General features: G+C 40.6%; 3 protein-coding genes across 3 annotated transcripts; 1 reads left to right on the top strand and 2 right to left on the bottom strand.

The window, feature by feature from the left end:
* Nucleotides 1-45,634: 45,634 nt before the first annotated feature.
* Nucleotides 45,635-52,521, bottom strand: LOC145468590 (uncharacterized). Its single transcript, XM_081452323.1, has 9 exons — nucleotides 52,449-52,521; nucleotides 51,845-52,001; nucleotides 51,513-51,636; nucleotides 50,428-50,515; nucleotides 49,620-49,643; nucleotides 48,557-48,686; nucleotides 47,456-47,558; nucleotides 46,881-46,962; nucleotides 45,635-45,800 (listed from the first exon to the last, which is right to left on the bottom strand). Exons 1-9 carry the CDS (start codon nucleotides 52,519-52,521, stop codon nucleotides 45,763-45,765), a joined length of 819 nt encoding a protein of 272 aa, XP_081308449.1. The 3' UTR covers nucleotides 45,635-45,762.
* On the bottom strand, nucleotides 52,265-64,563 carry LOC145467927 (uncharacterized). The gene is made up of 11 exons (XM_081451563.1): nucleotides 64,490-64,563; nucleotides 63,495-63,562; nucleotides 62,523-62,576; nucleotides 61,429-61,600; nucleotides 60,427-60,551; nucleotides 59,144-59,296; nucleotides 58,620-58,954; nucleotides 58,113-58,389; nucleotides 55,633-55,967; nucleotides 54,872-55,154; nucleotides 52,265-52,829 (listed from the first exon to the last, which is right to left on the bottom strand). The coding sequence occupies exons 2-11, from the start codon at nucleotides 63,553-63,555 to the stop codon at nucleotides 52,591-52,593; spliced, it is 2,034 nt and encodes a 677-aa protein (XP_081307689.1). The 5' UTR covers nucleotides 63,556-63,562; nucleotides 64,490-64,563; the 3' UTR covers nucleotides 52,265-52,590.
* A 1,443-nt stretch (nucleotides 64,564-66,006) lies between these two features.
* Nucleotides 66,007-69,784, top strand: LOC145468586 (perlucin-like protein). Its single transcript, XM_081452321.1, has 3 exons — nucleotides 66,007-66,216; nucleotides 66,429-66,499; nucleotides 69,008-69,784. The coding sequence occupies exons 2-3, from the start codon at nucleotides 66,436-66,438 to the stop codon at nucleotides 69,448-69,450; spliced, it is 507 nt and encodes a 168-aa protein (XP_081308447.1). The 5' UTR covers nucleotides 66,007-66,216; nucleotides 66,429-66,435; the 3' UTR covers nucleotides 69,451-69,784.
* The last annotated feature ends 1,695 nt before the right edge of the window (nucleotides 69,785-71,479 follow it).

Raw genomic sequence — 71,479 nt, 5'->3', positions numbered from 1 at the left:
GTGAGCGCTCAGTCGTTTTACCTGTGTCCATTTCACTGCAAACCAAGGCCATCAGGAGTTAGTTTAGGGTTCCCGGGTTTGGAAAATATCTCCAAAATTCCGGGAAATCACATTCCGCGTAAGGCGATCTCGGCTACTCTTTCAGTCTTAAAGTGAAGTTAGGCTATATTTCGGCCCAGAAGTTCGAAAGTGAGCGTTCAAAAAGTTTTTCTGTGTCCATTTCACTGCAAACCAAGACCATAAGAGGTTTGGTTAGAGTCCCCGGGACTGGAAATATCCCCTAAGTTCCGGAAAATCGAGCCGAAGTTGGTCGATATCACGATGCGCGTAAGGCGGTCTCGGTTACTCTTTCAGTTTTAAAGTGAATTAGGGCTATATTTCGACCCAGAAGCTCGAAAGGGAGTGTTCCAAACATTTTGCTGTGTCCATTTCACTGCATACCACGGCCATCAGGAGTTAGTGTAGAGTCCCCGGGAATGGAAAATATCCCCGAAGTTCCGGAAATCCACCCGAAGTTGGTCAAAATCCCGATGCGCGCAAGGCGGTCTCGGCTACTCTATGAGTCTTAAAGTGAAGTGGGGCTATATTTCGGCCCAGGAGCTTAAAAGGCAGCGTTCAAAATGTCTTGCTGTGTCCCTTTCACTGCAAACCAAGGCCATCAGCTGTTAGTTTAGAGTCCATAGGACTGGAAAAAATCCCCCAAGTTCCGGGAAATCGAGCCGAAGTTGGTCAAAATCACGAAGCGCGCAGGGCGGTCTCGGCTACTCTATGAGTCTTAAAGTGAAGTCGGGCTATATTTTGGCCCAGAAGCTCGAAAGTGAGCGTTCAAAAAGTTTTTGTGTGTCCATTTCACTGAAACCAAGGCAATAAGGAGTTAGTTTAGGGTCTCCGGAACTGGAAAATGTCCCCCAAGTTCCTGCAAATCGACCCGAAGTTCGTGAAAATCACGATGCGCGTAAGGTGGTCTCGGCTACTCTTTCAGTTTTAAAGTGAAGTGGGGCTATATTTCCACCTAGAAGCTCGAAAGTGAGCGTTCAATCGTTTTACCTTTGTCCATTTCACTGCAAACCAAGGCCATCAGGAGTTACATTAGGGTTCCCGGGTTTGGAAAATATCTCCAAAATTCCAGGAAATCACATTCCGTGTAAGGCGATCTCGGCTACTCTTTCAGTCTTAAGGTGAAGTTGGGCTATATTTCGGCCCAGAAGCTCGAAAGTGAGCGTTCAAAAAGTTTTGCTGTGTCCATTTCACTGAAAGCCAAGGCAACCAGCAGTTAGTTTAGAGTACTCGGGACTGGAAAATATTCCTCAAGTTCCGGGAAATGGAGCCCAAGTTGGTCAAAATCACGATGCGGGCAAGGCGGTCTCAGCTACTCTATGAGTCTTAAAGTGAAGTGGGGTTATACTTCGGCCCAAAAGCTCGAAAGTGAGCGTTCAAAAAGTTTCGCTGTGTCCATATCACTGCAAACCAAGGCCATCAGGAGTTAGTTTACAGTCCCATGGACTCGAAAATATCCCCCAAAGTCCGGGAAATCGAGCGCAAGTTCGTCAAAATCACGATGCGCGCAAGGCGTTCTCGGCTATTCTATGAGACTTAAAATGAAATGGGACTATATTTCGGACCAGAAGCTCGAAAGGGAGCGTTCAAAATGTTTTTCTCTGTCCATTTCACTGCAAACCAAGACCATCAGTAGTTAGTTTAGAGTCCCCGGGACTGGAAAATATCCCCCAAGTTCTGGGAAATGCACCCGAAGTTGGGGAAAATTACGATTCGCGGAAGGCGGTTTTGGCTAGTCTTTCAGTCTTAAAGTGAAGTTGGAGTATATTTCGGCTTAGACGCTCGACAGTGAGCGTTCAAAAACGTTTTCTGTGTCTATTTCACTGCAAACCAAGGCCATCAGGAGTTAGTTTAGAGTCCCCAGAACCGGAAAATATTCCCCAAGGTCCTGGAGATCGAGCCGAAGTGTGTGAAAATCACGATGCGCGCAAGGCGGTCTCGGCTACTCTATGACTCTTAAAGTGAAGTAGGGCTATATTTTGCCCCGGAGGCTCGAAAGTGAGCGTTAAAAAAGTTTTGCTGTGTCAATTTCACTGCAAACCAAGGCAATCAAGAGTTAGTTTAGAGTCCCCGGGACTGGAAAATGTCCCCCAAAGTTCCGGCAAATCGAGCCAAAGTTGCTGAAAATCACGATGCGCGTAAGGCGGTCTCGGCTACTTTTTCAGTCTTAAAATAAAGTGGGGCTATATTTGGGAGAAGAACCTCGACACCGAGCGTGCGCTCGTTTCACCTGTGTCCATTTCACTAAATATTAAGGCCATCAGGAGTCAGTGTAGAGTCCCCGGAACTGGAAAATATCCCCCAAATTTCCGGAAATCGAGCCAAAGTTAGTGAAAAATACGATGCGCGCAAGGCGGTCTCGGCTACTCAATGAGGCTTAAAGTAAAGTGGGGCAATATTTCGGCCCAGAAGCTCGAAAGTGAGTGTTCAAAAACTTTTGCTATGTCGTTTTCACTGCAAACCAAGCCCATCAGGAGTTAGTTTAGAGTCCCCGGGACTAGAAAATATCCCCCAAGTTCCGGGAAATCGAGCCGAAGTTGGTCAAAATCACGATGCGCCCAGCGCGGTCTCGGCTACTCTATGAGTCTTAAAGTGAAGTGGGGCTATATTTCTCCCCAGAAGCTCGAAAGTGAGCGATGAAAAAGTTTTGCTGTGTCCATTTCAATGCAAACCAAGGCAATAAGGAGTTAGTTTACAGTCCCCGGGAATGAAAAATATCCCCCAAGTTCCGGGAAATCAAGCCGAATTTTTGGTCAAAATCACTATGCGCGCAAGGCGGTCTCGGCTAATCTTTCAGTCTTAAAGTGAAGTGGGGCTATATTCGGTCTAGAAGCTCGAAAGTGAACGTTCAAAAAGTTTTGCTGTGTCCATTTGACTGCAAACCAAGGCCATCAGGAGTTACTTTAGAGTCCCCAGGAATGAAAAATATCCCCCAAGTTCCGGAAAATCGAGCCAAAGTTTGTCAAAATGACGATGCGCGTAAGACGGTCTTGGCTAGTCTTCAGTCTTGAGGTTAAGTGGGGCTAGATTTCTGCCCAGAAGCTCGAAAGGGAGCGTTCAAAAAGTTTTGCTGTGTCCATTTCACTGCAAACCAAGCCCATCAGGAGTTAGTTTAGAGTACCTGGGACTGGAAAATATCCCCCAAGTTCCAAGAAATTGAGCTGAAGTTGGTCAAAATCACGATGCGCTCAAGGCGGTTTCGGCTACTCTTTCTGTCTTAAAATGAAGTGTGGCTATATTTCGGCCTAAAAGCTCGACACCGAGCGTGCGCTCCTTTTACCGGTGTCCATTTCACTGAGAAGTAAGTCCATCAGGATTTAGTTTAGAGTTTCCGGGACTGCAAAATATCCCCCAAGTTCCGGCAAATCGAGCCAAAGTTGCAGAAAATCACTATGCGCGTAAGGCGGTGTCGGCTACTCTTTCAGTCCTAAAAAGAAGTGCGTCTATATTTCGGCTTAGAAGCTCGACACCGAGCGCGCGCTCCGTTTACCTCTGTTTATTTCACTGAGAACTAAGCCCATCAGGAGTTAGTTTAGAGTCCCCCGGACTGGAAAATATCCCCCTAGTTTCCGCTAATCAAGCCAAAGTTGCCCAAAATCACGATGCGCGTAAGGCGGTCTCAGCTACTCTTCCAGTCTTAAAATAGAGTGGGGCTATATTTCGGCCTAGAAGCTCGACACCCAGCGTGCGCTCCTTTTACCTGTGTCCATTTCACTGAGAACTAAGGCCATCAGGAGTTAGTTTAGAGTCTCCGCGACTGGAAAATATCCCCCAAGTTCCGGCAAATCGAGCCAAAGCTGCAAAAATCACGATGCCCGTAAGGCGGTCTCGGCTACGTTTTCAGTCTTAAAATGAAGCAGGGCTATATTTCGGCCTACAAGCTAGACACCGAGCCTGCGCTACTTTTGCCTGTGTCCATTTCACTGAAAAGTAAGGTCGTCAGGAGTTACTTTAGAGTCCCTGGGACTGGAAAATATCCCCCAAGTTCCGTAAATAAAGCCAAAGTTGCTCAAAATCACGATGGGCGTAAGGTGGTCTCGCTACTCTTTCAGTCTTAAAATGAAGTGGGGCTATAATTTGGCCTAGAAGCTCGACACCGAGCGTGCACTCCTTTTGACTGTGTCCATTTAACTCAAAAGTAAGGCCATCAGGAGTTAGGTTAGAGTCCCCGCGACTGGAAACTATCCCCCAAGTTGCAACAAATCGGGCAAAAGTTGCTCAAAATCACGATGCGCGAAAGGTGGTCTCTTCTACTCTTTCAGTCTTAAAATGAAGTCGGCCTATATTTTTTGGCCTAGAAGCTCGACACCAAGCGTGCGCTCCTTTTGCCTGTGTCCATTTCACTGAAAACTAAAGCCATCAGGAGTTAGTTTAGAGTCCCTCGCACCGGAAAATATTCCCCAAGTTCCAGCAAATCGAGCCAAAGTCGCTCAAAATCACGATGGGCGTAAGGCGGTCTCGGCCACTCTTTCAGTCTTAAAATGAAGTGAAGCTATTTCGGCCTAGAAGCTTGAAACCGAGCGTGCGCTCCTTTTGCCTGTGTCCATTTCACTGAAACCTAACGCCATCAGGAGTAAGTTTAGACTCCCCGAGACTGGAAAATATCCCCCAGGTTCCGGCAATTGGAGCCAAAGTACCTCAAGATCACGATGCGCGTAAGGCGGTCTCAGCTACTCTTTCAGTCTTAAAATGAAGTGGGGCTACAGGTCGGCCTAGAAGCTCGACGCCGAGCGTGCGCTCCTTTTGCCTGTGTCCATTTCACTGAAAACTAAGCCCATCAGGAGTTAGTTTAGTGTCCCCGGGACTGGAAAATATCCCCCAATTTCCGAGAAATCGAGCCGAATATGAACAAAATCACAATTCGGGCAATGAAGTCTCGGCTATATTTCGGCCCAGAAGCTCGAAACGGAATGTTCAACAGATTTTGCTCTGTCCATTTCACTGCAAACGAAAGCCATCTGCAGTTAGTTTAGAGTCCCCGGTACTAGAAAATATCCCATAAGTTCCTGGAAATCGAGCCGAAGTTGGTCAAAATCACGATGCGTGGAAGGCGGTCTCGGCTACTCTATGAGTGTTAAAGTAAAGTGCGGATATATTTCGGCCCAGAAGCTCAAAAGTTAACATTCAAACAGTTTTGCTGTGTCCATTTCACTTCAAACCAAGCACATCAGGAGTTAGTTTAGAGTCCCCGGGACTGGAACATATCCCCCAAGTTCCGGGAAATCGAGCCGAAAATGGTCAAAATCACGATGCCCGTAAGGCGGTCTTGGTTACTCAATGAGTCTTAAATTAAAGTGGGGCTATATTTCGGCCCACAAGATCAAAAGTGAGCGTTCAAAAAGTTTTGCTGTGTCCATCTTACTGCCAACCAAGGCCATAAGGAGTGTATTGAGAGTCTCCAGGACTGGAAAATATCCCCCAAGTTTAGGTCAATGGAGCCGAAGTTGGTCTAAATCACGATGCGCGCAAGGTGGTCTCGGCTAGTCTTTCAGTCTTAAAGTGAAGTGGGGCTATATTTCGGCCAAGAAGCTCGAAACTGAGCGTTCAAAAAGTTTTTCTGTCTCCATTTCACTGCAAACCAAGGCAGTCAGGAGTTAGTTTAGAGTCCCCAGGCCTGGAAAATATCCCTCAAGTTTCGGGAAATCGAGCCGAAGTTGGTCAAAATCACGATGTGCGTAAGGCGGTCTCGGCTACTCTTTCAGTCTTAAAGTGAAGTCGGGCTATATTTCGGCCCAGAAGCTCGACAGTGAGCGTTCAGAAAGTTTTCCTGTGTCCATTTCACTGCAAACCAAGGCAATCAGGAGTTAGTTTGGAGTCCCCAGGACCGGAAAATATCCCTCAAGTTCCGGGAAATCGAGCTGAAGTTGGTCAATATCACGATGCGCATAAGGCGGTCTCGGCTAATTAAAGTGAATTGGGGCTTTATTTCGGCCCAGCAGCTCGAAAGGGAGCGTTCAAAAAATTTTGGTGTTCACTGCAAACCAAGCCAATCAGGAGTTAGTGTAGAGTCCCCGGGACTGGAAAATATGCCCGAAGTTCCGGAAATTGACCCGAAGTTGGTCAAAATCACGATGCGCGCAAGGCGGTCTCGGCTACTCTATGAGTCTTAAGGTGAGGTGGGGCTATATTTCGCCCAGAAGCACGAAAGTGAGCGTTCAAAAAGGTTTCCTGTGTCCATTTTACTGCAAACCAAGGCAATCAGGAGTTAGTTCAGAGTTTCCGAAAGTGGAAAATATCCCCCAAGTTTAGGGAAATTGAGCCGAAGTTGGTCAAAATCACGATGCGCGAAAAGCGGTCTCGGCTACTCTAGGAGTCTTTAAGTGAAGTGGGGCTATATTTCGGCCCAGAAGCTCGAAAGTGAGCGTTCAAAAAGTTTTGTTGTGTCCATTTCACAGCAAACCAAGCCCATCAGGAGTGAGTTTAGAGTACCCGGGACCGGAAAATATCCCCCAAGTTCCGGGAAATCGAGCCGAAGTTGGTCAAAATTACGATGTGCCCAAGGCGGTCTTGGCTACTCTATGAGTCTTAAAGTGAAATGGGGCTATATTTCGGCCCAGAAGCTCGAAAGTGAGCGATGAAAAAGTTTTGCTATGTCCATTTCACTGCAAACCAAGGCCCTCAGGAGTTAGTTTAGGGTCCCCCGGACTGGAAGATATCACCCTAGTTTCGGCTCATCGAGCCAAAAATACTGAAAATCACGATGCGCGTAAGGCGCTCTCAGCTACTCTTTCAGTCTTAAAGTAAAGTGGGGCTATATTTCGGCGTATAAGCTCGACACTGAGCATGCGCTCGTTTTACCTGTGTCCATTTCACTCAAAAATAAGGCCATCAGGAGTCCGTTTAGAGTCCCCGGGACCGGAATATATCTCCCAAGTTCCGGCAAATCGAGCCAAAGTTTCTGAAAATCACGATGCGCGTAAGGCCGTCTCGGCTACTTTTTCAGTCTTAAAATGAAGTGGGGCTATATCTCAGCCTAGAAGCTCTAAACCAAGCCTTCGCTGCTTTTGCCTGTGTCCATTTCACTGAAAACTAAGGCCATCAGGAGTTAGTTTAGAGTCCCCGGCACTGGAAAATATCCCCCAAATTTCGGCAAATCGAGGCATAGCTGCTAAAATCACGATGCGCGGAAGGCGGTCTCGGCTACTTTTTCAGTCTTAAAATGAAGTGGGGCTATATTTCGGCCTACAAGCTCGACACCGACCGTCCGCTCCGTTTGCCTGTGTCAATTTAACTGAAAACTAAGGCCATCAGGAGTTAGTTTAGAGTCCCTGGCCCTGGAAAATATCCCCCAAGTTTCGGCAAATCGAGCCAAAGTTGCTCAAAATCACGATGCGCGTAAGGCGGTCTCGGCTACTCTTTCATTCTTAAAATAAAGCGGGGGTGTATTTCGGGCTAGAAGCTCCACAACCAGCGTGCGCTCCTTCTACCTGTGCCTTTTTCACTGAGAGCTAAAGCCATCAGGAGTTAGTTAAGAGTCCCCGCGACTGGAAAATATTCCCCAACTTCCGGCAAATCGAGCCATAGCTGCTAAAATCACGATGCGCGGAAGGCGGTCTCGGCTACTTTTTCAGTCTTAAAATGAAGTGGGGCTATATTTCGGCCTACAAGCTCGACACCGACCGTCCGCTCCGTTTGCCTGTGTCCATTTAACTGAAAACTAAGGTCATCAGGGTTAGTTTAGAGTTCCCAGGACTGGAAAATATCAGCGAAGTCACGGGAAATCAAGCCAAAGTTGCTCAAAATCACGATGCGCGTAAGACGGTCTCGGCTACTCTTTCAGTCTTAAAATGAAGTGGGGCTATAGTTTGGCCTAGAAGCTCGACACCCAGCGTGCGCTCCTTTTACCTGTGTCTATTTCACTGAAAACTAAGGCCATCAGGAGTTGCCTTAAAGCTCCCGGGACTGGAAAATATCTCCCAAGTTCCGGCAAATCGATCCAAAGTTGTTCAAAATCACGATGCGCGTAAGGCGGTCTCGGCTACTCTATGAGTCTTAAAGTGAAGTGGGGCTATATTTCGGCCCAGAAGCTCATAAGTGAGCCTTCAAAAAGTTTTCCTGTGTCCATTTCACTACAAACCAATGGCATCAGGAGTTAGTTTAGAGTCCCCGGGAGTGGAAAATATCCCTCAAGTTCAGAGAAATCGAGCCAAAGTTGGTTAAAATCGCGATGCGCGAAAGGCGGTCTCGGCTGTTCAATGAGTCTTAAAGTGAAGTGGGGCTATATTTCGGCGCAGGAGCTCGAAACGGAGGGTTAAAAAGTTTTTCTGTAAGGCTATCAGGAGTTAGTTTAGTGTCCCCGGGAATGGAAAATATTCCCACCAGCTCCGGCAAATCGAGGCGAAGTTGGTCAAAATCACGATGCGCGGAAGGTAGTCTAGGCTACTGTATGTGTCTTACAGTGAAGTGGAGCTATATTTCAGCCCAGAAGGTCGAAATGGAGCGCTCAAAAAGGTTTGCTGTGTCCATTTCACTGCAAACTAAGGCCATCAGCAGTTAGTTTAGCGTCCCGAGGACTGGAAAATATCCCCGAAGTTCCGGCAAATCGAGCCGAAATTGGTCAAAATTACGATGTCGGCTACTCTAAGAGTCTTAAAGTGAAGTGAGGCTATATTTCGGCCCAGAAGCTCGAAAGTGAGGCTTCAAAAAGTTTTGCTGAGTCCATTTAACTGCAAACGAAGGCAACCAGGAGTTAGTTTAGAGTCCCCGGAAGTGGAAAATATCCCTCAAGTTCAGAGAAATCGAGCCAAAGTTGCTTAAAATCACGATGCGCGAAAGGCGGTCTCGCCTGTTCTATGAGTCTTCAAGTGAAGTGGGACTATTTTTCGGCCCATAAGCTCGAAAGGGAGTGTTAAAAAAGTTTTTCTCTATCCATTTCACTGCAAACCAAGGCTATCAGGAGTTAGTTTAGAGTCCCCGGGAATTTAAAATATCCCCCCAGTTCCGGCAACTCGAGCCGAAGTTGGTCAAAATCACGATGCGCAGAAGGCAGTCTCGGCTACTGTATGTGTCTAAAAGTGAAGTGGGGCTATATTTCAGCCCAGAGGGTCCAAAGGGAGCACTTAAAAAGGTTTCCTGTGTCCATTTCACTGCAAACTAAGGCCATCAGCAGTTAGTTTAGCGTCCCCAGGACTGGAAAATATCCCCGAAGTTCCGGCAAATCGAGCCGAAGTTGGTCAAAATTACGATGCGCGCAAGGCGGTCTCGGCTACTCTAGGAGTCTTAAAGTGAAGTGGGGCTATATTTCGGCCCAGAAGCTCGACAGTGAGCGTTAAAAAATTTTCCCTGTGTCCGTTTCACTGCAAACCAAGGCAACCAGGAGTTAGTTTAGAGTCCCCGAAACTGGAAAATATCCCGCAAGTCCCGGAAAATCGATTCGAAGTTGGTCAAAATCACGATGGGTGGAAGGTAGTCTCGGCTACTCTATGACTCTCAAAGTAAAGTGTGGCTATATTTCGGCCTAGAAGCTCGAAAGTGAGCGTTAAAAAAGTTTTTCTGTGTCTATTTCAGTGCAAACCAAGGCCATAAGGAGTTAGTTAAGAGTCCCCGGGACTGGAAAATATCCCCCAAGGTCCTCGAAATCAAGCCGAAGTTGGTGAAACTCACGATGCGCGCAAGGCGCTCTGGGCTACTCTATGAGTCTTAAAGAGAAGTGGGGCTATATTTCGTCCAGAAGCTCGAAAGTGAGCGTTAAAAAAGTTTTGCTGTGTCAATTTCACTGCAAACCAAGGCGATGAAGAGTTAGTTTACAGTCCGCGGGACTGGAAAATGTCCCCCATGTTCCGGGAACTCGAGCCGAAGTTGGTGAAAATCACGATGCGCGTAAGGCTGTCTCGGCTACTCTATAAGTCTTAAAGTGAAGTGGGGCTATATTTCAGCCCAGAACCTCGAAAGTGAGCGTTCAAAAACTTTTTGTGTGTCCATTTCACTGCAAACCAAGGCCATAAGGAGTAAGTTTAGAGTCCCCGGGCCTGAAAAATATCCCCCAAGTTCCTGGAAATTAAGACGAAGTTGGTGAAAATCACGATGCGCGTAAGGTGGTCTCGCCTACTCTTTCAGTTTTAAAGTGAAGTGGGGCTATATTTCGGCCTAGAAGCTCGAAAGTGAGCGTTCAATCGTTTTACCTGTGCCCATTTCACTGTAAACCAAGGCCATCAGGAGTTCGTTTAGGGTTCCCAGGACTGGAAAATATCCCCCAACTTCCGGGAAATCGAGCCGAAGTTTGTCAAAACCTCGATGCACGCACGGCGGTCTCGGCCACTCTATGAGTCTTAAAGTGAAGTGGGAATATATTTCGGCCAAGGAGCTTGAAAGTGAGCGTTTAAAAAGTTTTGCTGTGTCCATTTTACTGCCAACCACGGCCATCAGGAGATAGTTTACAGTCCCCTCGACTGGAAAATATCCCTTAAGTTCCGGCAAATCGAGCCAAGATTGCTCGAAATCACGATGCGCGTAAGGCGGTTTCGGCTACTCTTTTAGTTTTAAAATGAAGTGGGGCTAGATTTCGGTGTAGAAGCTCGACACCGAGCGTGCGGTCCTTTCACCTGTGTCCATTTCACTGAGAACTAAGGCCATTAGTAGTTAGTTTAGAGTCCCCGGAACTGGAAAATATCCCCCAAGTTGAGGCAAATCGAGCCAAAGTTGCTGAAAACTAAGGTTATCAAGAGGTAGTTTAGAGTCCTCGGGACGGGAAAATATCCCCCAAGTTCCGGGAAATCGAGCCGAAGTTAGTCAAAATTACGATGCGGGCAAGGCGGTCTCGGCTAATCTATGAGTCTTAGAGTGAAGTGGGGCTATATTTTGGCCCCGAAGCTCGAAAGTAAGCGTTCAAAAAGTTTTGCTGTGTCCATTTCACTTCAAACCAAGGCCATCAGGAGATAGTTTAGGGACCCCGAAACTGGAATATATCCCCCAAGTTCAAGGAAATCGAGCCAAAGTTGGTCAAAATTACGATGCGGGCAAGGCGGTCTCGGCTACTCTATGAGTCTTAAAGTGAAGTGGGGCTATATTTTGGCCCAGAATCTCGAAAGTGAGCGTTCAAAAAGTTTTTCTGTGTCTATTTCACTGCAAACCAAGGCCATGAGGAGTTAGGTTAGAGTCCCTGGAACTGGAAAATATCCCCCAAGTTCCGGCAAATCGAGCCAAAGATGCTCAAAATCACGATGCGCGTAAGGAGGTCTCGGCTACTCTTTCAGTCTTTAAATGATATAGGGCTATATTTCGGCCTAGAAGCTCGAGACCTAGCGTGAAATCCCTTTACCTGTGTCCATTTCACTGCAAAGCAAAGCCATCAGGAGTTAGTTTAGAGTCCCCGGGACTGGAAAATATCCCCCAAGTTCCGGGAAATAGAGCCGAAGTTGGTGAAAATAACGATGCGCGCAAGGCGACTCGGCTACTCTACGAGTCTTAAAGTAAAGTGGGGCTATATTTGGGCCTAGAAGCTGGACGCCCAGCATGCGCTTCTTTTAGCTGTGTCCATTTCACGTAAAACTAAGGCCATAAGGAGTTAGTTTAGAGTCCCCGGGAATGGAAAAAGTCCCTCAAGTTCCACCAAGTCGAGCCAAAGTTGGTCAAAATCACGATGCGCGTAGCCCGGTCTCGGCGACTTTCTAGTTATAGTCACTAAGTGAGTTAATATTTCGGCTAGACTCCTCATAACTAAGCGTTCAATTATTTTTGTTCTGGCCATTTCACTGCAAATCAAAGTCTTGTCGAATTAGTTTAGACTTCCCAAGACTGGGAAATATCGCTTAAGTCTCTGGAAATTGGTCCAAAGTTGGTCAAAATCACCCTGCGCGTAGCGCGGTCACGGCGACGTTCAAGTCATACTCACTGAGACAATTAATATTTCGGCTAGACTGCTCATTAGAAAGCGTTCAATTATTTTTCTTCTTGCCATTTCACTGAGAACCAAAGTCTTCTCGAATTAGTTTAGAGTTCCTAGGATTGGGAAATATCGCCCAACTTCCTAGAAATCGGCCCAAAGTTGGTCAAAATCACACTGCGCGCAGCCCGATCTCGGCGACTTTCTAGTCATATTCACTAAGTCAGTTTAGTAGGGCTATATTTCGGCCATATTAACTCATATTGCTCCAAAGTAAGCGTTCAATTATTTTTCCTCTGTCCATTTGACTGACAACCAAAGTCTTCCGGAATTAGTTTAGAGTCCCTAGGGCTGGGTAATATCGCTCAAGTTGCTGCAAATCGACCCAAAGTTGGTCAAAATAACGCTGCGCGCAAGGCGCTTTCGGCTACTTTTTCAGTGTTAAAATTAAGTGGGGCTATATTTCGGCCAGATTGCTCCAAAGTAAGCGTTCAATTATTTTTCCTCTGTCCATTTGACTGAAAACCAAAGTCTTCCGGATTTAGTTTAGAGTCCCTAGGGCTGGGCAATATCACCCAAGTTGCTGCAAATCGACCCAAAGTTGGCCAAAATCACGCTGCGCGCAAGGCGGTTTTGGCGACTTTTTCAGTCTTAAAATTAAGTGGGGCTATATTTCGGCCAGATTGCTCCAAAGTAAGCGTTCGACTATTTTTCCTCTGTCCATTTGACAGAAAACCAAAGTCTTCCGGAATTAGTTTAGAGTCCCTAGGGCTGGGTAATATCGCTCAAGTTGCTGCAAATCGACCCAAAGTTGGTCAAAATAACGCTGCGCGCAAGGCGCTTTCGGCTACTTTTTCAGTGTTAAAATTAAGTGGGGCTATATTTCGGCCAGATTGCTCCAAAGTAAGCGTTCAATTATTTTTCCTCTGTCCATTTGACTGAAAACCAAAGTCTTCCGGATTTAGTTTAGAGTCCCTAGGGCTGGGCAATATCACCCAAGTTGCTGCAAATCGACCCAAAGTTGGTCAAAATCACGCTGCGCGCAAGGCGGTTTTGGCGACTTTTTCAGTGTTAAAATTAAGTGGGACTATATTTCGGCCAGATTGCTCCAAAGTAACCGTTCAATTATTTTTCCTCTGTCCATTTGAGTAAAAACCAAAGTCTTCCAGAATTAGTTTAGAGTCCCTATGGCTGGGAAATATCGCTCAAGTTTCTCCAAATCGACCCAAAGTTGGTCAAAATCACGCTGCGCGTAAGGCGGTTTCGGCGACTTTTTCAGTCTTAAAATTAAGTGGGGCTATATTTCGGCCAGATTGCTCCAAAGTAAGCGTTCAAATATTTTTCCTCTGTCCATTTGACAGAAAACCAAAGTCTTCTGGAATTAGTTGAAAGTCGCTAGGGCTGGATCGCGATTTTGACCAACTTTGGCTCGATTTCGCGGAACTTGGGGGATATTTTCCAGTCCTGGGGACTTTAAACTAACTCGGGATGGCCTTGGTCATCAGTGAAATGGACAGAGGAAAAATATTTGAATGCTCGGTTTCCAGGTTCTAGGCCGAAATATACCCCCACTTCATTTTAAGACTGACAGAGTAGCCGAGACCATGACCGCCTTACGCGCATCGTAAATTTTGACCAAGTTTGGCTCGATTTCCTGGAACTTGGGGAATATTTTCCAGTCCCGGGGACTCTAAACTAACTCGTGATGGCCTTGGTTTTCAGTGAAATGGACAGATGAAAAATATTTGAACGCTCGGTTTCGAACTTCTAGGCCGAAATATAACCTAATGTAATTTGTGATAATCGGTATTGACATAAATTAATATTTTGCCATCACGGAACAGAGAACTGGGTGGGAGAGTAGTACGCGAAGGCTCATGGGTAGTACGTTTGTAAAAAGAGACGGTTGAGAAACTTGTGACATTCTACGGTCAGCCTTGCCACTAGCACTTTCCCATAAGGTTTATTTCTTCTCTTCATCACTTTTCCTTGGCTATTTATGGATGAAGCAGGCGTCAGGAAAGTCATCGCTGAAAACAACCAAGATCTTATCGTTCAGATCAAAGATCTCATAAATACTTCGATTTCTGACCTCAAACGGTCTAACGAGTCCATCACTTCGCAACACATGTCAGAGATTAAGAGGCTGAAGCGAGATTCCGTTCCTCACATCAACAAAAAGAGCAATGAGGAGCAGTACAAGGCTAGGTACAAGGCTAGGTATAAGGCTAGGTACAAGGCCAGTACAAGGCCACTAGCACTTTCCCATAAGGTTTATTTTTATTGTGAAATTAGCGTCATATGATTTGTTTTTTTCATTCTGTTGCTTATAGGTCAACGTTAAAACCCCAAAGGTGGCGCCACTGCATTTGGTCGGGGGTACACGGTCCCTATTTTTCCTAACAAAAGGTTTTTGGGGTTTACGTGTCCGGCTTTGGCGCATGTAGGACTTTACTTAATGTATCTCTTATCCACTTTGTTCGAAGCTTATTGTCGCAAATAAAACACATCTTGGGCCTGGCTGACCAACGCGCCCATGCCTCAACCTTTCAGTGTCTTCGCTTGTGTAGTGAAGGCAAAATCTTCATTTTAAGACTGATAGAGTAGCCAAAACCGCCTTACGCGCATCGTCATTTTGACCAACTTTGGCTCGATTTCCCGGAACTTGGTGGATATGTTCCAGTCCCGGGGAGTTTAAACTAACTCGTGATGGCCTTGGTTTTCAGTGAAATGGACAGAGGAAAGATATTTCAACACTCGGTTTCGAGCTTCTAGGCCGAAATAGAGCCTCACTTTATTTTAAGACTGATAGAGTAGCCGGGACCGCCTTACGCGCATCGTGATATTGACCAACTTTGGCTCTATTTCCCGGAATTTCGGGGATATTTTCTAGTCCCGGGGACTCCAAACTAAGTCGTGATGGCCTTGGTTTTCAGTGAAATGGACAGAGGAAAAATTTTTAAACACTCGGTTTCGGGCTTCTACGCCGAAATATAGCCCCACTTCATTTTAAGACTCATAGAGTAGCCGAGACCGCCTTACGCGCATCGTGCATTTGACCAACTTTGGCTCGATTTTCCGGAACTTCTGGTATATTTTCCAGTCCCAGGGACTATAAACTAACTCGTGATGGCCTTCGTTTTTAGTGTAATGCACAGAGGAAAAATATTTGAATGCTCGGTTTCGAGCTTCTAGGCCGAAATATAGCCCCACCTCATTTTAAGACTGATAGAGTAGCCGAGACCGCCTTACGCGCATTGTGATTGTGACCAACTTTAGCTCGATTTGCCGGAACTTGGGGGATATTTTTCAGTCCCAGGGAATCTAAACCAACTTGTGATGGCCTTGGTTTTCAGTGAAATGGAGAGAGGAAAAATATCTGAACGTTCGGTTTCGAGCTTCTTAGCCGAAATATAGCCCCACTTCATTTTAAAAATGATAGAGTAGCCGAGAGCGCCTTCCCCGCATCGTGATTTTGACCAACTTTTGCTCGATTTCCCGGAACTTGGGAGATATTTTCCAGTCCCGGGGACTCTAAACTATTTCGTGATGGCCTAGGTTTTTAGTAAAATGGACAGAGGAAAAATATTTGAACGCTCGGTTTCGAGATTCTAGGCCGAAATATAGCCCCACTTCATTTTAAGACTGATAGAGTAGCTGAGACCGCCTTACGCGTACCGTGATTTTGACCTTTTGGCTCGATTTCCCGGAACTTGGGCGATAATGTCCAGTCCCAGGGACTTTAAACTAACTCGTGATTGCCTTGGTTTTCAGTGAAATGGACAGAGGAAAAATATTTCAACGCTCGGTTTTAAGCTTGCATTGTAGGCCGAAATATAACCCCACTTCATTTTAAGACTGATAGAGTAGCCAAGACCGCCTTACGCGCATCGTCACTTTGACCAAGTTTGGCTCGATTTCCCAGAACTTGTGGCATATTTTCCAGTCCCGGGGACTCTAAATTAACTTCTGATGGCCTTGATTTTAAGTGAAATGGACAGAGGAAAAATATTTCAACGCTCGGTTTCGAGCTTCTAGGCCGAAATATAGACCCACTTCATTTTAAGACTGATAGAGTAGCCAAGACCGCCTTACGCGCATCGTCACTTTGACCAAGTTTGGCTCGATTTCCCAGAACTTGTGGCATATTTTCCAGTCCCGGGGACTCTAAATTAACTTCTGATGGCCTTGATTTTAAGTGAAATGGACAGAGGAAAAATATTTGAACGCTCGGTTTCGAGCTTCTAGGCCGAAATATAGCCCCACTTCACTTTAAGACTGATAGAGTAGCCGAGAGCGCCTCACGCGCATCGCGATTTTGACCACCTTAGGCTCCATTTCCCGGAAATAGGAGGATATTTTCTATTCCCAAGGACTCTGAACTAACTCGTGATGGCCTTGGTTTTCATTGAAATAGACAGAGGAAAAATATTTGAACGCTCGGTTTCTAGCTTTTAGGCGAAAATATAGCCCTACTTCATTCTAAGGCTGATCGAGTTGCCGAGACCACCTTTCGCTATGTGATTTTGACCAACTTTGGCTCGATTTCCCGGAACTTGGAGATATTTTCCAGTCCCGGCAACTCTAAACTAACTCCTGATGGCCTTGGTTTTCAGTGAAATGGACAGAGGAAAAATATTTGAACGCTCGGTTTCGAGCCTCTAGGCCGAAATATAGCCCCACTTCATTTTAAGACTAATAGAGTAGCCAAGACCGCCTTACGCGCATCGTGATTTTGCCCAACTTTGGCTCGATTTCCGGAACTTGCGGGATATTTTCCAGTCCCGCGGACTATAAACTAAGTCCTGATGGCCTAAGCTTTGAGTGAAATAGACAGAGGAAAAATATTTGAAAGTTCGGTTTCAAGCTTCTAGGCCGAAATATAGCCCCACTTCATTTTAAGACTGATACAGTAGCCGAGACCGCCTTACGCGCATCGTGACTTTGACCAGCTTTGGCTCGATTTCCCGGAACTTGGGGAATATTTCCCAGTCCCGCGGACTCTAAATTAACTTGTGATGGCCTTGGTTTTTAGTGAAATAGACAGACGAAAAATATTTCAACGTTTGGCTTCGAGCTTCTAGGCCGAAATATAGTCCCACTTTATTTTAAGACTGATACAGTAACCGAGACCGCCTTACGCGCATCGTGATTTTGACCAGCTTTGGCTCGATTTCCCGGAACGTGGGGGATATTTCCCAGTCCCGCAGGCTCTAAACTAAGTCGTGATTGCCTTGGTTTTCAGTGAAATGGACAGAGGAAAAATACTTGAACGCTCGGTTTCGAGCTTCTAGGCCGAAATATAGTCCCACTTCATTTTAAGACTGAGAGAGTAGCCGAGACCGCCTTACCGGCAACGTGATTTTGACCAACTTTGGCTCGATTTCCCGGAACTTCAGGAATAGTTTTTTAGTCCCGGGGACTCTAAACTAACTTCTGATGGCCTTGGTTTGCAGAGAAATGGACACAGGTAAAACGATCGCACGATCGCTTTGGAGCTAATTTCTAGCCCCAAAATAGCCCCACTTCATTTTAACACTGAAAAAAGGCAGCCGAGACCGGCTTACGCGCAGCGTAATTTTGACCACCTTTGGCTCGATTTCCCACAACTTGGGAGACATTTTCCAGTCCCGGGGACTCTAAACTAACTCGTGACGGTGTTGGTTTTCAGAGAAATGGACAGAGGAAAAATATTTGAACGCTCGCTTTTAAGCTTCTAGGCCGAAATATAGCCCCACTTCATTTTAAGACTGAAAGAGTAGCCGAGACCGGCTTACGGGCAGCGTGATTTTTACCTACTTTGGCTCGATTTCCCGGAGCTTGGTGGATATTTCCCAGTCCTGCGGACTCTAAACTAACTTCTGATGGCCTTGCTTTGCAGAAAAATGGACACAGGTAAAACAGTTGCACGCTCGGTTTCGAGCTTGTAGGCCGAAATATGCCCCCACTTCATTTTAAGACGGAAAGAATAGCCTAGACCGCCTTACGCCCATCGTGATTTTTACCAACTTTGGCTGTAACTGCTGATGGCCTTGGTTTGCAGAGAAATGGACACAGGTAAAACGATCGCACGCTCGGTTTCGAGCTTTCAGGCCGAAATGTAGCCCCACTTTATTTTGAGACTAAAGAGCAGCCGAGATCACCTACCGCGCATCGTGATTTTGACCAACTTTGGCTCGATTTCCCGGAACCTGGGGGATATTTTCCAGTTTCCGGGACTGTAAACTAACTCCTGATGGCCTTAGTTTGCAGAAAAATAGACACAGGTAAAATGATTGCACGCTGGGTCTCGAGCTCTTATGCCGAAATATAGCCCCACTTCACTTTGAGACTGATAGAGTAGCCGACACCGCCTTACGCGCATCGTGATTTTGACCAACTTCGGCTAGATTTGCCGGAACTTGGGGGATATTTTCCAGTCCCGGGGACTCTAAACTAACTTCTGATGGCCTTGGTTTGCAGTGAAATGGACACAGCAAAAATATTTGAACGCTCACTTTCGAGCTTCTGGTCCAAAATATAGCCCCACTTAACTTTAAGACTGATAGTGTAGCCGGGACCAACTAACATGCCTCGTGATTTTGACCAACTTCGGCTTGATTTCCCGGAGCTTGGGGGATATTTTCCAGTCCCGTAGACTCTAAACTAACTCCTGTATTCCTTGGTTTGCAGTGAAATGGAGACACCAAAAATTTTTGAACGCTTACCTTCGACCTTCTTAGCCGAAATATAGCCCCACTTCACTTTAAGACTGATAGAGTAGCCAAAACCGCCTTACGCGCTTCGTGATTTTGACCAACTTCGACTCGATTTCCCGGAACTTGCGGGATATTTTCCAGCCCCGGGGACTCTAAACTAACTCCTGATGGGCTTAGTTTTCAGTTAAATAGACAGAGCAAAAATTTTGAACGCTCACGTTCGAGCTTCTGGGCCGAAATATAGCCCCACTTCTTTTTAAGACTTATAGAGTTGCCGAGACCGCCTTACGCGCCTGGTGATTATGACCAACTTCGGCTAGATTTGCCGAAACTTGGGGAATATTTTCCAGTTCCGGGGACTCTAAATTAACTCCTGATGGCCTTGTTTTGCAGTGAAAAGGACAGAGCAAAAATTTCTGAACGCTCACTTTCCAGTTTCTGGGCCAAGATATAGCCCCACTTTACTTTGATAGGGTAGCCGTGAGCCGAAAGTGAGCGTTCAAAAATTTTTTCTCAGTCCATTTCAATGCAAACCAAGGTCATTAGGAGAAAGTTTAGAGTCCCCGGGACTGGAAAATATTACCCAAGTTCCGGGAAATCAAGCCGAAGTTGGTCAAAATCACGATGCGCGTAAGGCGGTTTCGGCTACTTTATCAGTCTTAAGGTGAAGTGGGGCTATATTTCGGCCAACAAGCTCGAAAGTGAGAGTTCAAATATTTTTGCTCTGTCCATTTTTCTGCAAACCAAGGCCATCGGGAGTTACTTTAGAGTCCCCGGGACTGGAAAATGTCTCCCAAGCTCCGGGAAATCGACCCGAAGTTGGTCAAAATCACGAGGCGCGTAAGGCGGTCGCGGCTATTCTATCAGTCTTAAAGTGAAGTGGGGGTATATTTCGGCCTAGAAGCTCGAAAGGGAGCGTTCAAATATTTTTGCTCTGTCGATTTCACTCCAAACCAAAGCCATCAGGAATTAGTTTACAGTCCGCGGGACTGGAAAACATCTCCCAAGTTCCGCGAAATCGACCCGAAGTTGGTCAACATAACGGGGCGCATAAGGCGGTCTCGAGCTTCTGGGCCGAAATATAGCCCCACTTCACTTTAAGACTGATAGAGTAGCCAAGACCGATTTATTCGCCTCGTGATTTTGACCAATTTCGGCTCGATTTGCCCGAACTTGGGGGATATTTTCCAGTCTTGGGGACTCTAAACTAACTCCTGATGGCCTTGGTTTGCAGTGACATGGAGACAGCAAAAATATTTGAACGCTCACTTTCGAGCTTCTGGGCCGAAATATAGTCTCACTTTACTTTAAGACTGATAGAGTAGCCTAGACCGCCTTACGCGCCTCGTGATTTTGACCAACTTCGGCTCGATTTCCCGGAACTTGGGGGATATTTTCCAGTCGCAGGGACTCTAAACTAACTCCTGATGGCCTTGGTTTGCAGTGAAATGGACACAGCAAAAATTTTAGAACGCGCACTTTTGAGCTTCTGGTACGAAATATAGCCCCACTTCACGTTAAGACTTAAAGATTAGCGAGACCGCATTTCGGGCATCGTGATTTTGACCAACTTCAGCTCGATTTCTCGAAACTTGGGAGATATTTTCCAGTCCCGGGGACTCTGAACTAACCCCTAATGGCTTTGGTTTGCAGTGAAATGGACAGAGCAAAAATTTTCGAACGCTCACTTTCGAGCTTCTGGGCCGAAATATAGACCCACTTCACTTTAAGACTGATGGAGTAGCCGAGACCACCCTACGCGCCTCGTGATTTTGACCAACATCGGCTCGATTTCCCGGAACTTGGGGGATATTTTCCAGTTTCGGGCACCATAAACTAACTCCTGATGGCCTTGGTATGCAGTGAAATGGACAGAGTAAAAATTCTTCAACGGTCACTTTCGAGCTTCTGGGCCGAAATATAGCCCCACTTCAGTTTAACACTGATAGAGTATCCGAGACCGCCTTACGTGCTTCGTGATTTTGACCTACTTCGGCTCGATTTCCCCGAACTTGGGGATATTCTCCAGTCTTAGGAGCTCTAAACTAACTCCTGCTGACCTTGGTTTGCAGTTAAATGGACAGAGCAAAAATTTTTGAGCGCTCGCTTTCGAGTTTCTGGACCGAAATATAGCCCCACTTCACTTTAAGACTGATAGAGTAGCCGAGACCGCATTCCGCGCCTCGTGATTTTAACCAACTTCGGCTCGATTTCCCGGAACTTGGGGAATATTTTCCAGTCCCGGGGACTCTAAACTAACTCCTGATGATTTTGGTATGCAGTGAAATGGACAGAGCAAAAATATTTGAACGCTTACTTTCGAGCTTCTGGGGCGAAATATAGCCCCACTTCACTTTAAGACTGATAGAGTTGTAGGCGCCAGAATTTGTGACATTTGTTCGTGCTTCTTGTTTCGTGTTTGGTGTTAAGTTTTGCGTAATTAGCTTCTTTTGTTTTGTGCCCTTTTGTATATGTTATGTTCATTTGCATACTCTATAAGTTCGGTTCGTGTGTAATTTATTTCAGTTAGTAGCGTCATTGGGTTCTGCGAGCGTCGCTGGTTTTCGGTTCGTCTTTGGTTCATCACATTCGTCTTGTAAGTTTCTTCGTTTATTTCGCTTTGCCGCTTTTCTGCATTCTTCATGTTCGGTCGTTGTTAGTTATTTTATGTTCATTCCTGTGCTTGTAATTTTGTTATTTTCAGTTACCGTGTTTCGATCATTGGTTGGAATAAATTTCTATGTTAACGGAAGATCCGAAACCAGTTAAAAGCGTGTGCGACTTTAAGAGTAGTCAAGACCACCTTCGGCGCCTCGTGATTTTAACCAACTTCGGCTCGATTTCCCGGAACTTGGGTGATATTTCCCAGTCCCGGGGACTCTAAACTAAGTCCTGATGGCCTTGGTATGCGGTGAAATAAACAGACCAAAACTTTTTGAACGCTTACTTTCGAGCTTCTGGGCCGAAATATAGGCCCACTTCACTTTAAGACTGATAGAGAAGCCAAGACCGCCTTACGCGCCTTGTGATTTTGACCAAGTTCGGCTCGATTTCCCAGAACCTGGGAGATATTTTCCAGTCCGACGGACTCTAAACTAACTCCTGATGGCCTTGGTTTGGAGTGAAATGGACAGAGCAAAAATATTTAAATGCCCACTTTCGAGCTTCTTGGCCAAAATATAGCCTCACTTCATTTTAAGACTGATAGAGTAGCCGAGACCGCCTTACGCGCATCGTGATTTTGACCAACTTCGCCTCGATTTCTTGGAACTTGGGAAATATTTTCCAGTCGCGGGGACTCTAAACTAACTCCTGATTGCCTTCGTTTGCAGAGAAATGAACAGAGCAAAAATTTTTGAACGCTCAATTTCGAGCTTCTGGGCCAAAACATACCCCCACTTCACTTTAAGACTAATAGGGGTAGGCGAAGCCGCCTCACGCGTCTCGTGATTTTGACCAACTTGGGCTCGATTTCTTGGAACTTGAGAAATATTTTCCAGTCCCGGGGACTCTATAATAACTCCTGATGGCCTTGGTTTGCAGTGAAATGGACAGAGCAAAAATATTTGAACGCTCACTTTCGAGCTTCTGGGACGAAATATAGCCCCACTTCACTTCAAGACTGATAGAGTAGCCGAGACCGCCTCACGCGCCTCATGATTTTGACCAACTTCGGCTCGATTACCCAAAACTTGGAGGATATTTTCCAGTCCCAGGGACTCTAAATTAACTCCTGATGGCCTTGGTTTGTAGTGAAATGGACAGAGCAAAAATATGGACCCACTTTACTTTATTAAGACTAATTGAGCAGCCGAGACCGCGCCTCGTAATTTTAACCAACTTCGGCTCGATTTCTTAAAACTTGATGGTCTTTGTTTGCAGTGAAATGGACCGAGCAAAAATATTTGAACGCTCACTTTCGAGCCGAAATATAGCCTTACTTCACTTTAAGAGGTGCCCTCTGTAATTTTCAACTATGGCCATTCCTCAAACTTTCTCAGATGAATGGTCTAGATAAGTGATTCACAAAAATATAACTTTCAGTTCAATTCGATTCGTATTTTAGCGCTGGGGCCACTATCTTGGTTTTGCCCCTCTGAGAGGGCTTTTAGCGGCCATTTTAGGGCACATTTTTAACAATTTGCCATACAAAGAAAACGATCTAACTCCGGGTAAAAACCCTTTATTCGAGACAAGCAAATGTTTCTTGTTACATTGAGAGGCTGTTTTGGCAGTTTGATCATCACCTGATTTTTCTACAGAATTTTAAATTTCTTCCCTTTCGGACTACTCATGAAGCGCCATAAAAAAGGCGAAGTTTAAAGGAAAATATCGCCAAAAGTACATCACTTGAGATCCCAAAACTACCCTCCACTTAAAGAGCAATGTCTCACCTGTAAAAACATGCAATAAAATTTTGGGGCAGTTAAAACTGTAAAATGTTAGAAGAAGAAGTTTAAGCTGTGTTTTTGTCAACAAAGACCGCCGTCCTAATTAGCATAATAACGTGAAAAAAAACGATGCACAGAGAAAAAAATGATATATTCCACCGAGCGACTTTGATCAACTTTCTGGCGTCCCCATTTCGATCGTCATATTTCAAATTTTCAACCATCCAGCTAACACGGTGAAAACTGAACGTGTGCGTAATTGGATTACAGAAAGAGAAACTGAAGGCCTTACATCCTAAGTTCAGCCATTAACGTTGTGAGTAAATGCTATTTTTGTGTGAAATTTGAGTCGTTTCCGAAGAGTATTTTGTGGTCAAACTGACTGGCCAAAGTTTCCTACCATGTCTCTTATCATAACACCGTAGGATAAATAATCAAAATTCGCTCAAATCTCGTTTAAACACACCAGGATGAGAAGAAATGGTACCATTAGATGTTCAAGAGTCTTTATTCGGTGAATTACACATACATCAGACCGATTTCAATGTCATCTCCTAATGTTCATAATAAACTCTTATATTTCGGCCATAACTCTTTTAAGAGTTAAAATATTTATTACACTTGGGGCAAGCTCTTCGTATGCTAAGAAAGGACAGAAGAGGAGAAGAAGACCCTGCCCGCATCGTAGCGAATTCTGAATCAGTGCGTCCAAATTTTGCACGCAAAATACTGACTGGCTGAGATTCTAGAACGTTGATATGGCGACACTTTCCACCTTTCCAGCGGTGATCGGTCTCCACCCGTGGGGGATACGGGCGCACCGAAACACCCACGGCTGGAGATTGAGCCTATGTTCAGAGCCACTTGTGCCGAAATTTCAGAATATTTTATTTTGGACTTAAAATAATGTTTGGCTGAGATTGATGCATTGGCATGGTGACGTTATCCAACTTACAGGACCTTATGCTGTGTGGCTGAGCGACCCACCGCGCAAAACATTTTGTCCTCCCTCGCCCCAACTTTCACGCGGTCAAACTAAAGGCACTTTTGCCTTCCTTTGCTTGATAGTTTTGTGAACACTTTCAAACACTGGTATGACTATTGCAGCTTATGATCGAAGGTAAGCATGACGAGTTTGATTTCAACGAAGGTGGTATAAACTCTTAAAGTGATCTCAAGCTGTAGTTATTCTTTTTCACCACGGTTTTTGCTAGGGTAAAGTATTTTCTGCGATTGTAATGCTCGCCCTTCTGATCGATTTCCACTCGTGTCGTGTGATTTCAATGGCTCAGGTATAACTTTGATTATTTCTTTCACGGTCCGCACCATTCCACTCCTGGAGAAAATAAATACAGAGTGGGATTAAAGTCATCCAGCCGAGGGGCGCGGGGGCACTCCCATATGAAAAGGTCGTACTCTTCCTTTAGTGGAAGGGGTATAAACCCGGGGTTGCGGGGAAGGGGGGGGGGGGGGCTGCTCCAAATGGTATCGTTTTTCAGGCGTATTGATCTTAAACAGGGTATCGATTTTGGCCACTTGTCATCATAAATAGGGTATGGTTTTTGCATTCTAGTCTTGAATTAAGTATGTTCTTTTAGAAGAAGCTACCTTTTCATCATTATCGACAAGACCATCGACAAAAGCCTTCATAAATTATGTTTGAGGCAACTGTGTCAGCCACAACAGTCATAACTACGATATCCAACTTTGCTCAGGCCCATAAATAGGGTAGGTAAAACACAGATTTTGGTCATAGATAGGGTAAGGGTTTTGGGAAGCGGGCTGCACACCCTCACCCAATTCTTCCAGAAGTACCCCCTCCCCCCCCCCCCCCCCAGGGCGGGCTCCTTTGCTGAGCAGGGGCTGGAAGTAAAGCTTATTCCATTTAAAGTGGTACTACGGTTATCAGTTGAGTAAGGCACATCAAAAGTTTGGCGACCAGGTTTCAACGTTCAACTTGTGTTGTTGTTACGGGCAACTGGCTTCATTTCTAATAGCAACCTGTCAACCATTGACATCATTGGCAGCAAAGCACACGAAATTGCAAGCGACAATATTTTTACCATTGGAAATGAGGAAAGTTGCCTGTGGTAACACTGTAATTTAAGTCTAAAACTTCATCACCAAAGCTCTGTCGTGCCTTACTTAACTGATAAGCGTACTACCTTTTAGGGGTCAAAATAAAACTCAAGCCATTCCCAGGTTGGTCTCCTTTAAGGGTTCAGTCCAAATTTTCTGACGAGCATCCTCGACCTGTCCCCTCCGGGTCATACAGATCATTGGAGAGGCGGCAGTTAGTGTTAGCTAGCTCCCTACAGGTGATATGGGCAAAGTGGAGCTGTCTTCCCCCTTGAAAAAATTTTGAGCAGAAGTAAAACAACAGTTACATGTATTGCCATAAAATAATTATTATTTTTATTATTAATAATTTAAAGGTAATAAATTCATTCTTGTTGATTTTAAAAAAGTAGTAACTGAGGATGATTTGTTAAACATATTCTTGTGAGGCAAATTGAAAATTATGGAATAATTTATTGGAATACACAGCAACACTATAGTGGTGAAATGTTGGATGCAAAAAAACAGAAAAAACTCCTGAACTGGAGAAAACTGGAAACATATTCTCCCAACCACTGCATTTTACCTAAACTTCTGGAGTTTACAGGTCAAAATAGCTCTAAGTGTACCTTAGTCAAACACGGTCCAATTTATTATAAATTTTATACATATACACAAATACATATTAATAGTGGTGAAATTCCGGATGCACAAACCAGTAAAAACTCAATCAGAGAAAAACTGGAAGCATATTCTCCAAACCACTGCACCTCACCTAAACCTCTGGGTTGAGGCTATGAAAACTCGTGCATGTATACAATTAATCGTTGATGAATAAAACTAAACCTAAGCAATAACAAAACAATCCCAAGTACTGTACAGAACGGGTCAGCATCAAGTAAAGAATAATTATCTTTCAAGGATACATGTACAAGGACATTATGTAAAAGGACATTAATATCATGACTAGCACATCAAAGGTTCATGTAACTTAGCTGGCTGCAAACACTTGAGTGAGATTGTGAAAACTCAGAAACCCAGTTACCCTAACCTTTTAACTCAAATCCCTGGTTCTTTTCCCTGACCCAAACCCTACTCCCTCATCCATACCCTAGTCCAGACCCAAATCCCTAACTCTAGCCCGTTACACCCAATCCCCAACTCCAACCCTTTCCCTTCACCAAGTCCCAAGCCCAAATTCCTGGCCCAAACCTTAACCCTAATCCCAATAACCAAAACTCCTTGCCCTTGGAACCCTAAACCCCCAACAGTCCCAATCCATCCCAGGTCCCCAAATTTTGAGTTCTCACTGACTAACTTTCATGTCTGTCCAGCAGGCTAGTCATAAAAATTCATGGCCAATTTAATTTCTTTACTGTAAATATTTGACTTCTCATAAATGACGAAAGTAACTTGAATCAATACTGCAAAAACCTAGGGCCTAACAGCTGACCAGAACTTGTACTTTACTTCGGATAGTTAAAAAGAAATTTTCTCTTCAGCAAAACAAGGTTTAATTTTATTCTTATTAGCATTTTAAAACTCATGAAAATCGCCAAGTATCAGGTAGACTTGAATTTTAAAGCAGATTTAAATCATGCAAAAAGGTTTTTGATTCTTTTTTTTTTTTTTTTCAATCCATACTGAAACATGTAGAACTCTCCATGAGTTACGAAGAGCATTAGTTGTTGTTTGGGGTTATGTTATTATCAGCTTAGCTTATGTTAATCAAGAAGAGTTCATACTGTCCAGATGTTTCCTTTCGAACTTCTAATGATAATAATTAATATCAATTGATTAATCTTGTGGTTTAAAATTGAAGTCTACCTTGCATTTAATGATCTTGATATTCACTACGCAGACTCCGACAGAAATCAAGTTATTGACGTAATGAGTTCATCTTGTCCAGTTTTGCCAACAAGCTTAATTGTCATGTCTGTATCAGTTTCTTTTCAGAAGACAAATCTAATCACATACAGAAGTGGGTCTTTAACATCAAATGAAATTTCTAATTTATAAGAACTCTCCTGAGCTATCCTTATATATCACAAAGAATAACTTTCAAGAGTCTATTCAAAAATTATAGAATAGGAAAAATTCATCAAGCTATTATTTTGAAATAATTGCATTCAAGCTATCATTTCGTTAATGATAGCATTAGGCTATTATTTCTTAATAATGCTTGACTGTTACTGTTAAATATTAGCATTTTAAGCTATTTATTTGACTTTAAATAAATAGCTTTGTTGCTATTATTTGTACAAAACAAGAATATTAGTTTTTTAGAATTTTCATTTGATGCACAACATAAATCTTTATGTGACTAATGGCTGTCTACTGAAAAGAAATAGCATGACAAACATAATTAATAATGAAAATAAATTAAAAATTATAAGTCCTCCAGAATGCTTTGCATTGTCTTGATCGTCTGCCGCCATCTTCAGTGAGTCATCATCAAGTTGCTTGTCCTTTGTGTGATCCAGTGATTTGCCTTTTTCCTGTCCAGCAATCATCTGTGATCGTTGACTGAAAATAACAAAACGAAAATCACCATATTTGCACACGTGACTTTTGTTAGTGAGTAAATTGTTCTCAGACTCATTTCTTGCAAATGGGCATAAAATCATGTAACTAGGACTGCCTGTAAAACATACAATGTTTCTGCACAGGAATAAATTTCTTCCCTTGCTTGAGAAATGTTAGAAACTGTTGATTATGGAGATTTTAGAATTCAATTATGTGTACATATGTATCTACATGTACATAAAATTTAGAAGGTCTAAGTAAACAATGTTTATGAGTCAAAAAGTATATAACTGTTAGCAACATAAGGGAAAGTATCAAAACAACAAACAGGTACTTACTCTTCATGTGTCGTCCTGCACTGTGTCACCAACACCATGATTTGCATAATAGGTTCAGTTCCTGCAAATTTTGTTGTTTGACCATGGCCTAAGAAGAGAGAGAATGTTGTTACACTTGGACTCCCTTGCTGACCTCTCTAGTTTATCGTGGCATCTGTGATTGAGTGTCAATCGATACCCTCAATTGATACACTCGATGGACACTCAATCGACACCTCGGTTGACACTCAATTGACATCTTGGTTGACAGTTGGTCGGGAGTAGACTAATTTTCAATTGATGCATATATGTTGGTCAACACTCAGCCGACTATCATCTGGCTGTTGATTCAGTGTCGATTCAGTGTCGAGTAAGTATCCATCGAGATCTAAATCAAGGGTATATATATCCAGAGTTTCATTCAACACTTCCTTGGGGGCACATGATCCGTTCATGCTTGTGCTTGTGTTTCAATTAATGATTGCTGAAAATTAGTTTTGAAGGGATCCTGCATGTATAATAATCATAAGGACCTATTTTTGTGAAGAAAAAATATTTTAACTAAAGGGCTTCAACTACATGTAAAAGACCACAACCTTTAGAAATGGAAAGAGCATTCAATGCAATTAGCAACATTGTTGACATTCATGTAGCTTGACTGACCAGTGACATTTAAGGAAAACTATAGTGGTTTGAATGTCTAACAAAATTTTGAGGATTTTATATAAAAGTTGATAGTACATGTAACTGGAGATCAAAGTCTTGCTCTCCAACAATTTTCTTTTAATAATAAATAATAGCCTGTCTTATCAACATTTCTTGTCTCTTTGTGAGCTCTGACATTGTTTTGTCATAGTGTAGGCCAGGAAAGGTTGGGTAATTAGTGATTAATGATAACCATTATTAATATACAGTATTTTTTTACCTTTCAAGACCAGGGTAGCTTGCTCGTGTTAATTTTTCTTCAATTCCTTTCAGGTTGATCCGACTAGGCTGCTGTTCTATTGCCTCTTGTGACTATGGCATCATGATGAGCTGTATAACAGGTACACATCTGGAAATTCTTGTATAAGCAGTCATCTCAGACAAATTTTCACATGGAGCTAAAATGTGCAAGAAAACGAATGTTACTAACAAGGTATCAGAAATGTAATTTTCATTAGGTCTGAATACCTCGTGTCTGATTATCAATAAAGACTGGTATTCATTTGTTAAATCTGAAAAATATAAAATGCTAGTTCTACAGATGACATTGTACAGTCTCTTCTTGACTTTTAGACTAAATCAAAATATTTCAATAAAAGCTTTCAAAGCAGTTGGAGCAGAGTGGTTTTTGGCACTAACTTTTATGATTACTTAACACTCCTCCTATTTTATGTTGAGGCCAACATTTTTATTAATTTGGCCCAGTAGTAGGTGAATAATAGGTCAGGAACATAATTTACTTCTAAGAGCAGTGATATCACACATGCATTAGAATGGGTTTAATATGCCTTGTGGTTAGTGGTACTGTCTTAAACTTGTGTAATATTAGGTGATTACTAGCTAGCTGTTATGACTGGGATGTAGAATTCTTGTATATACACTGTACCTGGCTTGGCTGGCTTTCAAACTTGACTGCACGGTAATGCAGCTAGGTCCACTGTCCCAGCTGGCCTGTTAGCGGATGGTCCAACTTGACTGCAGTGTATAGGCTAACATTGAGGTCCATTGTCCAAGTTGGTCCTGACTGCTTTGTTTAGTCAGATCCATTGTCCTAGCTGGCCTGTTACATGGTCCTAGTTGGTCCTGACTACTCTATGAAGACAGATGCACTGTCCTGGTTGGTCCTGATGGTCTGACAGATCCACTGTCCTGGTTGGTCCTGATGGTCTGACTTGACTGCTCTCTTTGGGCTGACAGATTCACTGTCCTGGTTGGTCCTGATGGTCTGGCTTGAACGCTCTGTATGGGCTGACTGATCCACTCTCCTGGTTGGTCCTGATGGTCCGACTTGACTGCTCTCTTTGGGCTGACAGATCCACTGTCCAATCCACTGTCCTGGCTGGTTGGTCCTGATGATGGTCTGACTTGACTGCTCTGCATGGGCCAACAGATCCACTGTCCTGGTTGGTCCAGATGGTCTGACTTGACTGCTCTGCATGAACTGACAGATCCACTGTCCTGGCTGGTCCTGATGGTCTGACTTGACTGCTCTCCATGGGCTGACAGATCCACTGTCCTGGTTGGTCCTGATGGTCTGACCTGACTCTGGAAGGACTGACAAATCCTGCTTGTGGTTGACAGTTGCTGAGGACTGGAACTCTATAGCACACAAATTACTTTTCATGATAGTACAGTTATATGAAATAAATCATACATGTGTACAGTAACTGAAATTCAAAGCAATGAATTTCACCCTCAGTTTACATGATTTATTTCATAGTGATTTATCATGTAGTCTTCTTTTCATAGGCTAAGATATTTGTATCTTACATGCTTCCAGTAGCTTTGAAGCTCTGATTGAGCAGTTGAACTGCAGTCCCTTTTCATGGGTTTGAATCCATTGAACCCTTAACATTTTTCCTTTTTAACTACTTACCTTCTTTTGTTAACGGAATTTGCTTGAAATTTCCTTTCACATGATTCTTTTGCTGTCAGAAGTAAACAGGCATCACATTTTGATGAAAATAAGTTTAAAAATATTATTTGAACAACTCTGTTCCTTTTTTGTGATTTTAAAAATCAAGTTTATCCAATAGTTGACTTGATCCTGAAGTGACTAACACATTGTAATTTGCACAGTGAGGTGTACAAGACTGCAGTCTTTTATTGTGGGTTTGAATCCCATTCAAGCCTAAATTTTCACTTTTGTTAAACACTTTGCTGGCTGACCTGTCACTACATAATAACGTAATTCAGTTCAAACTCTGGAGAAAATTCTGAACAGCAAACAATTTTCACAGTATCCATATATAGGTAAGACAATTTTTTAAACACTGTAAGTGGCCTCAAACACTTCCAGTGGATTTGACAGCTCAGCACTTGAAACCAATAACCTATGGAAAGGTTATGGGTTTGAATCCCTTTGTTAGCTTGAATAGTCATTTTGTTACTTGCTTTCTCAAAAAAATATGACAGTTTGTTTTGAAGTTAAATGTTCCAAAACGGGAGAAGAATGATTATTTATGAGATGCAGAAAACTGTTGAGAATAAATAAAAATAGATCAGTGTGGCAGGTGGGGTTTGACTGATAAGAGGCAGAAAATCCTACCAAAAAAGAGTTGTGTAGAGTATAGACAAGCAACAACAGCCTAAATCACTTAGAATAGAGAAAGGACAAAGATGATGATGTGAGACAACAAACCACAACCTGACCCTCAGGTCAAGAAAACCATCGTGTCCCAGTTTGCTGGGTCTGCAATTTGAAAACTAATGAAACTTGAGGACAAATGTGCACTTCGAAAAGCATCAATTTGGAGGAAGATGTTTGAGTATCCAGAAAGGGAACAAAACTGTAGACCAATTCTATGTGAGGTTGAGAAGAGTGAATTCTCAAAAATAACAGAAAATTTATAATCATCAATTCTTGATATGTCAGGGGCATGTGAGTGTTCTGTCTAGCAAGAAATTGAATAGTGTTAAACCTGAGATACTGCTGAGAAGAGAATAGCTCAGTATTTTTAGCAAACATTGTTTAAACCAGTATTTGAAAAAGCCTCAAAAGGGGTGATCCAAGTTTTGATCAGTCCACAGGAGCCAAGGGGTTGAAATTCTCTTGCATGCAGATCAGTCATGACAGGTATTTACAGCATACAGTAAATAAGGGCAGAATCACACAATGCAATCTAGTTTGGGGCAGATTATCTTCCATATTTTTTTTCCCATTGATTTTCCAATAGGGGGATGTGTCATCAAGTAGAGAAAGGTTTCACAAGATGATTGCACTGAAGATTACTTGATGTGTCATGTAAAGGTGAAGTCCAAATTGTATCCAGCTGTAGATTGTATGTGATTACACTCCAAATATATTGTTTGATTTACTTTAAATGGCAAACGAGGAATTGTTGTAAGTTATGATGAATACATCCTTCTAATGACTGCAAGCAAAGTCAGCTTGCAGGGGGTAACCAATAAAGAGAGAAAAGGCTTCCCAGGCAAAATACATCATTGTTGCTCGTTAAAATTTCATTGAGAGATGATTAAGATATGGAACTGAAAGCCAAATCCTGTATGTGGCTGCAGTACAACATTGTAATTGGTGGAGTCTTCATCGCAAGAAGAGATGATCAAGTAGTATTTAAATGCTGCAATCAGTGATGACAAGGATAATGCATGAGTGAACTAGGAGGAACCATGTCAACTTCCAGGTGCTCTAATTCTTTAGCCACTTGAAGAAATGCAGGTCAATAGAGCTGCTGTTGGAGGTTCTGGAGGCAACAAAAGGTCCCACCCCTCGACTCATCTTTAATTTGATGAATCACCAGGAACAAAACTACAAGATTTTGCAGGCCTGGGGTATATTTAGGCAAGGATCCCAGTGACCACAGGTTCAAGCTGTGGCATATGAGCACTTTGCTATGACAGCAGGGGGTAGTGCCCTTAAAGGACAGGTCTTTTGTGTCTCTGACACAAATAGCTTCTGGCTTAGCCATGAAGCTAGACAGCATTGAGAAACAAGCAGCCATGCAGACATTAAGTGACTGAAACCAGTTTATGATGGTGATGTTTCAGTGGTGGACAGTCTTCTCCCATTGAATTAAGCAGGTCCAATGTCTATCTTGCCTTTAATTTTCTTCCAAAGTTCCTTTCTCGGTGATCTTTCCTCCCAGGAAATGTGTAGGATGTTGTGAGTAAGCTGTAAGTTTTGCTATTTATTGGATGTGAGACACAAAATAAACATCTTCCAGGTCCCTCAGACACTCAAGCACCATTATTAATTTGCAGGTTTCCTTTTAAGATGTGCAGCTTGCTCTTTAATAACTAATGTAATGAAATTAGATTAGGTCTCCACAGTAGTCTAAAATAATCTTCCTGTCCACCATGAGGTCCATATTTACAGTAAGTTCCACCATCTTTCTGTAATTTTGCTGATGCACACTTGATTAATCTCTATCCAATGTCTGATATCTCTAGCAAGCTCTTTACCATCTTGAATGAGATTACTGTTGCCCTCCAGTGGCCCCACTTTTGTAGAAACATACCAGAGCTGTTTAAAGTGTAGTGTACATTCTAGTCAAGGGTGATGTGATGTGATGGTCAGGGCCAGAGCCAGTCAGAGCAATGTAATCTGGAAAATCATGGTCCAAGTTGGCTTTAAAGGACTGAACTGAATTATTGCAAGTAGGGAAAGTAACAAATAAGCCATACCTATGCACACTGTAGTTGAGTGAAATCTCTGTGGTTCAGTGGGGGCAGCTGCATTGTGATTGTTGTTGGTAGTCTTTGGGCAAAGGCATTTAATCAAAATTAGAGTGGAGCTCATGTGGACATGGAGAAATATTTGCACTTCAATTCACAGAACACAAGTTACTTGGTTGCAGTATTAAAGCCTGGTATCCACTAAATTTTTTGTAGATTTGATGATGAAGCACTCGTTGAAAGCATCAGCAAAGCAAATAGAAATTTACAAGTGAATGAAAACACAGTCAATAACATCAAGTTCTACAATCTGTCAGAAAGATCAAATAACCACTTAAGTTTCAGCATTAAATTCACATAGTTGTTTTGTGATGATTAGAGCTAGCCGAAATGAACTTTCTCAGTCTGTTGTAGAAATGAGAATACCTGCAGAGTTTTTCCAGGCAGTTTTTATTCAAGCACAGATCTTTGCTCAGCTTATAACAACTCCTTTAATGTGGAAGAGTACAGAGCTAAATGCAGTGTTGACACAAAGGTTTGAGGCAAGCAGATTTAATGTTAGATTGAGTCTTAGTCTCAATTGTGTTTGCCCCTTTGTTAGGCACAGGTCTTGTACCATAGCTGTTCACTGTACTCTGTTGTTTGCAATCAGTTCAGTCTCACCCTTTTTCGTCCTGGTGCACTCCAGCTCTTTTGTCACTGTGTGTCTCCATGATTGTTTTGGTCTTGCTGGCTGATTTTGCCATCTCTTTTGACAAGATCATAAAGTAATTTTGATTTTGCTGCCAGTGTGCCACATCACATCCTCAGGGTCCAGAATTCTGGCCTCATGTAACCATACAACATGCAGAAATAGTTACTGGTAATGATACCTGAGGACAACCAAGCTCTACATTGTCAAAGAGAAATACTTAGAGCTCAACAGCTGCTTACTGGACTCCCTTGTGTGTTGGTTGCATTCAGATACAAGCTGATAAAAAAAAAAGGCTGTAAAAGGACAGTGATAGATACACATGCAATAACTTGTTGCATTCTGTTGCTCAAAGGTGCACCTTTACATTGTTCCATATAGTCTTACTGGTAATATTCGCAAGCAGATCATCAGATACTGAGTATATTTACTACCTTGTTATTTGCATTTGCACAAGCATAATTAGCTTCTGCACTACAGTATTCTGGCCTGGTATCCATATATCAGATGTTACCACAATTTACTACATCATCAAAAGCATCGACAGAGCACAGACTGATAGCACAGGAAGTCACAGAAAGACTTTTGGCTCCAATTAATGCTGCACTGGAGGTCTCATTTGTCCAGAGCTGAACATTTTTCCATGTCAACTTGATCACTAAATTAGCAGTGTAGTCCATCCAACGATAAGTGAGGAGTCTGGTTAACTGTTGTGGTATATGTATTCCAGAAAGAAGAAAAATTGTAAGTTGTAAAGAATCACACTCCTCTAGGTGGTGTCTGGGTATGAGAGTCCTGAAAAGGACTGCTTTACTGAGCCTGTTAAAAGACTTAAGTTTAAAGTCTTTGTCAGAAGATTGGAAATTGCATTAAAAGTCTTTGGGTTTAAGGGCACAGTTTAAATAGGACCCTACAGTATGCAGTGGTCGTCAAAGAACACAATGCTTCCCTTACTGGAATATTATTTCCTCTGGATGTTGACAAACACGTCAAGATAACAGACAAACTCTGCCAACTGAAGAGGCAGTATATCATCATTCACAAATAAAGCGGCTGGACAATGAAGAGTCATTTGATAGGGGTTATGAATTTACTACAGGAGAGTAAATTCTATAGCTGTATGCAAATCACCTTGAGAGACTTCCCTATTCCAGCAGAGTAAAAGAGTGACTGCATAGCATTCAAAAAAAGCCCGTCATCATCAAACATGATAAGCAGTTCCATTTAGTTCATCTTTCATTTCACTATCAGTCCTCACTTATTGTTTTTGAGACGTGACCTGTTACTTCCTGTTGGGTTCCTTTGAAATGCACATAACTGTTTAGTGTCGGTGTGTCATTCTTCTTTGCTGCCAGGTTATTTCCAAGTTTGCAGCAGAACCAGTTAAGCATGGATAAGTTTCTCCACCGAGACCATTAGTACTATGACATCTGGAGGTCATCTGTGTTGTCAGCTGCTCAACCTCAAGGTAGTGTTGTTCCTCAGATTATCCTGCTCCTAGCAAAAGTTAAAACTACACACTGTTGAAGCCTAATGTGGAATAAAGTTTTTTAACACAATTTTGAAGTGACAGACAATTATCTTGGTGCAATGTCTTTTGCACACTGCAGAAAAATGTTGCCCGTTATTTTTTTAAAACAATTTTGAAGTGACAGACAATTATCCTGGTGATATGTTTTTTGCACACTGCTGAAAAATGTTGCCTATTATTTTTCCCATCAACAGACAATTGGGCATGTAGCATCCTTCCGAAAGGAATAATCAGTGTAATTAATCCATTATTTTTTTCAGTCATACTGCAAAACACTGTCTATAATTTGAGCTCCTCAACAGACAATTGGCTTAAAAGCATCCAAAGGTATTATAATTGGCCTTTTGTATTTTCTTTATGACACTGGAAAAGACATACAGAGACGTATTATTCACATCACTCGGCATCATACAGGGTAGCCTCTACACATCACTGTCATCAATGAGGGCCCTGTTGTCTTAAAATAAGGATAAATGCACTGTTGTTTTACGTTGATAAGCGACATATGATCAATTTGAGCTCCTCAACAGACAATTGTCTTGTCAATAGCTAGTGGTGACATCAGTTGTACCTGATAAAAATAACAGTCAATAATATAGTAGTGATAACTGATAAATGAATAAACTAAAATTTTGACCTCCTCTGCCCACAGTCGATGGTGAAAGATGGTGTAAAATTTGATCTCATTTCAGACAATTTACCTTGAATATATTGTGTCAAAAATATTTTGTAAATACCATAAATAACGGTATATAATTTGGTTCCTTCACCGACAATTGATCTTGAGTGTTTTGCATCATCTTTTGTGCTGTTGAAAAAAAAATGGCACCTTCAGGTAATTTTTTTTTTCAATAATTCATCCACAGGCAATTCATAAAGCCTTATTTCCCAGATGGGAAAAGGATGTGATGATGATGAAGATGATGAAAGAACTTAATTGCTTAAAAATGATCCATGTAAAAAAAAAAGTCAGCAGCTAAATGGCAGAATTTATTTGTGTCATTACCTGTTTTTTTTTTAGGTTGCATTGGAAGAGGCTCTTTCCTTGTGACTGGTGTCACTGGCTGTGTGGAGGCTTCCTGGAAACTTAAATGAGAGCAAAAATGTTATCATGTTCATGTTCCTATTTACAAGTATGCATGTATGACTTACCACCCAAACACACATGATCCAAAATCCTCCTGGACACTCAGACAGATGTTAATTTCATGTAGACAACTGCTCTCTCAAACTTCTTCAAGTTCCTTCCTTATGGCTCCTGTGATGGTGTTGCCCTCAGGACCACGTTGCACAGCTACACCCGTATACTAGACTGGAGATATTGCTCCCGAAAATGAGCCAGCCCTTAAAAGTGGGCCAGAAATCCCTTGACTACTCACCTTATTATTAAATTTGTTTAACTGTGCGTTGGCTGCAAGTGCGCCCCCGAAAATGGGCGAACCCCCGAAAATGGGCTCAAGTAACTTACCATTTGCAAATGGTTAGTACTAAATTTATCTTGTTTTGCATCGTTCAACAATGCTTCACACTATGCATTATTGCTGTAAATTAATGTTAGTCATTAGGCTAAAAAAAAGACACAGAGACACAGTTTTGTTGGATTTATTGTTTGAAATATATTACATGTTTGCTACATTATGCTACACTAACATGGGCGTGCCCCCGAAAATGGGCTCAGTGCGGATAAAATACTTACCATAGTCGAAGGTCCTGAAATTGAAAATGGTTAGTACTTAATTTATCTTGTTTTGCACTGTTCAACAATGCTTCACGCTATCCATAACTGCCTTGAATTAATCTTAGCTAATAGGTTTAAAAAAATGACACAGACACACAGTTTTGTTGGATTTATTATTTAAAGTATGTTACATGTTTCCTACATTATCCACAGGACCTAATTAAGGGGACGCGCATTCCTATGTGAAAAATTTGACATCCTGAGAAACCTCAAGTGTTCTGTGTCAGTAAATGTCGACACCCCGAAATGAACACTTAGGGTGCCCCGGATGGTACACGGGGGTTATTAGCGGCTTGCTAACGAGTTATAGTCGATACCAAGCCTTTGTTTGTAAATTAGCGTCAATTGGTGTTCCGAGTTGAAAGCCGAACCGAAAACCGAATCCGAAAGCGAAATTTGTCGTCCTTAAATTACACCACGTACCTGATGCCAGGGTGTAGAACTTGCCCTACCTTACATGGATTGCTGTTAAACACCAGTGCTCCTCCTCCTCTCCATGCTCATCACAAGATTGGCGATAATTTAAGTTATGAAAATTTGGCGGGCAGCTGAAACTGCCGTGTCAAGACAATTGGCCTAAAGTGTGAAGTGAAAACAACTGTATGGGCCATTGTGGAAACTTGAAAACTGACAACCTTTTTATTTGTGCGATGTTGATGTAATAATTTAGCAGACAGTTGACAAACTGCCACAACAAGACAATTGGCTTAAACCCTAAAATGTACACAATGGCCCAAAATTTTGACTAACAGTTGTGAAGCTGTCAAAATATGACAACAGACAATTGGCCTAAATGTATGCAAGCGAACTAAACTGAAGTGTGTTTTGTCCCTTATATTCCCTCCTAAACTGCTTTGTATTCCTGGCCTTAACTATTAGCTACAACCAGAGTCAAGCCACTAAACTGCATAGGAGTAGGAAAACAGCCTTCCTCCTTTCAGCTGAATGACCTGAAATCTCCAGTTATCTACTTTTCAGTCATGTCTGGTTGAACCTTTAGGCCCAAATGGTTTTACTGATGAAAAGTTTTTTGAAAAATTTTGGTTGAAATAGTTTCACTTGATCACAGTCCCTGTCATCAAGTAAAGCATGGAAAGAAAGTTTTTATTGCGCAGCTAAGCGGGAGACGCAGTCCTGAAAATGTCGAGCTGAAGTGGATGCCGAAAATATCCACATTGTAGAGCCAGTGTCCAGTTGAACAAAGTCGAATCTTGTCCGAATAAATTCTCGAAGCAGACCCAGCATCGAGTTGAAGAAAAGTCGAATCTTGACCAAAATAACCTGAAAAGGAACCCAATGGACAAACCTTAAGGGAGGAACCACCCAAAACCTTGGGACCCAACTAACTAATCTAACTACATTAAGTTAAGCCGAATCAGAGGTTTGTTGACCTCTGGCTGAAATTTAGTGTTAAGGTTCATCCAGAGCTTTACAGTATTTTAAAACCTCCCCTACCAACCCACAATCAATGTTACCAACCAACTACATATGTTTAGATATGCAAAAAAGTCTTCCTTCAGAATCTTCGAACTGACTCGTTCCCACTCTCCTCGTCTGAGTAAATCGTAAGTAGCAGTAGACAATGGGAAGGAGGAAAGAGAAGAGGTTACGTTATCTTCCCCACCCTTCCATTATCCTTGCATCTTATAATGTCCCCATCAGAGTCGATCGGGTCAGAGTCAGGTCTTGTCTTGCACAGGTGGACTGTATGGTGCTGAAGTGATGGACCAAGCCTGTTCCTCCTCCAAGGTCAAGAAAATCTAAAACAAGGAAAGATAACAAGAACTAATTACACAAGGTATGCTGGTAACAAGTTTGCTCCAGAAATTGCAACACATCATACATACAATTAAAAACAGCTGACTGGATTAATCCTTTAAGTTCCAAGTGGAACAAAGGATGTGACTCCTGGCAAAGTTTATAAGTGTGCATTTTTTTTTTGTTCTACGTGGGAAAGGATATCACCAAGACTAATGTCACAATTTTTATAAATTTCGCTCTTTGGAATATTACAGTCTATTGTTTATTATTATGATTATTGTTATTGTTATTATTATTATTATTATTATTATTATTATTATTATTATTATTGTTGTTGTTGTTATTGTTATTGTTATTATTATTATTATTATTACAGTAAAGTGATTTTGGGATCAGATTTGGTTACTGTGGAGTAAAAAGACCAGTCAAACCCGTAAATTGAATTACTCGCAAATGTTTCAGCGGACGTTTCAATGGGTTTACTATTCTAGTCACGAAATGTTAGGAAAACGTAGGTCTCGAATATAATGTAAGCTTCTTTGTACCTATAATTAAAAACACATTTCTCGATACAACAACTATTAAGTCAGTTTATTTTTCATTGAACGATGATCCAGTTATTTCCTTCAAGATTATTTACCAAATCATGTTTGTCTCATGCAGTTCGCAACAAAATATTCAGAACGCGAGTGTGCGAAGTTACATGAACTGTAAAACGGCCGAAGTAATTAAAAGTAATTAACTCTACGTACAGAAATTAAAATTTTTGAAAGAAGCACTTTGCTTAACTCAAGTTTAAGGATTTTAAAGGAAATGGTAATTATCTGTACAGCAAACTGTTGTTGGAGTCGGTGTTAGAAACTCCAGTGTCACACAACTGATTTAAACATTTTCAGGCCGTCATTTACAACTTAAATTCAAGATCCCATAAAACCTAGACAATATTTAAGAAAAACGGAACTCTCATTTGCATCTCACCTAATTTGAATGATTCTTTTTTGATATGTTAACAAGTTGTCCGGTATTGTAAAATCGCTCCAAAACCAAATACGCTCATAGTCCAAAACAGAATATTGTTTACGTAGGTGCAAACAAGAAATTTGATTATAAATCGTAAGTCGCATCTTCGGATAATTATGGCGACTTTCTAAGGAATTTCACTTTTCCCTAACTTTTAATTGCGGAATTTAGAAGCAGCAACAATAATTTAAAGAGAAGAAAAGTAATTTACCTTTATAGAACGACTTGGAAAATAAAATTTCATTCCGCGAAAAACGCATAACCACTTGAGAAACATTTTGGTTCAGTTTGGCGGCAAAAGTCGCGCTTCGCGCGGCAACTCTCTAGCGTTCCTCATTTCTAGAATAATAAGGGAACTTGAAAGAAAATTTTGCGTATAAAAATAATTCCAGCTACTTTTTTTAAATTTAGCTCAAGTGTAACAAGTGAATTTCGCCTACCTGTCGATTTGTGAACTGTCAACATGGTTTTTAATCCGGCATGGCGAGGGCGAGTGTACAGCAAATTTGTGTACGTAGGTGTACGACCAATGTTCTCATTTTCTCTGGCAAACTCTGCGTACAAATACAAAATTACAATTAATTACTAAAGAGGAACTAGTTCGTACGTATAATTTTAGGAGGAAAACGTACGTGAACGGAAAACGAGATTTTCTTCGCCGCGAATGAAGCAACATTAACTCGCAAACATGTGTTGATTTTTGAAACATTTTGTGGCCTGAAACAATAATACACTCACATGTTTGTCGCAGTTAGCTTCTCGTAACTGCAAGAATGTTGATGAAGCCGGTTACACCGTCAATTAAGTCGGCAAAGAATAGAAATTCCGAGCTTCTTCAGTGAAAAAATTCACGTCCTTCGAGGTGCATGTTTGGCGGGGAATGAAATTTTGAAAGCAGCGCTTTTTTCGGCCGCACATCACGTGATAAACTACTCTTCGCTGATTCGCTTGTTTCGTTGCACGGGCTTTCGTCGATACGTCATTGACTGTCAGTGACTTTCAATTTGATGAAAAAAGCCATTACGCAGTTTGAAAACTGTAACTTTAAGATGTTTTAGAAGATATAACTGCGAATTCTGTGAATATTTCCCGTTTCCTCTCGCCATTCAAGGTTTTAAAGTGCCACTGAAACGAAATTTTCGTATGTGAGATTTTTGCTTAGTAATAAAGTTTCAACCTTACTTGGAAAAACTGCGGACTTTTTTTTCGCATACGGTAAGCGAAAACTGCTTTTTCAGCCGTTCGAAGTTGGCAGGTTAAGTCCAAAATTGGCGGCCATCTTGGCGCGGCCAAAACAGCCTAGTGACGTCACTGGTTGTATTACTCTCATGCCGCGCTGAAAATTAAGAGTGATTATGGGAGAAGAGAATACTGTTCGAAGCCCCTCAAAAAACATCTTAAGGACATCTCAGAGCTGTAAAGCAGACAATAACAGTAGCCTTAGACAAGAAGAGGTGGAGAGTCGATCCTGGGGCTTTTCAGTCTATTTAATTGGATATTTGCAGGATATTTTATGTAAGCAAGCAAACGAGTGGGAGTTCTTAGATCGCAAAATGATCGGGACTCTTGGTGAAATGGCCACCACTCAATTAAAGAAAACCTACACTCATAAAGTAAAAAAGACATGAAAACAAGAGAAAGCGGCTTTTGAAATTATTATCCGGACTGCTGCTGCACGAATCGCAGCAACAACGCTTCGAGTTTCGAGTCGCTTCGCTTCGAGGAAACCGGACGCTTTGTGAGTTTCACCGCGGACGAGATTGTGCTACAGTGACCTTTAGTCCAGTTGTATCTGTTACATTCTACAAGTTATCAAATCAGCAACAATTTAAGAAACCCTCTTCTTTTATGTGAGGGAGCGAATTTAAACTATAAAGGTAAACTAAGCTGCTATGACCCTGCAGGTATGTTTTCAGGAAACGTGAGAAAGCGTGACAATGTCGACGGCGAAAGGTGATATATGCAAATTAGTTCAAATTCTGTTTAATAAACCTTCGAAAGGAGTGTAAACTAGTGACGTTTTAACGAATTGCTTTGAATTTGGATACCGTTAAATGAAGATCATAGACATAAGTATGTGCTAAAGAACTCAAAGTAATCCATCGACCATGAAATATTGCAATTGGGAGATACGTGTAAAAGAGAAGCGAAATTCCCGCTTTGTTTACACTGATACGTATGCGGCGATAAAGCAAACCCTGCTGCGGATCACAATTTTCAAAGATACATTTTGTCTACCACAAGAACTCTCACTTATTAGTATCATAAAAGGATGCCCTCTGTATGCAAAGAAGTACTCGACTCAAAGTTTGTGGACCGTTAATAACTTCGTGATTGTGCGAATGGCTGATGCGCTTACGGCTTTTACCGCAGTATAGTTGCCGAGGATATATTCGAACCTTGTGTAATAGACCTTAGATAAACGTGAGAATCCAAATTTCAGAACCAGGCTGAAAACAGACGACGAAATATCATGTTTAGGCTTTAGGACGTGATATAAAAGTTGCCACACTCGTCTTCGAAACCTCCAATCGAGTACTCAAGATGTTCGAAAAGTAACTGAGCTGTTCTAATCTGTAGCATTTATTTTGGTGAATCTACACTCTTTGGCGCCCTCCAACGTTCATGATATGTATTTCCTGTCAAGACGGGACAGAAATTACAAGGTAGAAAACTAGCAGGTATCGACAATATGAAAAATAGACTTGAATAAATCAAGTGAAAACAAGAGAAAATCTATAGCGCTTCTTGCGTGAATACAACCAGTGACGTCACAAGGTCCTTAAATTCGGTTCCAGAGCCCGGACACAGTTTTGCTCCAAAAAGTCGATTTCAGAAGCTAAAAAAAGCACTTTCCGTTAGGATTTGACAGAAATAAAGTTCGCCATTATTTTAAGCACGTTTGAAACTACAAATTGGGCTAATAAAAGAGAGTACGAAAATTTCGTTTCAGTGGCACTTTAAAGTAGACTTTCAAGGACGAAGAGGACCCGCGAAATTGACTAATCCTGAACACCTAGGTTAAACCTTATTTCTTATTGGCTTCCTGACCCACGTGGGTTAGGTCTGGTTTCTGATTGGCTTTTTTAATTGCACTGGCCTTTAAATGGTTTTGCTATGGGTTTCTTGGGATTCTTATGGGAAAGCACTCGAAAATACCGCACAGATAAAGGTTAAATGAACCAGCAAGTCAGTGATAAACCTTGGCGCATTTCTATACAGGTTAGCAATTTGTCCTCTGCAAAAGCCACAACGTGAAATGTTCAAAATTCTGCATTTATGTGAGCTATATCGCTCGATTTTCTGTCATGTCTCGCAGGGGAAAAGTACCTGATAGGTGAAAAAAAAAAAAAAGAAACTCTTCCTCCCACACCTCCCAAACACGCAGAAATAACGTCCCCTTATTTACGGGCTTATTTTATATGTCCTTAGAACATGCTTTAGAGACTTCTGTAGAACTTCCTTGTGTTTAATCACAGTATAATGTAACGTGTTTACGGAGTTAGACAAATCTTCCGTTTAGCGTACGCTTTTAGGACTTGAAAAAGACCCACCTGGCAGAGGGTTCGGCTCATGGGAAATAAAACCTGAGGTGTTTCTGGACAAGGTGTCCGCTCACGGGGGGTGTACGTAAGGGTTGCCCTGCGTGTAACCGTAACCACGCTACTCGTAGACTGCGTAAAGGGATACCAAAAATTTTTGAACGCAAAATTCCTTACGATCATAAGCCCCCCTCTTCACTCTGTAACACAATAAACCTCCATCGAGTCCACGGTGCATTTTTTTCAGACAATTTTTTTTTCTCTCGACTTTGTAGTCGTTATCTCATCGCCTAGGCTCGATTACCAGTCGGCGTTGTTCGGGAAATGGAACTCGCGCTAACTTAGAAAGAAAAGAAGAAATGGCTGTGGACAAACAAGTCTTGCTGCTCTCATAAGGTTCTCCTGTAGCCTGCAGCAGGTGGTTTAGCGGGGCAGAGCTCCGATACTCAAAGCACGATACACGAACACGGAGCGCGCGCTAGTGCTTTGCCCCTGAAACCATCTGCTGTATGATGCGGCCGGCTAAACGTCCGTCACATTATGCGGGCGCGTCTCGGCCGCTCGTGTTCTCGCGTACGCCTTATGTCATCACATGCGTTTTATTTCTGTCCCTTCTCGCTTGACGACCTAATAAAAAGGCAGAACGGGTTGTAAGGTCCACGATGTCCAATTCGCTGGCATACACTTTTAAAGTACTTGGACGGAAAAGTCATACTCTTCCCAAGTGTTTTGTTTATATTCCACGCGAGACTAAAAAGGACCGGGGATTTAAGGGGGTGGAGCCCTGGGGACCAGGGTAAGAGCAAATATTTATTTTTGTGGTAATATTACCTTAACGGCGCGGTGGCTTTGTGACCCCTCAGTCTCTATATTTAACAGGGCTGAGGGTTTTCTAAGCTTACAAACACCATTTGAGCGGTAGATTACACAATCTTGAAGTGGTCCGAGACTGAATACTATGTTAAAAGCCATGTTCTAATTTAATACTCCAAGTTTCCCAGCGCTTTTTCTCCAACCTCTCGGCAATTTCTAACCAATTCTTGTCTTAAAACTATGTCCACTTTTTCGAGTCTAATAACGTTTTGTGTTGTACCTTGGTCCTTTTTGCGGGCTGAATATCAAGATGGACTACTGTTGGCAAGGTCCTACAGTAAAAGATATTACATACCAAAGGTTGAATCTAGTTTCAAGATGGTGGAATATAAGTAATACCGATCCGAAGTTTGACATCATACTCCTTTTGACCCGTCAAAGAGACGTCATTCTATTAGCTAGAGATGAAGTTTTTTGGCGACTGTGGTCTCCTTTGATATCAGCCAAAAACTACCAAGGCACTACATAACAAGTTATTCGACCCAAAAATTAGACGTCGTGGCAAGTTGGCACTACGTTTACGAGCCATGACTCACATCTTAGGGATTATATTTCCATCAAATGTTTAAGAGACGGGGTTCTAATACCTAGAGATGAAATATGCGTTCGAAAAGCATTTAAGGTTACATTGTTTGGAAAATAGCGAAAGCATTCCTAAAAAGTTATTAGCGTGTGGAAATCCATAGTTATGCGTGCTTCTAAGTAAGTCTTGATACGTAAACCATATTACATTTGTGTTGTTTAGTTCTGCATGTGCGCAAATGATATTTTCCGGTTGCGTGTGGGGTTAGAAAGCTAGTAATTGCAGCAGTTGTATAAAATCAAAAAGGGAAACAAATTGGCAGTGTACTTCTAGCGGGGGAATTGGCAGCAGGAGATTCTGTAGTGAATTGGAAGACAGCTTCAGCCCGCCGGGAAATACGCAGTCGTTTCGGTGGGAAACTGGGAAATGGAAACAGTCCTTTCCACCATTCCCGCCCCAGACCTTCGTTTTCTGAACTAGGTAAGACACGAAGCCATCAGGCATGCGCAAAAAAGAGTAGCTCTGGGGGACGCTTTGGGGTCGAGAATGTCCTTTCCAATGGAAGGTTTTCAAATGCTGTCAAATGGTGCACACCCATCCCTTCTCATTTTGTTTGCTGGTTTTCTACACAAATGGTAAGCGCTCAAGATATCTAAAGTCGCTTCTTATAGTTTCAAACTCACTGAGCAAGTTTCAAACTCGCTGAGAAATAACCATTCCTCTGTAACCGTCTAGGCGTCCGAGAAACTTAAAACCTGGACTTGAATAAGTCGAAAAAGAAACTTCAATCATAAATCTTTTATTTTTTTCACTCATTTCCTTTCATTGCATATTACGCGCATGCTTTTTGTGCTCCATTCCCATTCCGCTGACTGTTAAGACCCAGACGGCGGGCTGGACGCCTGTGGTCTAGCTGCAAAACAAAATGCAAAATCATTTTATTTAACTGATAATCAATAACTTTATTATATCTCAGCTGGTATGCACACTGTGATTGATCAGTTTAGCGGGCCGTATTCTACTGTACGGCCCGCTATATTTTAAAGCTGTTTTTGTTGCCAAAACGTTTCGTTATTTATCGCCAAGTCTTCTTAAATTTTATAGCAAGTAAAAGTTTAAAGCTTTCCTTTACTTTAAATTGTGTACTAAAACGTGCTTACGACTTAACAACGATTTCATATTGACTCGTTTTGCTTCCGACGTGCGTCAGAAATTTGAAGCCGTTGCGCGTGAAAATAATTTGTTCCCGAAACCATCAGACACACAGTAGAGATTTAATAGCTATGTTACTAACCTCGTCTTCTCGGTCCGTACTATAAGTTACTGATCCTCGTTTTTTCCCCTTCGATTTATGGCCCAAGCGCGAAGCGCTTGGGCCATAACTAACAGTACGGTCCGTAACTTACAGTACGGCCCTCGAACTCGGTAAGTAAGAGGTATGTTTGTCTTGGGTCGAAATTTAATCAGCTTAAAGCATTATACAGCTACCTTTCCTTGAAACTATTATTAGTCCGAGACTGCTTTATTTACTCAGTTTATGTTATACAATTTATCTTTAGCCGCCAAATTTCCTCTAGGTAGATGAAAAACGCGAGACCAATACACAGTGGAAATGAAAAGAAAAAAAATAGGACTTGAATTAAGTAGGAATATCAATTCTGTCTTCGAAGTACTGTCATAATTTTTTTATCAATATTTTCATGGTAATTTATACCGCTAGCTAGGAAAATTAAAACCCAAATTGGCTGTATTCGAGAAGTGAAGCGTGTTCCCATAACAACTTGAGTCTCGCAAGGTCTCATACCAATGGCTTGATACCCTTTGAGAGGACAATAGAAAACACAACAGAAACAATGCCCCTAGCCCCAAAACAATAACAACTGCTAGCAAGGAAAAAATATTACAAGCTTACGAGAGCTACCACACTTCTGACAACAAGAACAAAAAGTAAATACTATTTTGAATAGTTTCAAGTCAGCTGATCTTAACCTACCTCGATAATTATTTAGAGTCCATGCACTAATCTTTTCATTGAACACTGCAGTTGCCGTTTCCTCTCCCTTTGTAATCTTTACCTGATACACAAGCAAAATAAATATTACTCGACGACGCTTGGAATTTATAAAACGGGTAACGGCAATAATGCAGTGTTAGTTTAGTGCTAGTAGATCATAGAGCAGATCACTTACTTTGGTTTTAAATTACCACGCTAAGTAATTAGCTTAAAATAGCGAAGCGACAATTTCTGGTCCGGAGGATCATTTGCGGTACAATTTGGGGATGATTTGCAGTTCCGGGATCATTTGCGGGCCTGCACAACTCGTTCGCACAGATTTTCCCGCGCTTCGGGTCGGTTACAGGCGTCTGCTTCGAGTATTGATTGGTTAATTGGACTGTCTACCTCCTTCATGATTGGTCAGAGGGATGTCATCGGTTTTGGTTTTACAACACACAATTGAAAACCGCTCTTAGTGTTAACCTTTGTAGGGAAACATTACTTCAAGTGCCAGTGACTGAACTCTTTACACTACGTCACGAAAAATACTTTTACCGGAAATATCACTGTACCTCTTTAAGAGTCCAATCAACTGTTGTCGATGGTTTTACCAGAATCCACTCCATGGTACCCACGTTAATATCCCTGAAACTGGCGCTGATGACGAGTTGGTTGCTAAAGAGAGTAAACAAGTGAAAACAAGCGATAGGAACCGGTTTTTACAGATTTTCCCTCCGTGTAATAAGTAAGTAAGTAGGTAAGTAAGACTTTATTTTACGAGGGTAACATTTGACAGTAATAAAACTGATAACCTAATGGCCCTCAATAATAAAATTTGAAAAAGAAAGAAATAGTAACAATCGTAACAATGTTAAAAATAATTAAAATAAAATAATTAAGCCTATATACATCGTAAAATATTTATAAAATGTGATTATTTACTTTTACGTGAGTAAAAGTATTTTGTAATCGTGAGAGAGATAAATTGACGAGAGTAATCGTTGGGAATTTTGGAAAGGAAGCCCAGTTCTCGACCCCGGTACTACTCGTTTTAAAATCGCCGACCATGTGACCAAAAGAAACGGAGGCTCTGGAGATGAGAATGACGAAGCCCTAAGAGGAACCGGAATCGCGCTTTGTGGGCGCGGATGCAATTTTTTTACATAGACAAATAAATAAATATCTTAATTAATCACTCTCCCAATGGGGCTTTTCAGGGCCATAGAAACCAAATGATGAAATAAATAATGCATATAAACATAGCATGGTTAAAAATCCCAACTGAAAAAAAGGCAGCCACTTGAAGTTTTAAAAGCGTGGTCCAAGAGTTGAACAAGGGTCTACCGAGAGACAACTCTAGCTAAGTGGTCCGAGCGGAACTTGAACCTGCGACCTCCGATTTCAATTTTTTTTTCAACTCCGGCGCCATAACCAATCGGCCACGCTGCCTCCCCCCTTCTTCACCTATAAAAGGTATCAGTTCTCTCTGAGATATCATTCCAGACGTATTGTGTTTCCAGCTGCCAGGATAAACATTGGTCATTTTATGAAACATGTTAAGCTATACCAAACCACGAGTTTTATCCACAAACGGGTGCGATGATAACCCCCTAGGTCTCCCCCCCGACCGGGGCCCCGCCAGCTCGGCTGAAGACATGATGAACATTTCATACCCTTCTGTTGCTTTGTTGGTCAAGTGTTTAAATTTAGTTTCTTTGCCATCTTCTCCTTCAATCCTAACAACCATTGAGAGAATATTTTTAGCCTCTGTGTCCGATCCGTAAACTTTGACCGAGTAGGAAACTGTTGAAATAAACAGCATTAGGGTTAGGGTTAGCCCTAACAGGCTTCACATTTATCTCTTCTAGAATAATACGTATATGCATGGACGCGTGTAGATATGGAACTTCGAGCTGCGCTCACTCGTGAGATATATAGAGGATATTACACGGTGGCGAGAAGATATGAATTTTATATTATACACTAACGAATTTAAAACAATTTTTAAAAGAGAAACTTGATATCTTTGAAATCATCGATATCTTCACTAGTGAGGATATGGAAAATACGCCACTCGAGTCCCGGATGTGGTTTCGTACGAATTTTACGAGTGGTGCATTTTCCAGTTAAACACTCGTGTCGATATAATAAAAAGTTAAATACGAGAATACAAATTCCATATCCATAATTCCAAATTCCATAAAAATAACGACGTTTTTGACGATTTTTGGAAGATTTCCGACCAGTTTCCGAAATTTTACAAGTATTCTCCAAATGATTCCTAAGCCACACGCACGTTTCGGAAGACATTTTCCGAAAATTTCCGAAGATTACCGAAGTTCCCAGAAGACTTTCGAGGAAGATCTAAAGATGTTTCGATCAATACCAACAAATTTCAGTACAGTGAAAGGGTCAAGCATGCCTTGATATCAAACATTACGTCATTGATATCTTTACAGTTAAATTATCGTAAGTTACCACGTGTTCAATTGCGGCTTTTCTAAGGGCTGGAAATCCTTGTAAATCACCGCAGTTTATATAATAAATAAATTTTCAAGCCGTTGACGATTGAAAGCTTTCCAGCGGCTTCTAAGTAGCTCTAAATACCCTCATTAGAACGGTTTCTTAACTTTATCTCACTAACTTCTTTCATCATAATACAAATTAATTTATTTATATTTTTTGCATTTATTTATATTTTACATTTTTTTTTTGCGTCATTCCCATTCTACTTACCGTATGGATTAAGCCAGGCGCTAGCTGCAAAGTAAAATACGTGATAAGTTTATTAAATTGACTTCATAAAGCTGTTTGTGTTACACTTTAATATCATAATGCCCAGCTGCCGCTATTATTACTCAGTGCGGTCAAGAGAGCATGAATAGGAGAATTATTCTCCCACACTCACGTGAGCCTTCTCTGATGAAGGCTCGATTTTCGCCGCTCTCTCGAGTCTGGTCTACGTTGCTCCGCGAGAAGAGACGGCTGGACGCGTGAGCGGCAACTTTCGGGGGCGGACCGTATAATGAACAAGCAATAAATTAGCAAGCGTACAATTTTGAGAGAATTTTTTATTCCTTAATTGCACTCGCTTTCATATGATTAACGTATACAGATTTCAGAAAATTATCGTAGGGCATTGGGAATCGTAAGGCATATATCAAAGATGTGCAAAAAGTATTATTGCGAAATTAAAAGCGTACTGTCAGAAAAGTTCAAATATGACGTGAAGAACGGTCTCTTCTATTTTGAGGTAGTATCTTAATATTACATTTGGGCAAGGACAGAAAAGAGACTTTCTAAAGAGGAAAAAAATACGGCAGCTTAGTCTTTTTCGTTCTTAGTTTTTCTTTTTCACGGTGTTCTTTCATTTTTTTCTTTAGTTATTTTTTTTTTCTGGTTTTGTTGGCCGTTTACTGGTCTATGGGTGCGTTGGAAAGTTTTAGCTTGAATAAGGTCCAGTTCTAAGAGTACGCATGGGCATTAGATTTCTAAATTAAATATTATTTCCCAGTTGTTGTAAAGTTTTGCCATTAGGACTTACTGGAATACCAGCGGATGCTTGACGGCCATGCTGGAATGGTTTCCTTGAACACTGCAGTTCGCGTTTCGTCTCCCTTTGTAACCTTCACCTGATACAAAAGGAAACCAAATATTCTATAAGTGACACGTTCTTGGCATTTGAGTAGGGTAAAGGTTAAGTCTGCATACGAGCCAGATGGCCCAGATGGCCAGAGCTTATCCCGGTTTCTGTAGCATGATGCGACTAGGAATATTTCTACTTCCCTCCGGATGGGATGCTAGTCCATCGCAGGGTTACCCCCAGCATTAAACTCGCCAGTACACATTTGTACACCTAGGTGGAGAGAGGCACCTTGAGAGTAAAGTGTCTTACCGAAGAACACAACACAATGTCCCCGAACTAAGTCTCGAAGCCGATCCGGAGTCGAGCGCATTACTCATAAGACCACCGCGCCTCCACAAGTAGCACAACATTAATGGCTAGTTTAGAGCTAGATGTTTGTATTACTTTTACTGCAGATACCAGGCCTAAAAATGCGCATATTTTCCGTTTGTTTGTCGATACAAACAAGTCTTTCACCCACGGTGGCAAACTTAAGTAAGCAAACGAGTAATTAAGTAACTAGGCAGGTAGATAGATAGAGGTAGATAGCTAAGTGAGGAAGTATTGTATTGTAGGTAATTTATGTTTTGTTTGTTCAAACCTGAATTTTTTTCAGGCTTTAATTCACAATTAGCTTAAGTTGTGTGCATAACTGCGATGATCAGCCATGTCTTCATAATTTTCTCCGCAGTTCAAATATACTGATGATATTTCATATATTCACTTGTATTCTTCATCATCTAAGGGTATATTACGAACTCACAATAATTATGATCAGCTCCCAGTTGGCTTGATAGCTCAGTTGCTAGAGCACTGCACCGGTGTCGCAGAGATCATGGGTTCAAATCCCGTTCAAGCCTGACTTTTTTTTAGGCTTTAAATAATTTCACAGTTGCTTAAGTTTTGTATATAACTGCGATGATCAATCATGTCTTCATATATATTTCTTCGCAGTTCTAATATATGATCCTTCATGTATTCACTTGTAAATTACATCGCTGTACCTCGTTAAGGGTCCAGGTACCACTTCCGAAAAAGGTGTCTTGGACTCTTCTTGGTTTTATCTCAATCCTCTTCACAGTGCCCACATCAAGATCATAGAACTCTGATACAATCACGTTTAGGCTGCTAAAATAATAAAACGATTGACGAAGTCATCGATATTCTAAAATTTTTTCTGTCTGCTGGAAGTTCAGAGAACTTCCATATCTAAGCAGTCTCCATTGAAGGCATTCCGGGTTGAACGGGTCCAATATAGAGTAGGGTATTCATTTTAAGGTCAGGTCTGAAATTCATGTTTTGGTCTGAATTAGGGTAAACGTTTCAACAAACGCACCGCACATCCCCGCCTGAGGCTCTCGGAATGCCCTCACGGTTTTGCCTTCTACTGCTTGGAACCATTAGTTCTCTCCTGAGAGGGAAGTTGTTGCCAGAAACCCACCCTACCAAAACGGCTGCATCAGATATCAGAGTCACCAGTATCTCAACGGAACCTGACATTCGAGGAGAACAGATCTAGACGCACTTATAAAAAATCTTAGAAACGATGTAAAAACTGTTCAATCGCTGTACTTTGACATAAAAACTGTTATACCGAACTACTGAGATTTAACAATTTTGACATCGTTTCTAAGACTTCTTTTTGACTGGGTCTTAGAAGGAAACGGAATCGCGTTTTGTGGACACGGGTCGATTTCATTTTCGTCCTTACGACGATTATCAGTTGAGAAACACGCGACGAAAGTTTGGTGACCAGGTTTTAACGTTCAACTTGCGTTAGTGTCCTGGGCAACTGGTTCCGTTTCCATTGGCAACTTGTCGACCTTTGACGTCACTGGCAGCAAAGCACATTGTCAACATTGAAAACGTGGAAAATTGTCAATGGCAACACCGTAATTCTAAGTCCAAAACTTCGTCACCAAAGCTCCATCGCGCCTTACTCAACTGATAATCGTAGTAAGAAATACCAATTCTTTCTGCGAAGTCGTTGCAAACACATTTTGTTCCAAACATTACACCCTAAAAGGTGCTAGAATAACTATATCTCTAATCTCTATCGATAAAAGGGTAAACGACACAAAGCTACCAAAGATGACTACGAAAAGGTGTGCAAAGCACTCCCGTCACTGGTACATGTCCCCCCGGACCCTGAAAACAGAGCAACACAAAGGATAATATATCATACTTTTCCCTGACTAGTGTTGTCTCGTGCAAGACATGATCCGCTGTTTTTTGTTTCCCTTGTCCTTTAATCCTTACAGTCAGTTCGTAGTCACTCCTTGCATTGGAGTCCGGAGTGTAAACCTTCACTGTGTACTTAACTATTGAAAAAAAAAAAGCAAAGCTGTTATGAAATTTTTTAGTTGGCGTATTGAAACTAGCTTAAGTCCACATACATCTCTTTTATGTTGGCATTATTAAACTGGAAGCTACTCGCCAGGCCCTGTTTTTAATTATGCTGAATTTTTGTATTAAATATTTATCAATTATTCACGAGTACGCATTGCATTGGATAGCCAACGAGGAACTTCAAATCATCTCATATCCAAAGAGCGCGAGTGAAATAGTTTGTTTTACTAAAAACGCCTCCAAAATATAAAAACCTAAGATACTATATAAAAAAAGAACGCTGTTAAATGTAGAGCATGGTATAATGGCTCACATACCATGATGGCTAAGCCATTGAAAACTTTAAATTGCATTATCCAATGATCATTTTCTAATTTGTTTATTAAAAACTGGATCATTGGATAATGCATTTCAAGAGTTTTCAATGGCTCAGCCATCATGGTATAGATACCTCTTACTAAGCGAGTTCGAGGTCCATACTGTAAGTTACGGACCGAATTTTTTCCCCATTGATATATGGCCCAAGCGCGAAGCGCGCGGGCCACAAATGGAAGGGGAAAAAACGAGGATCCGTTACTTACAGTACGGACCAACAAGACGAAGTTAGTAAGATATTTATTATATCTCTGTGTGTCTGACGTGTTCGGGAAAGGGATCTATTCACGCAGAACGGCTTCAAATTTCTGACGCACCTCGAAAGCAAAGCAAGCCAATTTGAAATCGTTGTTAAGTGACTCTTAAGTCGTCAGCAGGTTTTAATACCAAATTTCAGAAGTTAAAGAACGTTTTAAACTATTACTTGCTATAAACTGCAACTTTAAATTTTAGCGAGCCGTACAGTAGAATACGGCCCGCTAAATTGACCAATCACAGCGCTTACTTACTGAAAGATATAATAAGAGCCATTATACCATGCTTTACAAATATGGTAAGCGTACGCACAACTTTTAGAGGCGTTCCTATTTTTATAGGTTTCTATATTTTGGTGGCGTTTTTAGTAAAACAAATTTTTTCACTCACACTTTTGGGATATACAACAACAACAACAACAATTTATATCTACTACTGTAAACAACTAAAAGAATTTACAAGATTATATAAATAAATAAATAAATAAATAAATAAATAAATAAATAAACAGTACAGTACATACAGTAGTGGGACACCCAAAATATGAGATGATTATGTATGCACTGTAGGCATAAAGGTGTGTTTATTGCATGGCTTAATTTTTTTCCAAATTGGGTATAGTTTTATTGCGAACGAAAACGGTAGGTGACCTGCTAAGGTAAAGAGGAAGACCACAAGGGTGTATTTACCTTAACATCTGTTAACTCATTTCGGGTTTCAAGAAAATGAATGAAGCTGCAACGTCTTAAGTGACGCGAATTACCTTTTAAGACACTGTCAGGGACTGAATAACATTTTGCCCTGAATTTTGGTCAAGATTTGGAAAACTGGGCGGCACATCCCCATCTACCAATAATTCCAAGGAGTATTCCTATTTTGCCACCACAGACTCCCCCCAACCCTCCCGACCCACCAAGAAGAGAGATAACTCATGAAGGCCATTGCAGTGTACTTGCCAATAAGGATGCATTCCTTTGGGATAATTCTGGTCAGGATCAATGATCCAAGATCACTTGTATCAGGATGCATTTAAAGACTATAAATCCTTTATCAGAGTGGAATCATCGGGTCCTTTGATCCACCAAGATCCGAGTGATCTTGGACAATTGTTCCCTGATCGAGAAGATCCCAAAAGAACGCACCCTTGTATAAATGGTATAGAGAGATAAAGTTCTTATTCTCTTTTTTCCAACTGCTCATAATTCACTCTGTTTGCTCCCTAATTTTCCATAAATTATTATTTTTAAATACTCTTGGGAGGTCTGCGTATTCTCAGGAACATTTTGCAACAGTAGTTGATCCAAAATTTGGGGGGCAAACAGGGCAAACAGAGTGAATTACGGGGGATTGTAAAAATAGAGAATGAATTAAATAACATTCTTACCAAGGCAGCCAACCAATCGTTTCACGCGAAATGCCAGGAGATCCGCGATGTTGTTGTAACTGGTGACCCTCGCCGCATTTGTATCTATGACGTTATCTGGCTCAGAGACGATGCCTTTCAGCTGTTGTATTCGTGACGCTTTCTCAGCGTTGTGAATAAGGACACCAATCATATTGATGCTGTTGTCTTCTTTCAACGACCTTGCTGTTTGCTCGAGTGTGGAGGTGTCCATAATGTCACCATTCTCATTCTGTGCGTTCCCGTCTGAGAATATGACTAGAATCTTGAGCATTGCGGACGATTTATTAACACTGACATTTTGAACAAAAGTCTTTGGAATTTAAGACCTGCTGTCTTGCAGTGAGTTTCTGGTTTTGTATTTATATAACTGAGGCCAGGGACCCGTTTCTCCAAAGGCCCGGAAACTTTTCGGGCCCGCAAAGCCATTTTTAGTTTATCGGTATTTGAAGACAGAGAGTTGTATACGCCTGAAACTTCTTGTGTGACGAGAACCTCTGTTCATAGTAAGAATTTGTGCATAAAACAGCTCTGTAGTCATAAGGTTCGAGATTTTGCTACGGCTTTTCGGGTGGAAAAACTTTTTGGGACCTTCGAGAAACGGGCCCTTGGTTTTTATTTTCCCCAAATTTTCTATCTTCTTGATATCAATTCTGATAAAAGTCAGAGATAACGCAGATAACCTGAATTTGTTGATCACACAGTCAGACCAAAACAGAAAATAGCCAAAAGTAAAAACTCACCTTTGCCGTATCGTCTTTTCTGTCGTCAGGACGCTTTTCAAACTGTTTCAAAACCATTTTACTCAAGGCAAGGTTTAACAGGTTAAGGCCGCTTCCTCCGTGTTGGTATTCGTTGTCCATGTAATTTACTGTTGCATCTGCGTTTCCAAAACAACTCATTCGCCGCGACGTAGCGTACTTTGCCACAGCAAACTTGAAGTCAGATGACACACTGCGTAGTTTAGGCATTATTTTTTTCAATACGGTTTTAATGTTTCCAACTGTCTTTGAGGAAGTACCTTGACTGTCTTGAATCAGAAAAATCACATCCGTCTTGTCCATGCAAAAGTAAACTCCTGTAATTAGACAACGTTGTTTTATTTTTCGCTACAGATCTTGTGGACATTTACAGGGTATTCTTTAATCTACTGTTGATCAACTATGTGTAATTAGTATAAATCTACCAGCATTCTATCACGAATGCCGTTCTCTAATTGGCTACGCTACGCACTATCAATTCTGTGATAGATAGCCAGTAGCGTAGCAGTGTGCCCTTGTTAAAAAAGTCACGACCGCTTCTTGGCGTTTTCGATTGAAGTGTCTGTGAAGAGGATTTAGATAAAGTTTTGAACGACTAGTAGACTTATATTAAAACAATTAGATTATTCGCTCTCGATTTCTATGCGTGATAGAAATCTCGAGCTCACAATCTAATTGCTTAATAAATTGAGGCCTGTCACTTAGGTTTAGGGTTTTATTTCAATGGAAACTGGATACGATATGACGCATAGCCATCTTATCGCAAGGCGCCTCTTTCAGCTATAAGAATTTAAGCCTTGTATTTGTTCTTGTTCTTGTTCTTGTCTTGTTTATGCCATTTATAAACATATTTACAACATATCGCTACAAAATATCGGTAGGCTTCAGTGTATATGGAAACTAACCGATGAGTGGGCTAACTTTTTGTTAGCCTACGAAACAGACCTGTATTAAACTCCATATGCACTCAAGATCTGAGTAGTCTCTCAACATAATTTGTTATTTACAACATATCAATGTACAAAGCAAGGAAGCCCAGAGAAGCGAATAAGGGTTATGTAAAGGACTACCTTAAGGTTACTTCAAACCGCGGGGCTATTTTAGTCGATTTTTTTTTTGGTCAAGAAAATTAATGTCCGCGAAGCACAAGTTTGCATACTGTGAACGCTAGGGGTTCTGTTTTTTCATTGGCTCGCGGCTTTCAAGTTGACATATTCCTCTGTGAAGGCGTGATATGTTTATAAATCTTTAGAAGGCGAAAACTCGCACTCGTTTTTTGAGAGAATCCCTTCTCTTTAAATGAATTAATAGGGTATGCAGATTTGACGGTTTTCCATGAAATTTGGTCAGAACATTCACTGATAGATATGGAACAAAAGCGTGTCGGCAAATTCCTTTATTTTAAATACTTTCCCCGTAGCGGCCTTTAACGTAACAGGTTACGCGAATTTTTCGATCGCCGAATTTGACAGATCTATAAAAAGATAACCAATAGAGATAAAAGAAAATGCTGACGCGTTTTTGGAGATTGAAGCTTTGTGATTAACACTGCACAGTTATTTTGCATGAACGATCGCATTTGATACCCGATTAATTCGCCGGAACGTCAGTCGGTCATTTTGGAGTTGACGGCCTCTGCCGCCTTTGGAAAGCAAAATCCAAAACAAACCATAATTTTATCGAATTTTACATTTTATAACCCTTCTGTTGATATATAGTTTGTGGGGGTTTCCTTGAAAACAGCGCGCGTACAAATTTTTTTCTGGAGGACTCCCGCGAAGGTTTAGAGTAACCTTAAAAATACCTAAGACTAAAAAAAAAAGAATAAGCACACTAAGAGAAGTAAAATATACTTATACCAAGCAAGATAACTTAAGTTTATAGTCGAACACAGCAACACTAGAGGCATTTTTAATTTCAGTGTTGAGAGAAGTAGCTAATTTAGGGCCTTGAAGAGTCTGAAGACGGAGTGAGAATTTCTTTTCATTTGCTCCACGGTAGGGCAAACGGAAAATTCTTACTTATCATCTTATATTTATGTACGTTTATTGAAACTTTCAGGAAGGCGATTTTTGCGAAGGTACATAACTTTACCCATTTAAAATTTGATGATGTTTTCAAATTATAGGATTGGTGTGTGCATTAAAAGTATAAGGGTGTATTCTACCCGTTTCATTGCTTTTTCAGACAAAAGCTACAACTGCAAAGTATTATTTGCCGCGACTTTTTTTAACAATGGAAACTGCAAGGATCTGAATAACGACAAATTTCGCCCTCAAATCGAAAATCCCTTTGTAAAATTCCGAGGAGTGTTCCTGAATTGCTACTTCTCTCCCCCCCCCCCCCCCCCAACCCCCCTGTACTGGGAGAAACGTACCCAAGAAGGCCATTTTAATTTATTTGCCAGTCCTATACAAAGAGATAAAAAGAGAAAGTTCCAACTGAAAAGAGTAGCTTCTTACCATAAGAACAAGCGAATTCCTTTATTTGGGTTGCTAGGAGATCTGCGACCTTGTCAAGGTAAGCAGAAAAATCGGCTTCTATAGCGTCATCTGGTTCAGTGACGATGCCTTTTAACTCTTGTATTCGTGGTGTTTTCTCAGTGTTGGGAATAAGGACACCAGCTATTTTGATGTTGTTATCGACTCTCAAAACTTTGGCTGTTTTGTCAAGCATGAAGGTGTCCATGATGTCTCCATTCTCATCCACCGTGTTCCCGTCTGAGAATATGACTAGAATCTTCAAAATTAAAAAACAAGTTTGTAAATAAGAAGAATGAAAAACAGGATTGACAATTTGAATAATAGACTTTGGAATTTGTTGCTTGCTATCTTGCAGTATGTTTCCTTCTCTCATCCTTTGTCGTCCCTATACCAATTTTGATGAAAGTGAGAGATAATGCAGATAACTTGAATTTGTTGGTCACACAGTTTAGACCAAGTGGGAAAAATGCCAAAAAGAAATCTCACCTTTGCCGTGTCCGTTTTTCTGTCGCCACGACGCTTGTCAAACTGTTTCAATACCATTTTGCTTAGCGCAAGTTTTAAACGGTTACGACCGCTTCCTCCATGCTGGTATTCGTTGTTCATGTAACTGATTGTTTCCTCTGCGCTTCCGAAACAACTCATTCGCCGTGAAGTAGCGTACTTTGCCAGAGCAAATTTGAAGTCAGTTGACTCACTGCTGAGTTGATTCAGCATTCTTTTCACCACGGTTTTGATGTGTTTAACTGTCGCCGAGGAAATACCTTGACTGTCTTGGATCAGAATAATCACGTCCGCCTTGGTGTTGCAAACAGGACTCTCTGTAATTAGACATTATTAGCAGATCAAGTGAACAGGTTTAAACATGGCATAAATGTTGACTGAACTTTCCCGCACTCATTCGGTCTCTATAGCATACCAAAAGTCTACTAAGAAACAGAGAAAAAATATATTCATAATTTCGAATGAATTACGATGCAAATCACTTAGTCGTGGAACTAAAATGTTACCTGTGATATTGCATTGCTGATGTGAGATGTTGGCAGTATCAATCTCACTTTTATAGTGTCCCATACATCGAACCATCTCCATGTCGCAAAGACATACAGCATGCCTGCACTTCTTCTCTTTCATAAGTCTTGCAGAATATTCACTCACTGGAGCTGTGTTGACAATTGCAAGGTACATCTCACTAAACAGGTAAACCAGTTAAGCAGGGTTGTTCCAGATTAAGCTAAACCGGGTTTAGCGAGAATTTTGATTTAAGTTTTCTAACTTTTCGATAAGGTATTCTGTTTATGTTGTTTGTCATGCAGTTTTAAGCTTGGGTAATCTCAAAATACACAAACCATGAAAAGTGAAAAACAATTTTATTTCAGAAAAGTTACTACTTCGGTTAAATTTTAATCCTAGGTTAGCGTAAACCGGCTTTCGAACAACTCTCCCTGTCGAGTTTAGTTATTACTGATGGATCATGCATTGTTTCACAAAACTCGCTTGACTATTATCTATTAACGGGCAAATGGTTAAAGAAGGGATAAGGGGCCCCTTTCTCTAAAGTCCCGATAGTCACCGGTCCCGAAAAGCTGTTTTTTGTTTCCCGTGTTTTCATTGGAGATCTAGATATTAATAGAATTAAAATTCAAACAATAGAAAAATCACTGAAAAAACGAAATAAAAATAAAATGAAATAGACTGGTTTTTGAGCTAAAACTTGCCCTACAATTCCGGAACTAAAAACAATATGAAGCATAGACCACTCCTCTTTAGGGTACTTCTGGAATATTGTTTTGAAAAGTTTATTTCATTCGCCCTCGTTTATAAGCCATATATACACACGATAGCTCCGAGATAAATTTCTCTCAACTCAAGCAGTGAAGTGCGAGCCGTACGTAATCATACCCCGTTTAACAACAATTTCATTTAGGTGTTCTTCTTTATTACTTTTAACGAATACTTTTTCTCAGAATGAAAAATCCATTTTATCCTGAACAAACCTTTCGAACACAACAATAATTCATCAAGTTTAGAGACAGAAAATCATGGTCGGGACGGTTGGTTTGAATGTCTGATCTTAATTAGCATAGATTTTACGATTTTATTTCTCCGTTTTCTCCTTAGTTCTAGTTTCCATTAAGAAGGTATATCAAACACTCAAGACAGTGTTTGACAACATTTTCAAACACCTCGAAGCTCTAAAAACGTACTCCGCTACGCGTCGTATTTTCAACTAACTTCTCGGTGTTTGGAAATGTGGTCAAACAATGTCTTGAGTGTTTGATATGTTACTCACAACACTTGTTGGTATCTTTGTCGTAGAGGAATTTTTTCGCCTTATACCTAAGTCCTCCGACAACATCACACTTGTCCGGATCTTTATCAAGGTCTTTCTCACAAAAATCGTGAACTTTGCAGCAGCTGATGAAAATAACCAACTAAATTATGAGCGAGAAAAAGGAACAAGAGGGTAACAGAAACTATGGGGGAAGCAAGCTAAAAGGAAGGGAAGGAAACAGAAGAAAAAAAGCATATTAATCATAAATGGAAATATATGATACAGAAATGATTAATTTACAAACCGTGAAGTTAGACAGACGCCGGTAAATATTTTTCGGCGCTTAAAGGAAAACGTCAGGGTTTTCATATAATTTGTAACATGCTTGCATATGCTTTTAGTAGTCAGCACCACTAAAAGCAAAAAAAGCAGGGAATTTTATTGCAATTCCTTCTGCGAAAATGCCTTAGATCTGGCAGAGTAGTTCTAATAATTTAGTTTCCTTCGCGCAAGTTTTTAAATTAAGACAAAATATACCAATTTGCAAAAAACAAAGAAATTAATTGTACAACCCCTACTTTATTTCGTGTTTCAAATTTTAATCAGACCAGATTTTTATGTTCATGTATATTTAGAAACTTTTTGGAAGATCTGATCGAAAGAGTTTCAGACTAATCTAACCTGCTACACCCTGCAAAATATCAAGCTCTATGAAGGAGATATAATTTACTCTAAAAGCGTCGTTGCTTTTTGAGTCTCGTTTGTTCTCTAAGGCCTTTTGTTAAGACTTCATTGTAAGTCCAATTCTCGAATACATTATAGGATTTTAGGACTTAAATTTCAAGATGCGTTGGTAGTTTTAATTCTCAATTTTAAGTTGTAAGAATTGATCTAATTGTAATACGCTTTTGACTATTTTTATCGAAAAAGCTCGATATAAGTAATAAATGTTATTGTTATTGTTATTGTTATTGTTATTGTTATTGTTATTGTTATGGTTTGGAGGAAGTCCATACTTACTAATCAAAGTTGTCCACGTATTTTCCATGTCCACGTGGACCACACCAACAACCGTAAGTGAACAGATTGCAAACATTAGTTCTCCCTGTCGCTCTTTTTACCAATTTTTCCACTAGAAGATACCTTGGTTTCTCGGGTAAACCAGGACATGCTCTTCTCTCTCCTCTCCCTTCTGAAAAATATTATTTAACAATTCTGTTCCAGAGTCGATTCCTTTGTTTTTTTGAAGAAAGCTGATTTAAGAGTTTTCGCCAGAAGATTTTTGATTTGAAATCTGAAATATATGAATTTCAAGAGAATCGGATAGTAAGTGAGTAACTTTATTTGCTTGTCAAATGCATCAAGCGCGATAGGCGTTACTTAGGGACAAGCTGTAGAAATAACGAAAAAGTACTAAAAACGTACACTTGCTACTAGACAGTTAATAAACATGCTAATAGGATACTTCAACATACTAAAAATTACTAAAAATTGCTAAAAACTTACACCAGCTACGATATAGTTACTAAAAATACCAATAAAATACTTCAATATACACTAATGTGAAGATTTTTAAAAATACTAACAAATGAATGCTAACAATATTATAAAATTGGTGATAATATAAAAATGCGTATATAAAAGTGTATGTAACTAACTGTTACATACAACACATGTTTGACAGCCGCTGGACTCTAATAATGTTAGGTCGTTTCTTGTTTCTCTAAACAGAAAAGGTCTAAAAGTTCTTCTTTCGGACACTAACTAAATCACATTTCTCTTTCATCTAATATAGCATTTTATGAAAGAAAAGTGATCAGAAAAAGATAGTTTTCGGTTTTTGAAATGAAAAGAAATCAAGATTTTACTCTGTTTTTCCTGACATTAGCTGATATGTTTCAAACGGAAAAGACATCATAGATGAAAATCACTTACACATAATGGTAAATTACTACGTAAAAGAAGAACGTATCTTTAGTGAGAATATCTGCAAAACATTTCGGTTCAGTCACAGTGGAAAATTAAAATCCGAGTCGTACTCCAAGCACAAAAATGGCACATTAAAACAAAATATCAGCTGGCCAGCCTGGCTTGCAGAAACCATGAAGACTTACCCTCTGTCAGACTTGTTTCTTTTAGTCGATTATGTTTGATAGACGATGCTCGACCTTGAAAAAGAAACCTTTTCGTATTAAAAATTTTGTAACGTATTTATCCCTAAATGCGAGGTGAAGCAGGAATGTTCAATATTTGTAAAACCGTTAAAGGACTAAAAAATAAATAAAAAGATTGTAAAAACAGCAGAGTAACAGCAATCTTTAAGAAGGAAACCAATTTTTTTCATTTTACAAAACATGTTTCGACATTCCTATGTCATCTTCAGTTGTAAATGTTCGACGGTTGTACATTTGAATTTTCATCTTTTGTAAAATGAAAAACGTTGTTCTCTTCTTAAAAATAAAAAGATAAATTTGTTGATCTACTAACTAAAGCAACCGACTAAGTGCTACCCATGTGGAGGAAAGTCACGATAAATAGTTTGAAGGGGCAAATGGCAGCACAAAGGTGGCTCAGTGGTAATGCATTATTAACAATTTCCTACACCATTTTAGGCTCTGTACCGCTTATTACAAGCGCACAAAACTCTTATAAGTCACGTTTTTTACCATCTGAAACATATTACTCCAGAAAAAATTTTAATTGAAAGATATCTTAATGGAAAACACAAATTCCAAATTAATTAAATAAAAAATAGTTGGGATTTTGTGTGGTAATCTTAGTTTTTCTCCTTTCATAGAACTTGAGATTTTACGAACATAATTCGCAAGTTAGATCGGCCCGAATTTCTTCAATAAAATCTTCGAAATATTTTTTAATAGACATATGCATCAAATTATAAAAAAAGGAAGTAAGATCTTTTATTTTAAGACGATGAGATTAAAAACATCGCATGCTTTAGGGGTCATGTGTAACTAACTAATACTTAATTAACCTACAAGTTAAAGCGGATGAAATATGCTTAATCAGACTTAAAAACCAATAAAATAATTTTATAATTTAAAATAATTTAAAATAGTTTACCATACCATAACGTAAACTCATTAGAAGGATTGCCCATCCCACCAAAACGGCGGAGACAATCTTCATCTCTGTGCTGTGTAAAGAAACATGATACACGCCTTGTGACCTCCCGGTACAGTGTCAAATAGATATATTTATGTTTGATACAAATTTCTGCGGCGGTAAGTTACACAGCTTATGCTGTAGTATAATATCGCTATACTGACGCGAGTTCTAACATAACAATGCTAAGATATATGTTTTTCACAGCGTAATGATATCTCGATAACAAAGAGTTAAACGTTAAACTGATGATTTAGGAAGATGGCTGGCAAGAGTTTTTAGCACTTTTCAAACAGCGTTTTCGAGTCCGTGCACAAAGTTTTTCACTATACGATACGGACCGGCCCTGAGCCGGTAAATAACTTATTTATTCCCCCCTCTCTCTTATCGCTTTATCACAAAATTATGGGACCTTCGAAGCAATCGCCACAAGGTATTTTTTCATAACTACATGACTGAGGCGCAGTTAGAGCCCATTGGTGAAATGATATCTAAGTGTGCTACTCGCACTAAATTCATTTACTTTAGATTAGCGGTGACTTGTTAGCTTCAAGAAAAACTTATACGAAGTTTCGTGGCCGCACTGTGATTTGAAGCTTCCGATGTTGATGCTGATGTACTCTGTTCTGACCACAGGACATCGCGTGTCTGTCTTGACCTTTAAGGTACTTTTCATAAATTGCCACCGTAACACAAAGAAATAATCTGCAAGTGTTTCTTCCATATCTAGAGCGAGTTAAGCTGAAGTCTTTTATGTCAAACTGGGAAACCTTTTATTCTTACTATTTCTAAACTGTTATAGTCAGAAAGTGAATCATCTACTCGAGTTAGTGCGTCAGTGGATGAGATATTGATATTTCTAAAGGATAATTATCACTTTGATTTGATTTGTAGAAAGGTGTAAAACTATACTGAAAAAGAAATATAACTTTATGAAAGAATCCAAATTGGGACATACCTTTGGCTAAAAACGGAAAATATCAATTTGTATCATAAGGTCCTCCGTTGGCGATGTGTTCCTGCGAGTCTTCTAAGCTCGTAAAATATAAAGCCAGTTCACAGAAAATAACCATATTATCAGGTGACTGCCAAAAAACACCCCACACCCTTAATTTTTAATGATGTGAAATGTAAATAAACAGTAAGCATCAAACTTGAACCTGCAAAACGAAGCAGGAAAAATATTTTGAAGGATCCGAATTCCTGCTTTTTGTTGAATGTTTTTTTGATGAAATAAGCTCTAAACGACGAGAATTTCAGCACGTTTTATTTCTCGAACGCTCTTCTAGACAAAAATTACTTTCTAAATGTCAATTTCTCTGAAATGTGGGGATCGACAATTATGAATATAATCACCTTTCCGAAATACTATTGAACTTTCCGTAACCAACTACTCAAAATGTCAAGCCTAGGTAGTCGCTCAAGGGAGGTGGTCGCTTACGAGAGATTAGACAATATTGGGTCACAACTTTGCCTCCTTAGCATATGGTAACTGAAGAGACTTACCCGAAGCTTTAAATGTTTTATTCGTGTGAAAAGTCAATTTCGAGAAAAATCCGGTACTTGCCATTGAGAATTTCCGTCTCTTGTACAACCCGGAATGCGATAATGTCCCAACACCTTATTATCCATTTTCGGCTCTATTATCTGTCAAGTGGTCGCTTCCGGGAGGTTGAAAACTAAAGAAAATTTCAAACTTTTAGCTCTGAAAGTGGTCGCGGTCGCTTACGAGAGGTGTTCGGTTACAAGAGGTTCCAAATATAATGATTTGACGAAGAAACTCTTAGTATTTTGGAATTCTGGTCGCTGAGGAGAGGTGGTTGCTTACGAGAGGTGGCTGTAACCGGAGGTTCGACCGTAGTCAAATTAGTACGAAAAACATTGTTTCATGACATTCCTAAACTTAGACAGTTGAAAGTCAAATGCGCAGCGGAGTATTTTTAACGAAATAGAAGTAAAAAGAAAGTAAACGGAGAAAAAAAAATCATAAAAAATAAATGCTAATGAAGGCAAGATATCTAAAAAACCGTAACAATTAGTAATTCTTTTGTTTAATTTGAGAAAATGTTACGATTGATACACAGTACCGCTCGATCAAACATTTTGTATATAAGAACTTATGGAATTCAGTTTAGTTCAAAAGAAACAGTTAATTCATGATTTGTTGAGTCTGGCGTCCATGCTTTTATTGACCAAAAACGAAATATATTGACCTGTTAAGAGTACAAGAACCTGCTTAATTCACGCCTACCTAGTACATATGAGCCACGAAACGCTCAATCGAATACTAATTATATATTTTTAAAATAAATAAACCTTTTAATTGAACAGACTGTGACAAGAAGGAAATAAACTTCTAGTGTAATTACGTTATTATTTAAGGGAGAAGAATTTAAATTAAAGGGTCTCAACTCGTTTAAAAAATTAACGACTTTTCCCTGAACAGACTACTCTCTTTACTGAGTAGTTGGTCCTACTGCACGCAGCGTGAAAAGACGCGAACCTAGCCAAGCATATTGTGTCAAACGTGTAAACAATTATGTCACCTGTAAACAATTTCTTGTGGGGCCAGAAAGAGTCCTGTATTCTTCTGCACCTTTGTGTAAGTCTAGAATATAAATTTGTTTAGTACACCGTAGTAATTTTCAGTCTTGAAGTCGAGAAACCTACGGTAGATTCTCCAACGTAAGTTGCAGGTCTAACGAATCCCTCAGCATTTGCGTTTTTGATGATCAACTATTATCTACTTTTAATTTGTTAACTTTGTTTTATTTAACTTGGATTGATCTATCGGTGTCTAGTAGAATACCGTGATACTTTTAACTAGCATAACTTGAAAATTAGGAAAGAAAGATGTAGACATGTTTTTCGTCTAATTTTAACTTGTTCTTTTTCAGGTTGAAGATGAAGTCAGTGGTGCCATTCAAGTTCATTTTGATGTTCTTTCTTATTTCACATGTACCAAGAGGTTGGTTTTCTCGAATTGTTCTTTATTGATTTAAATGTTACTGAGAATTTCGAATGATGCATATGAAACTCAGTTATTCACATAAATCCAACTGTTACAGTCAATGTAACTGGGGCGTGAACAAAGCGATTGCCGTCCATTACATGAATTCCAGTTCAAGTAAAGAATTTGAGTTAAAATATCGAATTACTAGATCTGACTTACTAGTTTAAGACTGACCGCCATTAGAAAGATTTACCGATATTTTCTGGTTGCCAATAAAAATTCTTTTACTCATCCTTGTTGGTTATCAGATGACTGTAACCATCTCAAGTGTTACCTTTATTGTCTCCAATCCGAAGCACGCTCGACAAATAATTGATAATTATAAGTCGGTTTCCTTTTGAGACTTTCCAAAACTTGTGTTACATCGTGAATGTAATCTCCAACCTGAAACAGAGCAAATAATGTTAAGTATTTTACCTGTTCGAGAACGAGAAAAGGATCTAAACAAATGCTTCTATCCATACATTATGTTAGGAGGATATTCCAAAATTTATATTCCAAACTATACCAATGTATCAACTGCACCAGTTACGGGAGGGTGAAGAAGTCAGTCGGATGACCGACAAAATTGACCGAAGTTCGTGTCTTATTGGTTTTCCACATATTTTCATTCTATCTGGCACACAAAATGTTACTGACTTCAATTCTTCTTGTGGATTTCCAAAACAATTTGTACGTTTATTTGTACGTGTGTACATGTTTAATTTTAGATTTTGATATTTGAAGGCGACTCTAAATTTCTTTTCCTTTTAAGTCTGTTCTTGATTGTTGGAAGAAATGCATGGACGAGTTGATTATAAAACAAGTTAAATTAAGAAAACTATCATATAGAATGAATAAAATAATGTGTTTATTCGTTAATTACCTTTCTGTAATTTTTTTTGCTCGGAGCACAATGTCGCCTCGCTCCGTATGAAAAACTTTCGTTCTTGAGGTCAAATTCAACCAAGCTAACCAGTAAGCTCTCGACTTAAGATTCAAAGATGCAACCAACCACCCTCCAAAGTGAGTGTTAAATGTAGAAATCACATCGACTCGGAAAAAATTCCGAGTTAATTTTTGCGAGCCGATGTGATTTCTACATTTAATACTCACTTTGGAGGGTGGTTGGTTGCATCTTTGATATGCTTTAAATGTGACTGCGTGATGTAGTTAGAGAGTTCATATGCGCCAATTCAACATTTGGCTGTGTGACCGCGCGATGCGGTTTCAGACAGAGGCCCACATTTCACCCTTGCTCAACATAGAGTCTCCAGTAGCTGAGTGGTAAGAGCGTCCGGTCTAGATCACGGAGGGTCGTGGGTTCAAATCCCATCTGGAACTCGGAATTTTTTCCGAATCGATGTGATTACTACGATTAAAGATTCGTCCGATAAAATAGTAATCTGTGAAGTACTATTTCTTGTTAGATAAAGATATTTTAATTTTATGGCAAGTAAAGACAGCAAAGAAGTTTAATTCAATTACAGCTTACCTTTCGTGTATTCAAATCGCCCGCCATTTTGAACTTGACCCGCGCACGTCAACGGTGACTAACAAATGAGCCTCGGGAAGACTTCCTTATATAGCGCGCCTTCGTGTTTAAGGTTACACCAGGCGATAAATGTAGCTTAATTTTGTTCCTTAAGTTTGTTTTGTTAAGATAATCTCTCTCAACTTATTTTGAGGTCACTTCCAGCTTCAGAAATCCCAGGAGGATCTAGAAATAGCGAATCACACGACGCGAATATTACCCACGTGCTCAAACCCAGAAGGCTTTGCACGTATTTTTATCCTCCACGAAAACATCTACGCAAGCGCGTGGACGGCGTGGTATCATACGCGGAGGAACTGGGTACAAATATCTAAAATTAACTTGAATGAGACTATCCAGGGGAGATGACTCCTTATCCTCTCTCGTGGAAGGTCATTTATAATGACCGTCTCCATTGCCCGGGTTTCGATTCTAATGATGGGTGTGCGTAGTAAAAAATTGAGAAACCTTTTCACGGGTTTTGATGCCATCATGTTTGGGGGGGGGGGGTGGGGACAAATAAGGAAAAAAAATATCGTAAATGTGTGGGAAAAATAGAGAATCTAATCTCTAACAGGTAACGAAAAATTTGAGTTTTGAAATATTTATGAATTAAAAACAAGAGATATTAGGTAAACGAACTTACTTCTCAAATTTGAGGGAAATTTGTCTGTAACGCCGAATCAGGATTCCTTGGAAAATTTACATAAACTTGCATGAAAACTTTGAAAAAAGAAACCCGTCGCCCTATGTTCTTCAAATTTGATCAAAAGGACCTTCCGCTGGGTATCTTTTCTTTGTAACTCATAAAATCTTCAGAACGTCAATCACGCTCAAATTATTGGGCATCGAGCTTTTTCCCATACATTTAATTTAATTTTTGCTGTGTTTTTACAGTTAATTCTTGTTTCTAATTAAAGTTCTAATGACCATGTGGTAAAATTTTCCAGCTGTGGACTGTAGTGCCAGCAATGTAAACAACTGCTACACTTTTCATGACGTTGACAGTACCTGGAACGAAGCCCGTGACGCGTGCCGTGACATGGGAGCTCACCTAGTTACCATGGAAACGACAGACGAGTGGAACAAAGTTAAGGGCTTCCTCGCAGATAAAGTGACGGAAACTGGTAGTTACACTCACTATTACATTGGACTCCGTAAAGAAAGTGGAACGTGGAAATGGACTGAGGCAGGATCGCCTGGTGTCACTGTGGCCACAGATGACAGCCGCTGGCAGAGCGGTCAGCCTAATGATGATTCAAGGGAAGTTTGTGGCGAAATCTGGTATCCCAGTTCAGGGACCCAAGGGCATTTTAATAATGTCATGTGCAATAGAAAAGATGCGGGTCAAGGAATAACGGCAACACGTGGATACATCTGTGAAAACTATTAAATCAAACCGAGATTAACTGAGTTAACCTGATCAGTTAAATGTTGAAATCAGTATAAAAGGGAGTAAATTTTAAGCTTAATAAAGCAAGCTGAATAACAATAAACAAAAGAGTTTTGATTTCTGTGTTTATTTTTTTTTCCCTTGGCCAAAGAGAAAGCGGTGTATGTGTCAAATTTTTGCCATGGAAGGAAAGATCAAGCATTCTATCGCCATGGTCCTGTTTTTCCTTGCAAATTTCCATGTATATGTTGAATGAAAAGATACTCGCTTTATTGATATCTCAGACGGAGAACGACTGAGGGAGTTGTTTATTTTGTTCTCGCTAGTGTTCAGAGTTCTCCAGTTCTCGCATAGCTCTGCCGCATCGGGAATCATGCGCTTATCAGTACAATAGAACATGGCTTTGGCAACTCTATCGACCAATCAGGGCGTGCTTAGTATCTTAGTTATTTTATAAAGATAAATTACTATAAACAACTTTTACTATTATGTCTTAAAAGGCAAAAATTTAATAGTCGAACAATCCATTCTTTCAAGTACTACCATTTATCCTTTATTTTTGATTCTTTACTCTCATGACAATTTATGTGCATCTTTTTTTTTATGCTATTCTGTTCTGCTGTTCCTATTCCGCTTCCCTGTTTTTCACGCTTTGGATTTGGTGCCCTGCTTTTTGCAGATCTCCTGCAAAACGAAATGCGAAACCATTTTATCTAACTGAAAATTAAGAGCTGTTTATCTTATTGCGAAATTTAATCAATTTAAGCATTACATAGCCATCGTTCTCGATACTATTACTAGCCCGAAACCAATTAATTTATTGATTGATGTTACATTATCGTTAACATTATCTTATAAGGTAGTTGGGATTTTTAACAAGTTTCTTTCTAATTTAAAATATTTGTTTGCTTATTTCAGTGTCCTCAATTAGTCGGCATGCGCAGTACCAAACTCTTACACTCGTAATAAAGCAAGGCACTTAGATCTGAATAATTTAGCTTTAATTGTGATTTTAGGTTTTTATATGAGTATCTGAAGTATTAGCCTGCGTCGCAGACAGTCTAAAACTCCGGTATAAATATAAGGCTACAGGTAACACAGAACCGCGTGGATACATATGTGAAGATTTGTAAAGAATCAATATCTTTGTCATCTTTGTTGAATGTGAAATAAATCAAGGGATTTACTGTTGAGTCACTATCGGTAATGAATTGTTCTTGTAAATTAAGATTCCAAATGATGGCGTACATTGTAAAAAAAAAAAGCCCTCAACACCAACCGTTAAAACCTACAAGCCCTGAAAATGAGTTTCCATTTGCCATTAAGTGTCCCCTTCAATTTTACGAAAAAAGAAGTATTCACCCCAATTATTCACCTCAAAAAACTGGAGAATAATCTGACTTTCGTTGTAAACCGTTTAATCATATTTGATGCTACAACGAGGAGGAATATTGAACGCACGAGGCTCACGTCCTAACCACTAGGCCACGCTGCCTCCACAGCGTGGCCTAGTGGTTAGGGCGCTGGATTTGTAATCTGGAGGTCCCGGGTTCAAATCCTTCTCCTTATCACTGGATGGATTTGTGTTTGGTGGTCCCAGATTCAACTCCTCCACGCTTTTTAAAAAGCCAGCTGGTCAGCCTCCCGCCAGCTGGGATTTTTAAGAAGTTTCTGTGCAATTCACAATATTTGTTTGCTCATTTCAGTGTCCTCAATTAGCAAAGTAGTGCTAAAGACTTTGACACGTTATATGTATTATTTATTTATATTTATTTACACGAGAGGATAAATACATCTACAACGACTGACTTTTAACTGTAAGTTATGCACTCGGGACTAAATATCTCTACATTTCTTTATAATACTCAGTTATAGAACACTCGAGGGTAAATATGTTGGCGAGATAGCACGCGTGAAACAGCGCCCTGGCGTCCTCATTTCGATCGTCATATTTCAAATTTTCAACCATCCAACTAACACGGTGAAAACTGAACGTGTGCTTAAGGTGGCCGAACACAGTTTTCAAGAG

The sequence above is a fragment of the Orbicella franksi genome, chromosome 14 (assembly GCF_964199315.1).
Source record: "Orbicella franksi chromosome 14, jaOrbFran1.1, whole genome shotgun sequence".
NCBI lineage: Eukaryota > Metazoa > Cnidaria > Anthozoa > Scleractinia > Merulinidae > Orbicella > Orbicella franksi.
This window is presented reverse-complemented; position numbering and strand designations above follow the sequence as displayed.

Bases quoted from the DNA above. Each gene is read 5' to 3' on its own strand.
- LOC145468590 (XM_081452323.1), bottom strand. From the start codon at position 52,521: ATGTTTGGAACAAAATGTGTTTGCAACGACTTCGCAGAAAGAATTGGT. The intron at 51,637-51,844 runs GTGCGTTTGTTG...TTATTATTTTAG, and splicing joins GCCTCAGGCGGGGATGTGCG to CAGCCTAAACGTGATTGTAT. The intron at 46,963-47,455 runs GTACAGTGATAT...CTTGTGTATCAG, and splicing joins TTGATTGGACTCTTAAAGAG to GTAAAGATTACAAAGGGAGA.
- LOC145467927 (XM_081451563.1), bottom strand. From the start codon at position 63,555: ATGAAGATTGTCTCCGCCGTTTTGGTGGGATGGGCAATCCTTCTAATG. The intron at 61,601-62,522 runs GTAAGTCTTCAT...AATATTTTTCAG, and splicing joins AGAAACAAGTCTGACAGAGG to AAGGGAGAGGAGAGAGAAGA. The intron at 58,955-59,143 runs GTAACATTTTAG...GTCTAATTACAG, and splicing joins TCAGCAATGCAATATCACAG to AGAGTCCTGTTTGCAACACC.
- LOC145468586 (XM_081452321.1), top strand. From the start codon at position 66,436: ATGAAGTCAGTGGTGCCATTCAAGTTCATTTTGATGTTCTTTCTTATT. The intron at 66,500-69,007 runs GTTGGTTTTCTC...AAAATTTTCCAG, and splicing joins TATTTCACATGTACCAAGAG to CTGTGGACTGTAGTGCCAGC.